This window comes from Carassius carassius, chromosome 6 (genome assembly GCF_963082965.1).
Source record: "Carassius carassius chromosome 6, fCarCar2.1, whole genome shotgun sequence".
Lineage (NCBI taxonomy): Eukaryota > Metazoa > Chordata > Actinopteri > Cypriniformes > Cyprinidae > Carassius > Carassius carassius.
The window spans coordinates 37,305,575-37,377,663 of NC_081760.1; the positions used below are offsets into that span (position 1 = coordinate 37,305,575).

A 72,089-nucleotide genomic window follows, 5' to 3' on the forward strand; every position below is an offset into this window, starting at 1 on the left:
AGCATTTGAGTCTGATTTAACAGCTGTTTCCATCTGTTATCGTTTCAGTTTTTTTACAGCCGGTCACTTCCACAACATCTACCAGTTATACTTCTACAGGTAGGGGTGATTCTGGACTGAATGTAACCTCTTTAAAGAAACCCCTCAATTTTATTTTTTTAATAATAGTAATTCAGCATCTAATTCTGATTTATTATCTGTATTCTTTATTTTTTCAGCCTCTTTACAGTCGTTCACTTCCACAACTTCTATCAGTTCTATTTCCACAGGTGAGGATGATGCTGGACTGCACTGTAATATTGATGTACAACTGTCCATAATTAATATTGTCTTTATGAAGAGCATAGTAAATGAGCGTCTGATTCTAATTTAACATCTGTTTGCATCCGTGTTTGTTTCAGTTTCTTTACAGCCGGTCACTTTCACAACATCTACCAGTTCTACTTCTACAAGTGAGGTTTATTCTAGACTGAATGTAACTTTTTAAAAGAAACAACTCTTAATTTATCTATTATTATTATTATTATTATTATTATTATTATTTTATAACAGTAATTCAGCATTTGAGTCTGATTTAACAGCTGTTTCCATCTGTTATCGTTTCAGTTTCTTTACAGCCGGTCACTTCCACAACATCTACCAGTCCCACTACTACAGGTGTGGATGATTCTGGACTGAATGTAACTTTTTTTTAAAAGAAACCCCTCAATTTTAATTTGAATAACAGTAATTCAGTATCTAATTCTGATTTATTATCTGTTTTCATTATTTTTCCAGCCTCTTTCCAGCCGTTCACTTCCACAACATCTATCAGTTCTACTTCCACAGGTGAGGATGATGCTGAAGTGCACTGTAATATTTAAGTACAACTCTCCATAATTATTATTGTCTTCATGAAGAGCACATATATTGAGCATCTGATTCTGACTCAACATCTGTTTCCATCTGTTATTGTTTCAGTTCCTCTACATCTGGTCACTTCCACAACATCTACAGGTGAGGATGATTCTTGACTGAATGTATCCCTTAAAAAGAACCCCTCATGATTATTATTTTTTTCATGAGGAATTCTTATTTATCATCTGTTCTTGTTTTTTTTCAGCCTCTTTACAGCCAGTCACATCCACACCATCTATCAGTTCTACTTCTACAGGTGAGGGTGCTGCAAAACTTAATGTGGCCCTTTAAGGGAACTCCCTCATGGTGATTTTCTGTTCTTCATGAAGAACACATTACTTCATCTAAACCTAAATTTTCATCTTATTCCATCTTGTAAATATTACAGGTCATTTACCTACAGTCACTTCCGCAACATCTACCAGTCCCACAACTGCAGGTGAGCATGATGCTAGACTAAACATGGCATTGCAAAATAAATCCCTCATAATAATCTTCTTTCATGAAGAATGTCTCAGGTTACACATGCAATTAGTGATGGGAAGATGAAGCCTCATGAAGCTTTAAGCTTTCCAGCCAAGTGGTTCACAAAAGGGTTAATTTCAGGAAACTTAATTTGCTTACAATACCACCTGGTGGCCAACGAGTGTAAAACAAGCAGATATGTTACAGACAGAGGTGAAAAGTCCAGGGGCCAGAAAGTAAAAGTCCTGCCATATTTTGGTTCCACTCATGAACTCAGCAGCTGATTTCACCAGAGGAGGAACCAAGTAATTCCTTTCAAGTCACAAACTAGTCTCAAGTCAAATCCCAAGTCATCAAATAGTTAAAGTCAATGAGATAATTAAGAGACTAATTAAATGATGATTGTGCATTAGTGATGAATACCTGCCATTATTGTGCATTACAGAGGATCAGATGCTGATGTTTTATTGGTTAAAATGATGCCACCATCATGGAGATCAGTGTTTGCTTCAGTTGGGCTCTTGACCCTTGGCTTCTCTGGGTTAGATATTTCTCTGTAAAAGTACATGTGCTGTTATAAAGCAGTGCGATCAGTGCAGAAAACTGTTACTAGCTGGTTTTACACGATGAAGTGGTTATTAGGCATCAGCCTGTTTATTTCCAAAATAACTTTATTTCATTTAACATATGTTCAGTTTTTAAATAACCTACCTTGTTGAACTGCCATATGCAAATGAACGATTGGTTTAATAGATATAGTGAATTAATTTGAAATCTAATGTATGTAATGAATATACATTTTTGAAACCTTGTCCTTATTAGACGCACAGACATCATGACCCAGCATATGAATCTGAACAATGGTGACAACCAACAAAAAGCTTCAAGCTGAAGTGCATGCTGGGTAACAGCATAGTAAAAACTCCCATCATGCACTGTTGCATGAATAATTATTGTCACCACTGTTTTGGATCATATGATAAGTGCTCATGTCTAAAATCCCGAGCCTGTACAATTTTTTTTCCCAATATTTAAGCATTACAATAATATTAGTTTAATAGGACTTTTGTTGTAGTTCAGTAATAGCTGAACATCTTATAACAAACCAAAGAGAGACTCCCTCATGAAGTTCACTTAAATGTTTTACATGGTAAAAGGGCAATTTAATTTGCTATTTCAAGCTTTTAGTTCAGCAATGTGTTAATATTTATTATGTAACAAAACCGCAAGCGTTTAAAAGCAAATTACTTTGAATTATTAAAAGGGTCAAGAGCGTAACTAAAGAAAACACTGATCTCCATGATGGTGATTTCATTTTAAACAATAATTCATCCGATCCTCTGTAATTCTCAATAACAACAGTTGTTTATCACTACTGCACTATCATCATTTAATTAGTCACTTAATTATTTCACTAACTTTAACTCTTTTAGGACTTAGGACTAGGGATTTAATTTGAGACTCGTTGTGACTTGGAAGGAATGAGTTGGTTCCTCTGATGAATAAAGCTGCTGAGTTCATGAGTGAAACAAAAATATGGCAGGAATTTAACTTTCTGATCCCTGGACTTTACACCTCTGTCTGTAATATATCTGCTTGTTTTACACTTGTTGGCCACCAGGTGGTATTGTGAGCAAATTAAGATTCCAGAAATTAACCCTTTTGTGAACCACTTGGCTTAAACGCTTAATGCTTCATGAGGCTTTATCTTGCCATCACTAGCTATATCCTAAGATGTCCTAAGAGTCTTATAAAGGCTCCTAGCTAGCCCGAATAGCCAGGTAAGGTTTTCCTGCAAAGCTTCTGAGACCAAAAAGATTGGGGTATCTGGGATGTTCAAAGGCTTATGTTTTCAACCCCCCAAAACAGAGTTATTGAAGACACCTGATGTTAACAAACAGAATCACTCAAGGAGAATAATCTAAATTTTGGTTACCATTACGGTGGTCATTGTTTGCTTTAGTTGGGCTCCTGACCCTTAAACATGTTTTTGTTTTTTTTTGTTTTTGATTTTTTGCTGTATAGTTGATGCAGCAGCTAGACAAGCCAGTAAAGAATAAGGTCAGGGGGTATTGTTTGTTTTGACATAATTTTATCTGGATTTCTGAGTTGGTTGTGACTTATCAACAACAGGCGTCCTGAAGTTGACGTCATGTGCATGCATATATATATATTTTCAGGGTGTTTCATGATCGCCAACTACTGGCCTGGCATGTATAACATAGTATACTTTAGCCTAGTGTAGCATTTTTTTTCAATTAAATCAATATTTTTGTGTAAATTTTACTTAATTTTTTATGTTATTTTACTCATTTTGAATGGTTGCTTTTAAGCATCTAATTTGATAATTTCTAATTAATTCTAATGTGTTAAAATTAATTAATAATATTGGATGTAAAATTTGAAACAATTTTATTGAGTAAATAAAGTGAATAATTGTTTACAGTGTAAGGGTTCAAAGAAACCACTCCTTTAAACCTTAAGCAGGGGAACAATCACTGAGCTAGCACATAGCTATCCTCAGATAACTAGGCTCTAGGAAAGGGGGACAGCTAGCTCAAAGCTATCCTCAGATAGCTAGGTTCTAGGAAAGGGGAACAGCTAGCAAATAGCTATCCACAGATAGCTATGTATTCAGGAGAGGGCTCACTGGAACTTGCCAGTTAAAACAGAGATAGCATCAGAAAGCTGTATTAAGTAAGCCCATCCTGCCATAATAATAGCTGGAATATAACCACCCTCAGATGGTTATAATAAGAAGGTCCCCAATCAGTGTCAGTCCCACAGTAGGCTAGAGAAGCACTGTGTTATCGACAAGGAGATCACAAGATGGAGATCCGGACCATTGATAAACGATTTGTTAAGCACGAACACATAAACATCATTAGTCCAAAATGACACCCTGATGTAAACAGTGCCAATAAAACTCAGGGCTGATCCCACAAGATCATGGATGAAATGACGCTGTGCTTATACCAACCCAAATGCTGTCTACTGCATCTGACAACCCATTAAGAGAGAGTGTGCGGATCCTTAAGATCAAAGCAATAACCAAAACCTGGGGTCAACTGTGCCATGGTAACTCATAAAAAGAACAGATGAATCCCACGAATAGACACTTGTTACTCATCTTTTGAGAAGAGGGATAAGCGCGAACTGAGTTTTTACATTGGAAACACTCACAAGGAGCACATTCAGAGCCCACGAGCACCAAATGCACAAGCCCTTGACCAAGACACAGGATGCATATAGATATTGTGTGTCTTCAAGTGTCCTCAGGCACGGAGGCGCACACATTTTTACAACGCTCACCTGCCTTGGTCTTTCACATGCACTTCAAACAGAACCAGAACCAGAATCATTTTCCTGAAGACAAAAGTTGATGACCTATTCAGCAGGTGCTCTTTTATGCTTCTGGGCATCTGCCTATGATGTCACGGGCCTCATGGACAAATAAGATTGCTGTTGTTTCACACGTGCTTTAGACACCAGTCATGCTGGCAATATTCCCCATTGTGTCCACTACAGGACGCAGTGTGAAGTTTCTTAAAAGGGAAACTCACTAGTTCATCCTTTGCATCTCATTTAACATATGTTTCCATCTGTTATTGGTTCAGTTCCTCTACAGCCGGTCACTTCCACAACATCTACCAGTCCCGCTACTACAGGTAAGAATGATACTAGACTGAATGTAACCTTTTTTAAAATAAACACCTCATAATGTTTGTGTTTTTTTCATGAAAAGTTAATTCAGCATCTAATTCTAATTTACCATCTGTTTTTATTTGTTATTTTTCAGTCTCTTTACAGCCGATCACTTCCACAGCATCTACAATTTCTACTACTACAGGTGAGGATGATGAAGCATAGCTATCCATAGTTAGTTATGTTTTCATGAAGAACACAGTAATTCAACATCTGATTCTGATTCAACACGATTCAATTTGTTTTTGTTTTAGTTTCTTTACAGCCAGTCACTTCCACATCTACACTTTCAACATCTACAGGTGAGGACAGAGTTCCACAGGACTGTAATATTGAAACTCAACCCTCCATAATTATTAGTGTCTTCATGAATCTGAATTGCCACCTTATTACATCTTTTAAATATCACTAGTCATTTCTACAGATCACCTACAGTCATTTACTTCTACAGGTAAGTGGGCTGGATGTGGCCTTTCTAAAGAAACCCATCATAATGATCTTCTTCATGAAGAACACTTAACTTCATCATCTGAGTTTAATTTAATATCTGTTTTCACCTGTTACTGTTCCAGTTCCTCTACAATCAGTCACTTCTACAACATCTTCATTTAAAGGTGAGGATGATGCCTGACATCCTTTCATCCTTTTCTGTTTTCGTAACAATTTCTTGTTAATGTTGGGCACATGTGCATAATGTCAACAGCTCACTAGTTATAACCCTCAGTAATCCTCTGCAAATTTCAACAGTTGGTTGAACTGGCTCATTAGTTTAATTTAGTTTTTAAATTGAGTGTGCTGCTTCAGCTGTGGACATCATAATTCCCTTACATCATAATCCTGGAACTAAAGTTTGATTCAGTTCACTTTGTGGACTAGCTCAACTGGTTACTTCCTGAGAACTGACTCAAAATAAGGATTAATTCAATAATCAGACATCACTATTGAATACCCTGCCCTTGTTATTCCCCTTACATTCTTGTGCATTGTCTACCGCCCTGTTAATAGAAATTTTCACCACTTACCCAGCCAAACAGAATTGTTTTACAAGAATATTCCCAAATATAGTCCCAAATATTTCCAAATATTCCATGTTGGTTCTAGGAACATTCAAAATGTCCAGTTTTCTTGATGTTAGAGGAATGTGTTTTAAAGGTATGATGTTCCTCAAACGTTCTTTCAACTTAATTTTGATTTAAAATTCAACATTCTTGTAACATTCCAAGAACATACAAATGTCCAGTTTCCTTATTGTTAGTGTGTTATTTAAATGTTAGTATGATGTTCCTGAAACAGTCAATCATTCAAACACTTGCTGTGAACAAGAATTGAAAGAAAGAGAAACAAACTACAACTTTCTTCAGCCACAGCCTTGAACTGAAGATAAAAGACTCTCAAGATCTCATTAAACAACTCCACAAACAGCATTACAAGCTTCACTCACAGTATTACTAACTTGATTTACTTTATTTCTGTCACATGTCTACAAAAGTTCATATTGAGATTTAACAGAGGTTTAGATGTTGACCTCTTATTGAAAATGTTTTGTTTGAAACCACCATCATGGAGATCAGTGTTTGATTTAGTTGGGCTCTTAACCCTTGACTTTGTTGAACTGCTCTTTTTATTTTTTTAATTATTTTTAATTACAGATGTTTTCTGTAAACGAAACTAGATCAGTTATATTGACTGTTGTTTGAGTTGTTTAATCAGATCTTGAGAGATTTGAAGTCTTGTATCTTCAGTTCATCTAAGATTGTGGCTGAAGAATGTTGTAGTTTGTGTTCTTATTTCTCTTTCATTCAGTGCTTGTTCACAGCAGGTGTTTGAATCATTAAACGTTCCAGGAACATCATACTAACCATTAAATAACATGCATCCAAAATCAAGTTGACAGAATGTTTGAGGAACATCATACCTTTTAAAAATGTTACTCTAACGTCAAGAAAACTGGACATTTTTAATGTTCCTAGAACCAACACAGAATATTTGGAGAATATTCTTGTAACAAAATTAAATTAGATGGGTATCCTGTGTTTGGGTCTTCTCTCTCACTCAGAACTTTAACAGATTAATCCAGCCATCAACAGCCATTGTTACAGATCTCATAACCACAAATTCAACAGTCTGATCATAGTCACAGACTGTCTAATTTTATTAAAGTTTGACTTTTGAAATGAACTTATTTATTTAATATCTGAGTTTATTTATTTGAGTTTCCTCATTCTAGATCTAAATACCACAATGCTGGAAGATTGTAAGGTAAGTTGAGATGAGTTTCTGATAGTGTGACTAAGGGGTTGGACTCATACCAACTTAAAAAAACAACAAAATAATGCAGAGTACACAGTTTTGTGTTTTTGTCAATGTTGATGGTTTGGCGCATACAGTAGATATATAATATTATGAATGAGTTTAGTTTATTTTATTTGGAGAATACCAACAATTAACCAAAGAAAGAAAGAAAGAAAATACATTTTACTTATAAAGCTTATTTGTGATTTCAGATCACAGGAAAATGTGTAGAAAATCTTCTTGGCCTGATAGAAAACTCAACAGTTCAAGTGCTTCATTTGATCGTAAGAGCAAAAGGACAAAAAACAATTTGTCACATATATAGAACACACTGTAATGATACTTTCATCCTTTTGTTCCAATTTTACAAATAATCAATGATTACTAAAAATAGGATGTGACAAAAATTTTGGATGTGGTCCTCAACGCTACAGAGAAGGTTGTAACCTCATCATCAGCTGACCCAAATAAACTTGTGTCAGATGGAAACCGTCTGTTAAAAGCCAGTGAGAAACTCGTTTCCATGCTGGTGATACCAACAAACACAAGTGTCTATGTCAATTTTACACTTGACACTGTGGGTAAGTGAAAACCAAACTATGAATAGACTGACTTAATATGCTCAAGTCTAGAAGACCTGTGAAATAACTTTTTACCTTTTTACATGACCTTATTGTTAATAATATCATTCACATAACTGTATTTTTTTAATCAGAGGGACAAGTCTTCATGGTTGGACCACAGGTCACCTTAGATAAAATCCCTCGACTCGACACGTCAAATTCTTCTGTGGACATCGATCTCATTGGGATTGCCAAGAACAACAATAAAACAAGTACATTAAATGTCTTGATGTCATTTTATAAAATATATAAATAAACTAAAGAACGAGACATACCACTTAAACCCCATTTACTTAGGGTCTTATTATTATTATTATTATTATTATCTTTGTTGTTGTTGTTGTTGTTGTTGTTATTGTTGTTGTTTTGTTGAATGGACATTTATATATGAGTTTCTGTCACACAGGATCAGCTGCTGTGGCTTTCATGAGCTACAACATGATGGAGAATCTACTGAAGCCAGATTTCTTCAGCACACCAAAGGACACGATTAAAACCATGATGTCCACTGTGATCTCAGCTACTCTTCCCAAAACCACCAACACTACACTAACTAAACCAGTCATCTTCACCCTCAAACACATCAGAGTGAGAGACTGAAATGTGCTTTTGTTTTATCAGAGCATTGATGAACATCTGAAAACATCTATTATTTAGTGTTCTGATACTTTCTTCATCTTTTTGCAGGAGTTTGATCCAAACGGTTCTCTGTCCTGTGTGTACTGGAATATCAGTGAGTGGATTGTAGATGGTTGTTCTGTTTTAACGACCACCAGCAGCTACACTGTGTGTTCCTGTGATCATCTGTCGACATTCGCTCTCATCATGCAAACCAGCCGCCCACCAAAGGTACAGAACATTTCTAGTGAACAGTGAAGAACAGCACAGATTTAGCACTCATGTTTTCTCACATTTTTTTTAGAGCGACTCACTAATGGAGCTGTTGAATTTGGTGTGTGTGATCGTGGGGCTGGTGTTCTTCAGTTTGGCCCTGTTGACCTTTGCCCTTTGTCAGTGGAGTCCTGGAGTGAATAATGTGGCTCGAATCAACATCTGCATCAGTCTTCTGTTGGCTCACCTTCTGTTTCTGCTCACACAGCAGTTCCTGAGCCTCATACGTCCTCTGCAGGTGAGAATGATGAAGGAGCCCTACAGCTCAGCACAGACTCACTGAGAATCATCATAACCATCTCTCATGGTCTCCAGGTGCTGTGTGCCGTGATCTCAGGCCTTCTGCAATTCCTCTTTCTCTCCGGCTTTGTTTGGATGTTCATTGAAGCTGTGCTGCTCTTCATCTGCGTGGAGAACCTATCACAGATCAGCTCCATTAATAGGACGGTGCTTAGCAGAGAATTCCTGTGTGTAATGGGATATGTGGTTGCTCTGGTTGTTGTGGCTGTGTCTGTTGTGGTGGATCCTAAAGGCTACGGAAGTGAAATGTAAGTTCAGTTGAAGTAACTATTTGCTCAACATCTTCATCCATATTTGTACATTTATTATTTTACTGTATCTTCCTTCAAACAGGTGCTGGATAAAAATAGACAAAGGCTTCATCTCAAGTTTTCTTGGACCTGTTTGCATGATACTAACAGTAAACACATAACTTAATTGTTCTTGTATTAATAGGAAAACAACATAATTAATTACGTTGCTTTTTTTCTTTGCAGACAAACACGATTCTGTTCATCAAGATCGTCCTCACTCTGAACTCAACTCTCAAAAATCTAAATTCAAACATTTCACAAATAAAACAAACCAAGTAACAAACATTATGACTCACATAATTAAATCAGTCTATAAAAGAGATCATGTAGTCAATAAAGACACATTAACTCTTTTTGTTTCTTTGTTTCTCTGCAGGATAATGGCGTTTAAAACTCTGGCTCAGTTTGTGGTTCTTGGTTGCTCCTGGATTCTGGGTTTCTTCACTAATGACAGTCAGGTGTTGGAGATCCTCTTCCTGATATTGAACTCCCAGCAGGGAACCTTCATCTTCCTGATCTACTGTGTCCTCAATAATGAGGTCAGAATTTTTTCCATCCTATTCTATAAATACATTAATAAACCTCCAGAGACAGTATAAGAAAAAGTTTTTACATCTGAAAATGCACACCTCTTTAAACACAAACTAAATTATTTAGAATTAACAGAATTTCACTGCCAAAAACGTTGCTGATAAAATCCATAAAAATCATGCTAATTGCATTAAAATAGATTACAGTATAATACAGCAAAGGAAATTACAGTTAATTGATGTATGTGAAAAGCACAATCAAATACTTGATTCTGATTGATCAGTCGCGATCTAACGAGGTATGTTATACCTTGATAACAACCTGTAAAAGCTAATAACTTGTGGTGGGCCTTTATCGGTGTTAGCGTGCTGCATTAACAGGAGACTCTTATCGGGCGATAAAAAAAAATATCGCCGTTAATCTATTCTCAAAGTTGCGTTGAGAGCTGGGTCTATACTAGGCGAGCTTTGATGACTTTCACCTTGATATTTTAGTGCAGATGTATGTCTAACCAAATTGCACTGTAGGGGGCGAGAACGAGTCTTCGAACCTGTGTGTATGCCTACTGTGAAATTACCACATCAAATATGATGTGTTAACATGGATGAAGCCGAAGCCGCAGGTTTGCTTCAGGGATTTTTTTTTTTTTTTTTTGTAAGAAGCTTCCCAATTGAAACCTTGATGCTTGTTTCATACATAATCCATCTGCAGTGCGTATGCAGTCCATGTGCATTACATATGTGGTGCTGAAGCCGCACGGACTCAAACTCATTGTGCTTTCTCACAGGGCATGTTTGCAGTCCGCAATGCAGTACGTAAACGATCGCTGCACTGCTGCAGACGCACCGCTCCTGGAACGCACTGACAACGCACATCAGTGTTTGTGGCTCATCATTGACTGAAGACTGCATTAAACTAACAGTTAAATATTTACCCTCATTATCAGTTTGTGACTTTGCATAACACTTTTTCAATTGACCTTCACCAATATTTCAGTGAAAATAACTTTTGGATTGGTTTAGTAAATCTGACTGTTACGTTTTAAGACACAGGAGAGCAAGTCTGGTTAGGCAAGTCTGAAACAGAGAACATGAACAAGTTAAGGGTAGCCTCCGTGGCCACGACAGGATCAGTCGAGCGCTCAGAGAGATTGGCTGACACGTGACGAGGCTCTGGAAGTTCTGCAGAGGCAAGGAGAGACTCTAGTAGTTCAGCAGAGACGTGGGGAGGCTCTGGTAGTTCCACAGAGACATGGAGAGACTCTGGTAATCCCATGGTGTTTAGACTGGATTCCCGAAGATCAGTGCTGACTTGACTCTGCTCATGAAGATCATTGGTAGCCTGACTCTGCTCATTAAGATCATTGGTGACTTGCATTTGTTCATGAAGATCAATGGTGACTTGCATTTGTTCATGAAGATCAATGGTGACTTGCCTTTGCCCATGAAGGTAGTCAGTGACTTGACCTTGCTCATGAAGAATACCGGTGACTGGACTTTGCCCATGAAGATCATTGGTGACTTGCCCTTTTCCATTAATTTCAATGGTGACTAGCCCTGACTCTGGAAGGTCAACGGTGACTAGCCCTGACTCTGGAAGGTCAACGGTGACTAGCCCTGACTCTGGAAGATCAACGGTGACTAACCCTGACTCTGGAGGGTCACTGAGCACCTGACTCGACTCTGGAGGGTCCACGAGAACCTGACTCGACTCTGGAAGGTCAACGGGAACCTGGCTCGACTCTGAAGGGTCAACAGAAACCTGACTCGACTCTGGAGGGTCAACGGGAACGTGACTCGACTCTGGAGGGTCAACCGGAACCCGACTCAACTATGGAAGGTCAACGGGAAACTGACTTGACTCTGGAGGGTCAACTGTGGCTGTCATTCTGTGCAGAGGCGCTGGACAAGCAGCCATCTTGTGCCATGACTCTGGACCGGCGGCCATCTTGGGCCGTGGCGCTGGACTGGTGGCCATTTTGGGCAGTGGCGCTGGGTTGGCGGCCGTCTTGCGTTGTGACACTGGGCTTTGGACCACCTTGTGCTGTGGTGCTGGGCTGGCCTCCATCTTGCCTCGTGTTGCTGGGCTGGCGGCCATCTTGTGCAGTGGCGCTGGACTTGCGGCCATCATGGGCAGTGGCGCTGGGCTGGCGGCCATCCTGGGCAGCGGCGCTGGGCCGGCGGCAATTCTGCACAGCGGCGCTGGGCTGGCGGCCATCATGTGCAGCGGCGCTGGCTCGACAGACGTGCGCCTCCTCTCCCCTCTCCGTCCGCAATGGTGAGACAGCGGCTGCGATCCGTCCCTCACGAGCCCAGGGTCGAAGGGGGGCCATGGTGGAGAGCGATGCCGGACCTCCTCTCGACCAATCACTCCTCGGCGACCTCCCCTGGTCCTACGAAACACGACCAGGCGGGTTCCCTAAAAACACTTCTTTCTCTCCCGCTCGGTGACTGGGGAGGAAACATCAGAAAACATACCGCTGGATCTTAGTGGATGGAGTCCTTCTGTGACGATCGGGACCCAGTAAAACACAGGGAAAGAGGGATCCACTTGCAGTATGTTCTTTATTTAGGGTAATCCAAATAGTAATCCAACAAGCCAGGGTCAAAACCAGAAAACAATCCAAAAAATAACAAACAGGGAAGGAACAGGAAGGGAACAGGAACAGGAACTCGGAATGTGCGGAATCTCGGAAGACGAGAAGACTGGGTATGGAAGGAAATGGAAGGCAAGGCAAGGCAAGGCAAGGCAAGGCAAGTTTATTTATATAGCACATTTCATACACAATGGTAATTCGAAGTGCTTTACATAGAAGAAAGTAAAAATAATCATGAAGGAAAATAATAACAAAAATAAAACAAGCAATTTAAAACTTTTAAAATGATTTAAACATTTAAAAACAGTTAGAAAATGATTTTACATAAAATAATAAAATAAAATAAAAAAACAGTGAAAATATAGTGCAATCAGTTCGGACATTGCACAGTGCTCATTCAATAAATGCACAGCTAAACAGATGGGTTTTGAGTTTAGATTTAAATGTGACTAGTGTTTTAGCACATCTGATCACTTCTGGAAGCTGATTCCAACTGCGGGCGGCATAGTAACTAAAGGAGGACTCCCCTTGTTTTGTGTGAACCCTTGGTATTTCTAACTGACTTGATCCTAGTGATCTGAATGCTCTGTTAGGTTTATATTCAGCGAACATATCTGCAATATATTTCGGTCCTAGGTCATTTAGTGACTTATATACGAGTAAAAGTACTTTAAAATCAATTCTAAATGTAACTGGAAGCCAGTGTAAGGACCTGAGAACTGGTGTGATATGCTCAGATTTTCTGGTTCTAGTCAGAATCCTGGCAGCAGCGTTCTGGATGAGCTGCTGCTGTCTAATGGTCTTTTTGGGAAGGCCGGTGAGGAGCCCATTACAATAGTCCACCCTGCTGGTGATAAAGGCATGAACAAGTTTCTCCAAGTCTTGACTGTAAACAAAACATCTAATTCTTGCAATGTATTTTAAATGATAGTATGCTAATTTAGTTACTGCTTTGACATGACTACTGAAACTAAGGTCTGTCTCCAGAATCACACCAAGATTCCTGACTTGATTTTTAGTTGTTTGACCCCTAGAGTCAAGGTATGCATTCAACTTGAAAACTTTATCTTTGTTTCCAAATGCAATGAATTCAGTTTTTTCCTTATTTAACTGAAGATAGTTCTGCCACATCCAACTATTAATTTCATCAATGCATTGGCAGAGGGAGTCAATGGGGCTGTAGTCATTTGGAGATAAGGCTAGGTAAATCTGGGTATCATCAGCATAGCTGTGATAGGCAATTTGGTTCTTTCTCATTATTTGACTTAGTGGAAGCATATACAGGCTAAACAAGAGCGGTGCAAGAATTTAGCCTTGTGGGACTCCACATGTCATGGACGTCCACTTAGACTTAGACTCACATAATAGCCTCTCCCTTCTAAGTATGATCTGAACCATTTGAGTACCATCCCAGAAAGCCCGACCCAGTTTTCCAGTCTCTCTAGTAGTATGTTATGATCGACAGTGTCAAACGCAGCACTGAAATCTAGCAATACCAGCACCGATATTTTGCCAGAGTCACAATTTAAGCGAATATCATTTATTATCTCAATGAGTGCTGTCTCTGTGCTGTGATGCGGTCGGAAACCAGATTGAAAATTGTCCAGGTATCCATTTGAGTTTAAGTATTTGTTCAGCTGATTAAAAACTACATTTTCTATAATTTTGCCTATAAAAGGAAGATTAGATATTGGTCTAAAATTTCTCAAAATTGATTTATTAAGATTGCTGATTTTCAGGAGGGGCTTAACAACTGCAGTTTTTAGGGAGTTTGGAAATGTCCCAGAAAGAAGTGAGGTGTTTATGTGAGGACTCCATGCAGACAACAGGAAAAGACTGGTTAATATAGGGAGGCTACTGACTAATAAGTGAAGGCACCTGGTGCAATTAACAGGAGTGCAATTACTGTGATGAAGGGACAAGGCTAGTGGGAATTGTAGTGCCTACGGTGAGGTGGAAGTGAGGGGGAAGTGAGCCCACTAGTGGACACCCAGGGAAACATAGACCAGACAGCGTGACAAATTGTAAATGGCAAACAGTAGACACATTTATTGCGGTGTCATTTATCAACTGCATGACAGATAATTATATGTAACAATAATTGTCTTGTCATGTTATATAAATGAAAACAATACTGATACGGTCCGTGTAACGCTTTGCAGTGCTTTGTTCAATTTGCACCATCAAAATTAACAAAATGAAATTTTTTTGGAATAATTTCTTTGGAATAATTCCCAAATGGATAATTGTTTCTTAGTTTAATTTTCAATTCTACAATCTTGGGTTGTTGCGTCCGATTCAGATTTTTGAACAAACATAAAAAATTACTGGTTCAAATGTACCAGTTTAAACTGGCGTTTAAAACTCTGGCTGAGTTTGTGGTTCTTGGTTGCTCCTGGATTCTGGGTTTCTTCACTAATGACAGTCAGGTGTTGGAGATCCTCTTCCTGATCTTGAACTCCCAGCAGGGAACCTTCATCTTCCTGATCTACTGTGTCCTCAATAATGAGGTCAGAAAGTTTTCCATACTATTCTATAAATACATCAATAAATCTCCAGAGACAGTATAAGAAAAAGTGTTTACATCTGAAAATGCACACCTCTTTAAACACACACTAAATTATTTAGAATTAACAGAATTTCACTGCCAAAAACGTTGCTGATAAAATCCATAAAAATCATGCTAATTGCATTAAAATAGATTACAGTATAATACAGCAAAGGAAATTACAGTTAATTGATGTATGTGAAAAGCACAATCAAATACTTGATTCTGATTGATCAGTCGCGACATTACAAGGTATGTTATACCTTGATAACAACCTGTAAAAGCTAATAACTTGTGGTGGGCCGTTATCGGTGTTGGCGTGCTGCATTAACAGGAGACTCTTATCGGGCAATAAAAAAAATATCGCCGTTAATCTATTCTCAAAGTTGCGTTGAGAGCTGGGTCTATACTAGGCGAGCTTTGATGACTTTCACCTTGATATTTTAGTGCGGATGTATGCCTAACCAAATTGCACTGTAGGGGGCGAAAACGAGTCTTCGAACCTGTGTGTATGCCTACTGTGAAATTCCCACATCAAATGTGATGTGTTAACATGGATGCAGCCGAAGCCGCCTGGTTTGCTTCAGGGATTTTTTATTTTTTTTGTAAGAAGCTTCCCAATTGAAACCTCGATGCTTGTTTCATAAATAGTCCATCTGCAGTGCGTATGCAGTCCATGTGCATTACATATGTGGTGCTGACGCAGCACAGACTCATACTCATTGTGCTTTCTCACAGGGCATGTTTGCAATCCGCAACGCAGTACGTAAACGATCGCTGCACTGCTGCAGACACACCGCTCCTGGAACGCACTGACAATGCACATCAGTGTTTGTGGCTCATCATTGACTGAAGCACAGGCTCTACTCTCTAGCACAATGATTACCCACAAGACTGCATTAAACTAACAGTTAAATATTTACCCTCATTATCAGTTTGTGACTTTGCATAACATTTTTTCTATTGACCTTCACCAATATTTCAGTGAAAATAACTTTTGGATTGGTTTAGTAAATCTGACTGTTACGTTTTACGACAAAGGAGAGCAAGTCTGGTTAGGCAAGTCTGAAACAGAGAACATGAACAAGTTAAGGGTAGCCTCCGTGGCCACGACAGGATCAGTCGAGCGCTCAGAGAGTTCGGCTGACACGTGACGAGGCTCTGGAAGTTCCGCAGAGGCGAAGAGAGACTCTAGTAGTTCAGCAGAGATGTGGAGAGGCTCTGGTAGTTCAGAAGAGGCGTGGAGAGGCTCTGTTAGTTCAGCAGAGACGTGGGGAGGCTCTGGTAGTTCCACAGAGACATGGAGAGACTCTGGTAATCCCATGGTGTTTAGACCGGATTCCCGAAGATCAGTGCTGACTTGACTCTGCTCATGAAGATCATTGGTAGCCTGACTCTGCTCATTAAGATCATTGGTAACTTGCATTTGTTCATGAAGATCAATGGTGACTTGCCTTTGTTCATTAAGACAGCGTGACAAATTGTAAATGGCACACAGCAGAAACATTTATTGCGGTGTCATTTATCAACTGCATGACTGATAATTATATGTAACAATAATTGTCTTGTCATGTTATATAAATGAATACAATACTGATACAGTCCGTGTAACGCTTTGCAGTGCTTTGTTTAATTTGCACCATCAAAATTAATGAAATGAAATTTTTTGGGACTAATTTCTTTGTAATATTTCCCAAATGGATAATTGTTTCTCAGTTTAATTTTCAATTCTACAACAATGGGTTGTTGCGTCCGATTCAGATTTTTGAACAAACATAAAAAATTACTCATTGCTCTGATTTTCCATTTCTCTATTTTCCTCGTGGTTCAACTGTACCAGTTCCACCGGGGGGGTGGAAAATTTTTTTTATATATTTTTTTTGTTCTTTTTTTCTTCCAATTGATTTCATCCAAGGCTGTGCTTAAAGTCAGTTGTAGTGCTTGTGTTTCTCTTTTCTTCAGTGATTTTGTAGAGTCGGTGCTTCACTCAATGATAAGCCACAGTCACTGATGTTCAGCTGTTTTTTTCTTTTCATTTTCCTAAAGTTGTGCTGTATTTTTTCTCATTTCTCTGTCCTGTCCTGTACCCCCCTTGTAAGTATGTTTTGTATGTACGGACAGGTTGATGTTTAATTTCGCTGGTGCTTGTGACTAGTGACAATAAAGGGCTACTACTATTTATATAAAGACAGTAAATGTGGAGTTGTTGATACAGTGATTATCTCTGTGTTAAGTATTCCAGCATATACTGTACATGTGTGCTATAGCTGACAATGAACTGCAGTGATTTGAGTAAGTCATGCTTTTGGTTAAGCTTTTGATTATAACCATTGTTGAGCTTCATACACTGTTTCTTCATGTCTGCGTGTGTCTAAGTGATGTTGTTGTTACAAAGATTCTGTGCATACTATTTTTTTTTTTATTTTCCATGGAAATGTATCTTGTTCTATCACAGGTATCATAGTGATAAGATCGTTGAATCTCTTCTTGCTATAATGAAAGTGCTTTATAAAAACAGTAACAACAGGCAGAAACAAACTAAGATGAAAACGTCAAAGGTAAAGGGCACAACTAAAGCAGAACCTGATCGCCACAATGGTGAGGTCAAATGAAACATTTTCAATAAAACATCTAAACCTCTGTTAATTCTCAAAGAATGTTTGTAGATATATGATAGACATAAAGTGACACTGTAATGCGTGAATATTGAAATCTGGAGTTGTTCAATCATCCTCTGCTATTTATACCAGTTGTTTTCATCTAAAGCTGTGGCTGAAGTCAGCTGTAGTTTCATTTCATGGTCTGTTTGTCAGATTTTATGGTCAGTTTGTCACTGTCAGAATATGTCATTTTTTTTACAGCAATTTTTTTACAGTGTTCCTTTTTTACCTGTTTATTATGAACAAACTGATTCTGGTTCTTGAGTTCAGAAGTCAAATTGATCTCATGAAGTCACTCAGCTCCTCTCGTCTCATTCTTGTCTAGGTCAGGCAGCAGTACAGGAAGTTCTTCAGATGTCTTTGCTGTGGACAAAAACAACACCAGTATCATCTTCAGAGAGAGAGAGAGAAATAAAAAAGTACTGCCATTATTATTTCAGGTTGTTAAGCTTACATTGAAAATATACAACAGATTCAATATTCGTCTCACCTTTTTTTGCTAGAAAACTACAGCAACAACATGTTACCAGTGTTCCAATATTAGAGCTGTACTAATGATGTTTTTTTTATGTAACTATCTTTACACATGGTTTGTCATTGTGAAAGGGCAAAAATTCTGTGTTCACAGACTCCTTTACATGGTGTGAGATCATCATTAAAGAACAATTTAATAACATTACCTTAAATAATAAAATTGTTCAACTTGCACAATTATCACAGTTATTTCTTTATAAATGTATTTATTTAAATAAGCTTCCAATTGATTGTGTGTACTGTAAGGACCCATAGACCTTATTTAGGATAGACATTTTCATATAGAAGAGCTTTTATCCAAAGTACCTTACTAATGAGAAGGAAAAAAGGACAATATCTATATATATTATATATATACTATATATAATGAAAAAATTCCGAACCGCACGCGCTGAGACCGCGGTTCAACTTTTAAATCTGACAAAGCATCTGTATGGTTTGCTGGTTTGTTATAAATAGCACGTAAAACAAACTGGGTTCAAATAATATATGTTTCTGTTGATGGATATGCATTCTGGATTCCCAGACATTACAACAATAGCGATGAGAAAAAGAAAAAGAAAAAGAAAAAAAAAGAAACTGGACACACAATTCACTCTTGATCAATGTGAATTACTATATAATGATATTCCAGACATTATTCAAAAGGAATTGCAAATTGTATTTGCAATTGCGTTTTCAATTTGTGGACGCATAAAATGTGACATAATCCAAATGCAAATCGTGCATTACAGTTTGCATTTTCGTTTAAGCGAATGCACAGTGTCTGCCAAATTTAAAAGGGAAATGCAAAGTCCATTTGCAACTGTGTTTCCCATATCTTACGAGCTATGAGCCTGTCATATTTAAATAGCAATATTTATTACCACATTTGCCTTTTCACTCTCTCTGCACTGTGCATGTAAACTGCCAAAACTCAAATGGAATCGCAATTCCTTTTGCATTTGAATTTCCAACGTCTACACGGAAACCTGTCAATCAAGTGATAGGCGTGGGGTCATTTTATTGGGCGTGTTTGCATTGGGAAGTGACGTCACTCACAGTCGACGGTGATAAATGATTATTAATTAATTAGTGTGGACTTTGTCATCTAAATACTTAAAAACCATTAAGGTTAAGGATGTGTCTTAAAAATTACTTCATCTTTTCTATCATGTGAAGCGTTACTTAAAAAAGATGTTTCCTGATATTGACACTTTATGTTCTTTTTGTGGTGCTGAACACGAATCCATTTCTCATCTCTTCTGGTACATCACATATACAAGTCTGTTCTGGAAGAATTTTTGTATCTTCGATCATACTAAAATGTACCACGTTTTACTATGGTAAATATGAGTTATCGATAGTGTTTATAATTAAACCACATTAGCCGCAAATATACAGTTGTCTGAGACGTTATGAAATGTTCTTTAACATCATGAACCATAAAATGTAGTAAACACAGGTCACAAGTTAACACGGTCACATTTCCCTGATTCATCAGCTGCATGATGTGCCGCCGAGAGTCCTGTCTTCAATCGAGAGATCTGGAGCTGGTTTGGTGTAGATCGGTAGCTTGGTGGTTAGTGACTCTTGTCTTCGCAGCACGCTGTCTTTTAGCGCGTGTTTGAAACCCGTGCCAACACAGACGTACTTTATTTTTTTTTTTTTATCCTACTTACTTCAGCCGCGAAACGGGCGATCATACTAATAACTTCTTCTTTACAAGAATATCTGAATCATGCAATGAGCAAGTCTGCTTTATTAAACACTTAATATCACGTCAGTTTGTGCTTTCAGAATCGCCGAGTCTGCTGCCGTCGTTCCAGCACATCTGCAGCAGAGACCTGAACCAGGAAATTGGTCACCAGATAACATGGTTACCAGTTAAACCATAACACCGGGAAGATTAGACAAATAGACTGGTGACGTAGGTCTGCGCGTTTCTCAATACAAAGTACGCTGATTTCGGACTTGCATCCTCGGTAGTTCAGACTTTGTGCATTCGACTCGGGAGTGTGATGTCTGCGAGGACGCAGGTCCGGTAATTCTGCAAACAGCAGCGTACTTGATAACTTCAGTCAGCTCGCCTTGACTACTGCAATTTTCCTCACTGTATATAAATGGACAAATTCGCACAAAAAAATATTTAAAAATGACCGTCTTGGTAAGTATGCTACAGCAGACATAGCCGGCTGAACGTAGACCACTGTATCAGTGCATTCTCTTAAAGTGACAGCCTTTATATTAACCGAACAACAACTCACTGTTTATTGTTTCTATCTTACTCTTTTATATTTATTTGTGCTGTTGCTTGTAGTTGGATAGAATATTATTATTCCTTTTTATTAGAAAGTATAGTTTTTCCATAAACATAGGACATACCGAACTGTACCGTAAACCGTGACTCTAAAATCGTGAAACAAACCGAACCGTGCCACCCCTAATACACACACACTTTTGGGGTAACACATTACATGTAACACAAGTTATGTAATCAGATTACATTTTTCAAGTAACTAGTAAAGTAATGCATTACTTTTTAATTTACAAGAAAATATTGAAGTTACTTTTTCAAATAAGTAATGCCAGTTATTTCTTTCATATTTATTGATTAAAAGCTTTCCTGTACCCATGTTTACGAAATCAGGAGTAAGATGTTACTGTAGCTCTAGAATAAATCTGAACATATATTAATTCATCTTACTCATACAAAAAAAGAGATTCAGATTTAGTTTTCCTCAAAATGTATAAAAACAGTTAAAAGCAACTCAGAATATGACTCAGAGTTGCAATAATTAAATATGATAAATAATACAAATATCCTTTATGTATTTAATCCCATTTTATTAACCAGTTTTCTGCTGACATTCGATGATCCAATACTGTTCGAGCTATTTTGCACTTTGTTTATTTTAGGCTTAAGTTATAGTCTAATTTATTTATTTTCTTTTCTTGCTAAAAGTAAACTTGCTTTATTTTGCATTTATGCTTATTTTTTTGTTTATTTACATTGGAGGGCTGCGAGGGCATATGGTTTTTTACCACAGCGTGAGAAAAGCAGCAGGAAATGTCCGTGAACTTGCTTTTATGTGTAAATAAACCTCAGCGAACTCATCTTTTGCTATGGACATTAGTTTATTTTGGTACCTCTAACCATGCGTAAAGCCTAACCCATGACGTAGCCTCAGTGGCCATTTGAGAAGTTTGGTATTATTAGTTTTGTTTAAGTTTATGGACAAATAGCCACTACAAATACTAATAAGCGAAAATTACACAAAATAAACTAACATTCATTTTTCTTTTTTATTGCTGAAGAATATTGAACTTTCTTCTTATGTGTTCTGCTGCACAGATGTGAATTTACATTTCCTTCAACCTGAGGCTTTTGGTGAGAAAGAGCTTTAACATTTTTGACAACTTTTTATATTAAAATCAAACAAACAAGCCCAGCACAGTAGTAAAGTAATGTAACACATTACTTTCAATAAAAGGTAACTAAGTAAATAGTTATTTTTTTTTTTATATATATTTCTATATTGTACTGCATTCATTTTAAAATAACATTCCCCAACACTGGGGAATAACACCTTACTAAAACAAGACACATTTAGCATGACTGCCCAAATTAGTCCAATTTAGCGATGATATTACCTTGAAATGAGTTATCATTGTTAGCTGTTGCTGACACCTAATTTTACAGACGGAAAGTCATGAAACCAACTATTGTCAAATGTTATGTCAGAATTAAATACAAAAAACAGGAAATTTTTTAATGAATTCTTAACATTAATTATTGTCAAACAATTATATTAATTGGTAACATAAATCTTATTGTAGGCTATCTAGATTTTTATAGTTCATTATCTTCTTATTGAGCCACCGGTTCATATTTACAACTGTGTTCTGTGTCACATTGTTGTACCAATTAAAGTTGTGGTAAGCAATTCCACTACAATTCCACTTAATTTAGTAAATTAATTGGGATGATTATCCACAGTTGTTGGTCTTCAGATTATTAATTAATTATGAATTATTATTTTTTTTCATTATTATTTCATATCATCAGAGTATGAGAAAGGAAATTAAAATGATGTATCAGTATTTTGTTTTATTTATATAGCATGACAAGTCAGTTATTGTTACATATAATTATCTGCCATGCAGCTGATAAATGACACCGCAATCAGCTAATGTGTCTGATGTTTTTATGAAACTTTAATCTTCGTTACTACATTGCAAAGCATAGCCTTTTTCCTCCCCTTTATTTCTGGAAAATATGCTGCTCATCATTATTTTAAAGTGAAGAAATGGAGAAACAGTGGCATAATGCATTAAAACGAGTTTTAAAAAGAACAAACACAATAAACATTTTTAATAGATTAAACTTGCATCAGCTAACATCTCGTGATTCAAAAAATCAGACATTGAGTCAAGTTAACAATAAACAACTGTGCATTATAATGAAGCATTTTTAGCTTTTTAACCCTCTGGAGTCTAAGGGTATTTTTGGCAGAGGTGGGACTTTCAAGTCACAAGCAAGTCTTCAAGTCATATCCCAAGTCCTCAAAGGGTTAAAGTTTATGAGATAATTAAGTGACTTTGCTAAATGCTAAATAAGAGAGTGACTTTTGCTGGGTTGATTATACAACACTCATATAAAACAAATGTCAATTTGGTTGTAACGAAACCAGGTCACAAATACTAGCTTATCACATACAAACAGTTAATATCTTCTCTCTGTTTTACAGCACCTCATGCAATGGTACAGAAAGACCTCTAACACAACAGTCAAGGGTCAAGCCCTCAACTAAAGCAAACACTAATCTCCATTATGGTTGCATCATTTTAACCAATGAAACATCAACATATGATCCTCTGTAGTTCTCAATAACAGCAGGTTTTCGTCACTAGTGCACAATCACCATTTAATTAGCCACATAATTATCTCATTAACTTTAATGTTATGAGCGCGGGTAAACCGAGGCTTGAATGAAGGGCAATCTGGCGAAACGTAAGTTCATTTAATAACAAATACATCTCAATGGACTGTGTATAGTAAGTGGATCATGGTTTCTGCGCTGATGACACCTAATTTATTTACTTTATATTTTCAAATCCTTTTATGCACATTATTGCTGTTACTGTATTTGGGTGCGTTGTTGCAAGAATTCATAAACTTTTCATGATTATGAGGTTTTCAACTGACTAAAGTTATGATTACTGACTTTATATATTTGAATGTTTGATCGACTTAACGCCATTACGTCATCGCCAATGACGTCATTACGTCGAGCGTAAAAGAACTGGTGAACCCTTTTTTTCAACTGGTTTATTGAATCGAACCGTATGAAAGAACCGGTTCACGGAAAAGAATCGAACTTCCCATCACTAGTGTGTGCTCCTCAGTGCTCGTGCTGTGTGTCAGACAGACTCTGATTGGTTCTTCGCCTCGTCAATCTTTAGAGTGTCATAAACAGACACGCAACATCGTGTCACATGATTCCTGTACACTTCCTGATTGTTACCTGCCCATAACAACACTGATACACCTCTGTATACACGAAATATCTGAATAATAAACCCGCGATTATGATAGTAAAGCTTGGTATGAGATTTTCTTGAGATCTGGGGCATTTTTATAAAAAATATAAAAAATGTAAATCTGAAATGCTAACTTGTGCAGCGATGTAAAAATATTCTTACAACAACAAATGACCAAATTCCACATGTGATCGCAAAAGGATGTTATTACAAACACTTGATCGGGGTTTAAAGTGAGTTTTGAGTAAAATTGAACTAATAATTTAATAAATTGTCTGATGTAGCTTGATGCTAATGTTAGCTCTAATGCTACTAATAGCGGGTGCATTTCTTCTTCATAATACATTTACAATACGTTTGGGGAGAACAATAGACTCATGAATGCGCAAGTATTCATAGCCAAAAACACAGACACAGCACACAGGAGTGTTTGCATGTGTGATCTTTCAGAGATGACAAGTCCCGTAAATCAAACAGATTAGCCTTCTCTAAAAACACACATGACATGTCCTCAGAAAATATTTCATATAATTCACAGTTTTACAGATTGGATTATGAAATTTCAATTGAAGCTTTAGTAGACTTGTTCCTAAACTCATATCCTACATCAATAATTGTTTTTTTTTATGTTTGAGCTTATATATCTTTATTATCATAACAGTCTGAGTATTTCTGATTCCTGAACAGTAAACTTTGAAGTGTCAGCTTTGTGAACAAATGTTGATTATTTATCTTGTCAGAAAGTATCATGAGCTAAAAACATTTTTATTTTGTATGTCATTTCTGTCTCCATGCCAAAAAATGGGGGGTGACTGGTAAGGGGTTAAACCGCTTAAACACGTTATTACACCAAATACACAAAATACTGTTCTTTTTAGCAACATCATATAACCCCTTTAATCTTGTGCATGATGCTGATACAACCAGTGTATACTTTAGTAGATAGCAGAAATGTCACAAAACCCCAGAGCAGCTTTATTTCCTTCTAATCAAATGAACTTAAACAACTACAACAACTCTCTGTTCATTACCGTAGCCTTCAGGAACCAGACCAACAGACACACACACCACAACCAGAGCAACCAGATATCCAATCACACACAGGAATCCACTGCTAAGTACCTCTGCATTTAACACATACAATATATACAAACCCGATTCCAAAAAATTTGGGACACTATGCAAATTGTGAATAAAAACAGAATGCAATGATGTGGAAGTTTCAAATTTCAGTATTTTATTCAGAATACAACACAGATGACATATCAAATGTTTAAACTGAGAAAAACACATCTCATTTAGGAATAGGAATGTTGTCCCATTCTTGTCTAATACAGGCTTCTAGCATAGGTGGGACTTTCAAGACACAAGCAAGTCTTCAAGTCATATCCCAAGTCCTCAAAGGGTTAAATTAATGATATAATTAAGTGACTAATTAAATGATGATTGTGCACTAGTGATGAACACCTGCTGAGAACTACAGATTAGAGTTGTGACGTTCGCGAACGAACCGATTCTTTTGAACGGCTCATAAACATGAACGATGGGAGCCGAGTCGCGGCTGGAGGGGAGCCGTTCTTTCTGTCGTTCTTTTTTCCTATGCGTGTTTCACACAGATGCACACAAATGAGCTCCTCCGCGAGACAGAACAGTTATAGGGGGAGGGGCGCACCCAGCGCAGGCCAACCCTTTATAGCGTTATGTTATTAGTTATTAGTTGTGCATGTTCATTGCAGCCCACTTTGTTATTGTTCATTGACTTGAAGGGGCTGATGTCCTATTTGCAAAGTTTACAGTAGTAATAGTATGTAGTATGTAGACATTTCCATTTTATTTATTCTAATTTTATCTACTTTAAATATTTTTTGTTTTCTATCAAAATGTTCTTGTGTGATAACAATGTTCTTGTGTGAAAGTGTTTGTAGTAAAAGCTGTTTTGCACAGAAATTCATTGCAGCCGGCTTTGTTTTTGATGTTTATTTGAGTAGGTATTGTATGAATAACATAAGTCAACGTAGCTTTACACACACACACACACACACACACACACACACACACACACAAAAGGTAAATCTAAAGGTAAATCCAAAATAGTGATGTCACTGTCTAAGCAGAGGGATTTGTGCAACCCTATGGAATATAGTCCACACATGACAAACGAGGTAATAATCAATATTTCAGAATAATTCAAACTCAGATATTGGTGTGTGATATCTGAGTTTTAATTATTTGACTACAAATCTCACCTCATTTTTCCTCCCAGTAATTATTTCCAGGATAAACTGAGATGCCCCCAAGCTGGCTTCTTAAAACTGACTAAATATTTAAAAAGAGCCAAAAGAGCCGTTCTTTTGAACGGCTATTTGAAAGGAACGGATCGCGAAGATCCGGATCCCCTCAAAGAGCCATAAATCCCATCACTACTACAGATGATCAGATGTTAATGTTTTATTGGTTAAAATGATGCCAACAATAATGGAGATCTGTGATTGCTTTAGTTGGGCTCTTCACCCTTTACTGTTGTGTTAGATTTCTTTCTGCAGCATTGCATTTGTTGCTGAACGGCAGAGAGAAAATATTAACTGTCTGCATGTGATAAACTAGTCATTGTGACCTGTTTGGAATATAATCAAATTAACAATTGTGTTTCACATAATCAACCCAGTAAACCTAACATGAAGAAAAAAAGAAATTGAGTGAATTTTAAGTCTATAAATTGCATACAAAATCTGAGCTTCACTGTTCTGCAGACACAGACAGACATCAAGAACCAACATATGACTCTCAACAGTGGTGACAATCAACAAAATGTTGCATGCTGGGTAACTCCATAGTAAAATCTCCCTACATGCAGTGCAGTATGAAAAATTGTCACCACTGTTGAGGATCGTGTGATAAGTGTGAATGTCTAAATGCCTGAACTAACAGTTTCTTTTCTTTTTTCTTTCAAGGTTGAAGCATTGCGGTGGTATTTGTTTGGTGGGGCCTTTTATTTTTTTACTTCAGTTCAGTAATAGCTGAGTGTCAGTCAACAATCCAAAGATAAAGACTATTTCATGATGTTCAGTCATCATGAGTTATAAACAGAAAAAGCATAAGATCATCTGTTACTGCAAGGTTTGATTCAGCAATGCATCATGTTTGTTGTGAAAAAAATATTGTAATTGTTTTTAATAAAATTGCTTTGTATTAATAAAAGGGTCAAGAGACTACCTAAAGCAAACCTTGACCACAATTATAGTGGCATGTGTTTTGTTGTTGTTGTTTGTTTTTTGTTTTTTTCAGTTGAAGGCTTTGGCTAAATTCAGTTGTAGTTGTAGTGATTGTTAACAGCAGATGTTCATCACTAATGCTCAATCAGCACTTAGTTAATCACATAATTACTTAATTGCAAAGTTTTAAAACTTACATGATTTAAACCAAGGCAATCTGTTTACTCAAACGGTTTGCTATATAAATAAATATTCTCCACGAGAGCAGAGGCCAAAGCTTGTGGCCAGTGGTGTTTGGACCCAAGTTTGAACCTCTGCTTCATGATGTAAACGGGAATCAGAAAGATTTTACTCTATCGTTTTATTCCAAGCAAAAGGGCCATCCCGGGACACGAAATTCGCAGGCTAGGAGGGGGTAGTGATGCTGGGTGTAACTAAAAAGGTGCCATTGAGCGGTAGGTCTCATATCGCATAATCTTATTAACTGTTTATTTCCTGAACTGCATGGAGGGGGGGGGGGGGACTGTGCATGCGTGTCTGTCAATGGGAGGAAGCCATGCCCTATTTTGGAGCTCCCACCCCGTTTTGGAGTGCCAGCCCCTATTTGGAGATCTCAAGGCTGCAGTTATACCCTTCTCTAATGATCAGGGCCACTGCTGAAAAAAAAGAGTGCCTTAAGCAGGATTGTATTGTAGTGCCCTCCTTCCTCAAATATGATGATGGAAAAAAACACCTACTATGGGGTAAAAACAGAAATTTAATCAAATAAAAAAGTAAATTAATAAATTGTATTATTTAAAAATTACAATTGTAGCTCTCAACATTTAGCTATGGCTTTAACTTTATTATGACTCTAATTTATTTTATAGTCTCAAGCATTCAGAAATCATGCGAAAGAAAATTAAGCAGTTTTACTATGATAACAATGTTTGCTGGGAGAGAGCCAGCACTGTGAATATAATCAAAACAACAGTCATATATAAACCGGTTCAGCGAGTGAAAGCCTCATAAGACACTGTCCATATGAAAGAGCAATTCACACTTTTATCTCGACCCCCACAATCCATGAATAACTATCCAAAACCTAACCCCCTCCAGCTGAACAGAATTCGGTCTGTGTTTTGGCTCTGACCCAGCAAACATTTGGACGTCTTTTGACCGTTGAAAAGACGTCCGTCCGACACGTCCCGTCATGGTTGAAAAATAGTTCCAAAATGAAAGTTGAACCGAAGTCTTTGACGTCTTCTAGACGTGAACTGCACGTCTTTTCTGAACGTCTCCTGGACGTCTAAATGCGTCGTCTTTTGGACGTCCAAATGCGTCGATTTTTGGACGTCGTCGTTTAAATGTTTAAATGCGTTGCTGCATAGTTTAAGTGTATGTATATATATAAACCTGCATATAAAATAATCACACACCCACTGTGTAACATTGTGAAAGGCAATCAATTATGTCTTGAGGTTTAACACATCTTGACAAAAGTTCTAGATCGGTCCAGTCAGACCTGAACATCCATAAAATATCTTAAGTGTACATCACAAACAAGAACACATTATTTGTGGACATATGCAAAAAAGAAGCATGTTCTAATTTAGCACATTTTCATTGTTTTTGAACAGTTTAGCATCTGTTAACCAAACTAAAATACCAATAACAAAATACTGAATTATTATATAAAGGGATAGTTTACCCAAAAATGAAAATTCTGTCATTTACTCACCCTCATGTTTCAAACCTGTATACCTTTCTATGTTCTGACGATATTGTTTTCCCGTTTGCTTTACTGGGTCAATGACAAATAAGAATTTTCAAGATGATAAAAATCTATTTAAAAAATTAGTTTTTCAATTTAATCTTTGTATCCATTTTGGATTTCTGAAATAAGTTTACAGGCCTACCATTTTCATCAGAAATATGATTTAATGAGGGACATCACTGAATAAAAAGTGCTGAAATACTCAATCTTGAAGTCTATTATTATTGTCAAAAATGTCTATTTTCGCAGGATTTGTTTATTAATGTTTTTATTAATTGCATTTATTTTTAAATACTTTAATCATATAAATAATATTAAGAATATTATATTTGAATGTGGCATAACCACCTTGCAGGAGCCATTGTTGTCATGTGATAAGAAAATCATAAAACATAGAAGACCCTCATCATAAAATATGTTTGAAATCATTGCTATTTATAAAATCAAAGTAGCTAGATGATGTTAAACTATATAGAACCGACATGAATTCAAATATTACATTTCTGAGAATGCCTTCACATGTTTTCGACTAAAATGTTAAAAGATGGTTTCTTTTTATCATGTCTTTATTAATCTTGTCATTGACTTACACAGTTGTCTTATAAACACAAAGATATTTGGAACCAAGCAGATCTCACAATCCATTAACTGCCATTGTAGGAAAACTGATTATGATCGTAACATGAGGGTGAGAAAATTATGAATATTTTCATTTTTGGGTGAACTATCCCTTAAACACATTACAGTAGTTTGGCTCATTTCTTGTAACCTCCACCCTCAGATCTTCCTGGAGCGAGCTTCAGGTGTTCTGCCATCGCTGCATCAGTCTCAGAGACTCTACCTCTTCACAGCATCTGAGGGAAGAGAATATATTTATTTTTTAAAATAAATAAAATAAAAAAATTGACATAAATGACATAAATGACATGCACTTATTTTCAAAATATCTTTATTGTCTACAGCTAAAATAAAATAAATAAATAAATAAAAAACCTTGGAACAACATGAATGAATCATGAATGAAACATTAGAAAAAGGTAATCAAAGTGCATTAGATTTTATTTTTATTATATAAAAGATGTTGTGTTTTAATGTGTTGCCGTTGAGAAACACTCTCTACTAGTTGTGTAACTGTGAGAAAGTGAACAGGACATTTCTGATAAGACAAGAGGGCTGTGATGTCCCCTGAATAATTAATTAAAGCGTACCAATAAAAATTTTGAGATAAATGACATGCACTTATTTTCAAAATATCTTTATGGTCTACAGCTAAAAAAAAAAAAAAACTTGGAAAAAGATGAATGAATCATGAATGAAACATTAGAAAAAGGTAATCAAAATGCATTAGTTTGTATTTTTATTGTATAAAAGATGCTATGCTTTAATGTGACGCCCTTGAGAAAGACCCTTAACTAGGTATGTAACTGTGAGAAAGTGAACAGGACACTTCTGATAAGACAGGTGGGATGTGATGTCCCCTGAATAATTAATTAGAGCGTACCAATAAAAATTACATCAATATAAGTTACTTTTAGTCAAAGTCAAAGTCACCTTTATTTATATAGCGCTTTAAACAAAATACAATGCGTCAAAGCAACTGAACAACATTCATTAGGAAAACATTGTCAATAATGAAAAAATGATAGTTAAAGGCAGTTCATCATTGAATTCAGTTATGTCATCTCTGTTCAATTAAATAGTGTCTGTGCATTTATTTGCAATCAAGTCAACGATATCGCTGTAGATGAAGTGTCCCCAACTAAGCAAGCCAGAGGCGACAGCGGCAAGGAACCAAAACTCCATCGGTGACAGAATGGAGAAAAAAACCTTGGGAGAAACCAGGATCAGTTGGGGGGCCAGTTCTCCTCTGACCAGACGAAACCAGTAGTTCAATTCCAGGCTGCAGCAAAGTCAGATTGTGCAGAAGAATCATCTGTTTCCTGTGGTCTTGTCCTGGTGCTCCTCTGAGACAAGGTCTTTACAGGGGATCTGTATCTGGGGCTCTAGTTGTCCTGGTCTCCGCTGTCTTTCAGGGATGTAGATCCTTTCTAGGTGCTGATCCAGCATCTGGTCTGGATACATACTGGATCCGGGTGACTGCAGTGACCCTCTGATCTGGACACAGACTGGATCTGGTGGCCACGGTGACCTCGGAACAAAAGAGAAACAGACAAATATTAGCGTAGATGCCATTCTTCTAATGATGTAGCAAGTACATAGGGTGTTATGGGAAGTGTTTCCGGTTCCGGTTTACCTAATTAATGCCTAAAAATCCTTTAACGGATTTGGATAATAAAAGCATATTAGTATGTTATGTGTATGCCAGGTTAAAGAGATGGGTCTTTAATCTAGATTTAAACTGCAAGAGTGTGTCTGCCTCCCGAACAATGTTAGGTAGGTTATTCCAGAGTTTAGGCGCCAAATAGGAAAAGGATCTGCCACCCGCAGTTGATTTTGATATTCTAGGTATTATCAAATTGCCTGAGTTTTGAGAACGTAGCGGACGTAGAGGATTATAATGTAAAAGGAGCTCATTCAAATACTGAGGTGCTAAACCATTCAGGGCTTTATAGGTAATAAGCAATATTTTAAAATCTATACGATGCTTGATAGGGAGCCAGTGCAGTGTTGACAGGACCGGGCTAATATGGTCATACTTCCTGGTTCTAGTAAGAACTCTTGCTGCTGCATTTTGGACTAGCTGTAGTTTGTTTACTAAGCGTGCAGAACAACCACCCAATAAAGCATTACAATAATCTAACCTTGAGGTCATAAAAGCATGGATTAACATTTCTGCATTTGACATTGAGAGCATAGGCCGTAATTTAGATATATTTTTGAGATGGAAAAATGCAGTTTTACAAATGCTAGAAACGTGGCTTTCTAAGGAAAGATTGCGATGAAATAGCACACCTAGGTTCCTAACTGATGACGAAGAATTGACAGAGCAACCATCAAGTCTTAGACAGTGTTCTAGGTTATTACAAGCGGAGTTTTTAGGTCCTATAATTAACACCTCTGTTTTTTCAGAATTTAGCAGTAAGAAATTACTTGTCATCCAGTTTTTTATATCGACTAAGCAAACCATTAGTTTTTCAAATTGGTGTGTTTCACCGGGCTGCGAAGAAATATAGAGTTGAGTATCATCAGCATTACAGTGAAAGCTAACACCAGGTTTCCTGATGATATCTCCTAAGGGTAACATATAAAGCGTGAAGAGTAGCGGCCCTAGTACTGAGCCTTGAGGTACTCCATACTGCACTTGTGATCGATAGGATACATCTTCATTCACTGCTACGAACTGATGGCGGTCATATAAGTACGATTTAAACCATGCTAATGCACTTCCACTGATGCCAACAAAGTGTTCAAGTCCATGCAAAAGAATGTTGTGGTCAATTGTGTCAAACGCAGCACTAAGATCCAATAAAACTAATAGAGAGATACACCCACGATCAGATGATATGAGCAGATCATTTGTAACTCTAAGGAGAGCAGTCTCAGTACTATGAGGAAAACCACCTTTTCTAGTATCTTGGACAGAAAAGGGAGATTCGAGATTGGTCTATATTGGTCTATTAACTAGTTCTTTGGGGTCAAGCTGTGGTTTTTTGATGAGAGGCTTAATAACAGCCAGTTTGAAGGTTTTGGGGACATATCCTAATGACAATGAGGAATTAATAATAGTCAGAAGAGGATCTATGACTTCTGGAAGCACCTCTTTTAGGAGCTTAGATGGTATAGGGTCTAACATACATGTTGTTGGTTTAGATGATTTAACAAGTTTATACAATTCTTCCTCTCCTATAGTAGAGAATGAGTGGAACTGTTCCTCAGGGGGTCTATAGTGCACTGTCTGATGTGATACTGTATCTGCCAGCTGAATGTTTGCAATTTTATCTCTAATAGTATCGATTTTAGAAGTAAAGTAGTTCATAAAGTCATTACTGCTGTGATGTTGGGAAATGTCAACACTTGTTGAGGCTTTATTTCGTTAATTTAGCCACTGTGTTGAATAAATACCTGGGGTTATGTTTGTTTTCTTCTAAAAGAGAAGAAAAGTAATCGGATTTAGCAGTTTTTAATGCTTTTCTGTAGGATATGTTACTTTCCCGCCAAGCAATACGAAATACCTCTAGTTTTGTTTTCCTCCAGCTATGCTCCATTTTTCGGGCTGCTCTCTTTAGGGTGCGAGTATGCTCATTATACCATGGTGTCAAACTGTTTTCCTTAACCTTCCTTAAGCGTAAAGGAGCAACTGTATTTAAAGTGCTAGAAAAGAGAGAGTCCATAGTTTCTGTTACATCATCAAGTTCTGAGGTTTTGGATATGCTAAGGAATTTGGATACATCAGGAAGATAACTTAAAAAGCAGTCTTTTGTGTTAGAAGTGATGGTTCTTCCATACTTGTAACAAGAAGTAGGATTTACAATTTTGGCTATATGAAGTTTGCACAGAACTAAATAATGATCTGAGATATCATCACTTGGCTGAATAATTTCAACACCATCAACATCAATTCCATGTGACAGTATTAAATCTAGAGTATGATTTTGACAATGAGTAGGTCCTGAAACGTGTTGTCTAACACCAATAGAGTTCAGAATGTCTATAAATGCTGATCCCAATGCATCTTTTTCATTATCAACATGGATATTAAAATCACCAACTATTAAGACTTTATCTGCAGCCAGAACTAACTCTGATGTAAAATCACCGAACTCTTTAATAAAGTCTGTATGGTGCCCTGGTGGCCTGTATACAGTAGCCAGTACAAACATAACAGAGGATTTATCATTAATATTTGTTTCTTTTAGCCTACTAACGTTAGCAAATTTTAGCCATACTCAGTGAATTTCAGTTGACAACGTGGGCATCATTTCTCTCGGTTCCTTCGTGTCAAACAAGTAAAACTCAAGCACGTTAATCAAATAATACAAAATGTACTTACCCAACAGTAGATTTTATATAATATATATCGATACATCTCCCTCCTTGAGTCCTCTTCGAGTCTTCTCCTCGGAACCGGAAGACCGAGATAATCTATCCTATCGCGGGATTTTGTAATATCACGAAATATATTACTATGTATATTGTATATCTGTTTTACATGTATATGCATAGATTCCATAAAAATAATAACAACGAATACTTAAAACAGGTTGAAATGATGACTAAATTGTAGCATGGTAATCACTTAACCACACTGGGCAGTTTGTCATTATAATTTACTTAAACAAGATAAAGTAAATATATTTACTTTGTATAAAAAATAAAAAAAAAATTTCCTGCTAGTCTTGCTTGGAGTCTTTTCACAACCGTGACAAGACGTGTAAAAGACGTCAGTGGATGTCTATTCACAACCTCTTTAAAACCTCTTAAAAACTACTTGGTGCACTTAAATTAATTATTGCAGTATTAATCAAGGTGTAAGCACAGCTTTTGCATATTCCACAAGGATTTCATAGAGGGTCACGATGGACTTATAATGCATGTGTAAAAGACGTCAAATAGTGACGTCCTATCACAACCGATTCACAACTACACACAGCTAAAAGTCAAAGTAACAATTATACATGCAACCCCATATAACTATAGACATGTAAAAACATATCTGAATGCATTTTTAGGAAATGTTTTGTGTTACATATTTCTACCGATTTATGCCGTCCTACCGCGACTATTTTTGGCCGGCCACATGACGTCGCCGTCGGACCAATGTTTGCTGGGGTGTGTTACTGGGCTGAAACATGCCTGCACTCAGCAGTACTCTTTGTATTCGTAATTTTCTTGCAGCCCATATTATTATTTTCACAAGACCATAATGATAATAACAAATCATCAATTAATAATTTATCATTATTTTACGAAAATCATTGTTATTTGTGATCGTGGATGTTTGCAGGAGGCTTTAAGACCAAGTGGAATCCTCTGTTCCCACCTCACAGCGCACGGGTCTCGAGGCTTCACTGTCTGCGGTTTGACTTTACTGAATCAGATTGAGGAAAATACAACTTATTGATCATGAGCCCAGGGCCAGCGCAAGCTCTAATGCCGCTCATGGCAGAGCACGATCGTGCCGTCCCCTCACATTCACAATTAGAGATCCTTAAGATGCATGTAAACAATTTTTTTTTATCTATCCCACTGTGCAAAATTACGTCCAGTGGACGTCTTTTTATGTCTTTGCAGACGTTGAAAAGACGTCCACTGAGGAGCCAGAATGAAAGTTTTTATGACGTCTTTTTTAAAGTCTTCTGTACGTCCGATTTAGACGTTCAGAGAACCTCCTTACAAGGTTAAAAACTAGTTCAAAAGTGGTCAGTGGAAATATTTCAACATCATTTAAGGTTCATTTAGGCATAATTTATACTGTTTCAGGGCCAAATCAACACTCTCAGGATGCATTCGATTTAGACTCATGTTATTTCAATGTAATTTCCAGACACTGTGTTTGTCCTAAAATCAAGAAAATAAAATAATCTTCATGAAATAATGAAATAACTGATGATTGAGACATTAAATCTCTGAAGATCTCAGCAGAGGATCAATTTACATAATTTACATCAACATCATTTGAAGTCACCATTGTGGTGGACAGTGTTTGGTTTAGTTGGGATCTTGATCCTCATACTTCTTGTGTTAGCTTGTGTTTGTCTGTTGTAACTGTGTTATAAAACGTTCCTATTGTGGCAGAGAGCAGTGAGCTCAATTGCTAACATCTTGCTTTTAATGGTGATTAAACTATAGCACAATAAGTTATTAACGTTTTGTTGCAACTATGTATTTATTTTCATGGACAGACACCTTGTAGAAAAAAAAGAATGTACTTATTTAAAAAAAAAAACACATCATGTAGTCACACTAGTGGTGGAAATTATGATTCTTTCATTTTCAGTTCGTTCACCAAAATGATTTGTTCAGAATCGTTCACTGATTCGTTCAGTGACCATTTCTTCGTATTACACAAAATATGCCAGCAGGTGGCAAAAAAAGGTGTATTATGTGTTTTGTCTTAAGTCAACGAATGTATTCACTTGTTACAAAAACTGACCTGGCTTTATAAAAATGTGTGCATAATCGCATTCAATATATAAAGTCTAATTAAGTTGTTCAGATAAACAAAGCACAAGGTTTTCTTGCCTAATTCACATTTTTATTGTTTGATCAGATAGGTTGTATATTATATATTCACATTCATAAATCGGGGATTAAACGTAGAGTTCTGTATGCTAAATATCAAAACAAGCGTATGTGCACAGTACCTGTAACTGCGCTTTGCATTTTGCGAGATTGACATGCTAAATGGCAGACTAACCCTGTTTACTCTCATTCATTTCGTTCACGAATGAGATAACCCAGCAAACATTTGGACGTCTTTTGACCATTGAAAGACGTCTGTCCGACACGTCCCGTCTCAATCGGGAGAAATCAAACGTTTCCATATTTGTGATGTTGCCCATTTGAAGCTTAACTATTACTCATGAGGTAAATAGGCTGTGTGCGTTTCAGTATCGATGAAAAAAAAAATCATAATTAACAATATGTCAAAGTGCTCACGCCGAATGTCTGGTGAATGACTGCTGTTTCCAGTGAATATGTGCGCGAGGCACCAGCACGCTCAAACAGCTGAAACAAATAATACTTAATTTTTGGTCACACATAAGGCATAATTCAAAAATGCTGGTAGTTTGAAAAATCCGAAGTTAATACGAATTATTGCTAAATGCTGGACCGTTCCCATTTCGCTCTGCATATGGAACCTGAAGATTTTTTTAAACCAAGAATGAACCGAAATGAAAATGAAATTAAAACATTTAGCTTATATATATATATATATATATATATATATATATACATATATATATATATATATATATATACATATATATATATATATATATATACATATATATATATATATATATATATATATATATATATATAGGCCTTATATTTATTTACTGTTTAATAAAAATAGCATGCATATGATCCTTTGTGTTAAGGTCTTCTTTTAATTTTTGTTTAGTAGACTGTAGCCTAAGACTATCCTACATTTTAAAAATTAACAAATTGTAAATAAATTATGTTTTTTTTTAAATGTTACAATGTTATATCATAATGTTATTGTTGTTTTACTTCCTTCTTTTATCTCATTTTACAATTACATTCATTTCGCAATCCGTCCCTTTGCGCCACCTGGCGGTAGTTTCGTGAATGATTTTAACACAAGACTGAATTACAGTTACCACCGATAGGCTGGCCACCTACTGTACATATTATCAGAGGTGTCAAGTCCAGGGGTCAGAAAGTAAAATCCTGCCATATTTTTGTTCCACCCATGAACTCAGCAGCTGATTTCACCAGAGGAGGAACCAAGTCATTCCTTTCAAGTCACAAACGAGTCTCAAGTTAAATCCCAAGTCCCCAAAGAGTTAAAGTTAGTGAGATAATTAAGTGACTAATTAAATGATGACTGTGCAGTAGTGATAAACACCTGCTGTTATTGAAAATTACAGAGGATCGGATGATTTATTGTTTAAAATGATGCGACCATCATGGAGATCAGTGTTTGATTTAGTTGGGCTCTTGACCCTTTTAATAATACAAAGTAATTTGCTTTTAAGCACTTGCGGTTGTGTTACATAGTAAACATTAACACATTGCTGAATTGCTCAATTAAATTGCTCTTTTTTTATCTAAAACATTTAATGAACACCATGAGGGTGTCTCTCTTTGGTTTGTTACATGATGTACAGCTATTTCTGAACTACAAAAAAGTCCTATTAAACAAATATTATTGCAATTCTTAAATATTGGGGGAAAATTATACAGGCTCAGGATTTTAGACATGAGCACTTATCATATGATCCTCAACAGTGGTGACAAAATTATTCATGCTACAGTCCTTGATGGGAGTTTTACTATGGTGTTACCCAGCATGCACTTCAGCTTGAAGAGTTTTGTTGATCGTCACCATTGTTGAGATTCATATGTTGGGTCATGATGTAGTAGGACAAGATTAAAATATATATATATATATTCATTACATACGTTATTTCATTATAACTATTATACCAACGGTTTATTTGCATGTGGCAGTTCCACAAGGTAGGTTATTAAAAAAAACTGAACATATGTTAGATGAAATAAACTTTTTTTGGAAATAAACAGACTGATGCCTAACAATTACTTTGTCATGTAAAACCAGCTAGTAATGGTTTTCTGCACAGCACTGATCACACTGCTTTATAACAGCACATGTACTTCTACAAGGAAATACCTAACACAAGAAGCCAAAGGTCAAGAGCCCAACTGAAGCAAACACTGATCTCCATGATGGTGGCATCAGTTTAACCAATAAAACATCAGCATCTGATCCTCTGTAACACACAATAATGGCAGGTGTTCATCACTAATGCACAATCATCATTTAATTAGTCTCTTAATTATCTCATTGACTTTAACTCTTTGAGGACTTGGGATTTGACTTGAGACTAGTTTGTGACTTGAAAGGAATGACTTGGTTCCTCCTCTGGTGAAATCAGCTGCTGAGTTCATGGGTGGAACAAAAATATGGCAGGACTTTTACTTTCTGACCCCTGGACTTGACACCTCTGCATAATATTGCTGTTTTATTGTCTCTGTTGACATTATAACTATTTGTACATTTTAACTATTTGTCTGATCAATGAATTAGACTGTGAAGGACATTTTGACTTTGGCATTCAACGCTTCAGATATGATTTCAGGGTCATCATCATCAAACCCAGCTGAACTAGCCTCTTTTGGAAACCGTGTGTTAAAAACCAGTGAGAAACTCATTTCTACATTAGTGAAGCCGACAGACACAAGTAACAGTGTCAGTTTTACCCTTGCTGCTGTGGGTATGTAATAAGGCAGTTACTATTGCTGATCAATCTGAGATATAATCTACAGTAATGCATCTTCATACTCAAGTGGCTTGCTTGCTTACTTGTTTTGTTGTTTTTATCACCCCTGTGTTATGTGGGTAATTTACTCAAATATCATGTGTTGCAACTAACTTACAACAATTCAAGTTTTTATACATACATATTCTCCAACAATTATTTGGTGTCAGTCAGTGTTATAACGCGTACTGTATGATTGAATACTTATACTAAAATACTTTAGAAACCAAGCATAAAATTGTCGTCAGGAATATTTTGAACAAAAGTATTATTTTATTATTAAATATTTACAATGTTTCGATTGCCACCGTCTTTAAAAATTTCCATTCACTGATTGCTGTGTGATTTTTCTACCTGCTGCTAATGTGAAACTTTTCCAGATTTCTAATCATTTAATTTGTAAGCTGTAAAATTTAATTTAAATTTTTATAAGTTGTTTTAGAAGGAAGATGAAATAATGATAATAAGTTAAATAAATGTGGTCTTGTTGGTAAGTCACATCTCTGTCTTTATTCAAGTCGAACCAGCAGGGTCCTGTTGTAAGCACTGTTTAGTAATTTTATTTGAGGTATTTCATTTAATTGTTCTTGGTGGTGGCAGAACCTATACACTGTGGTGTATTTGGGTCTCCTCAACATCCTTAGCTTAAAGTTACATTACAAATTTTCAGAAGAAATTGGCTAATTTGAAGGGGAATTCAGTTTGGTTCTGGATTCCTTATTTGATTTTCAAGAGATGTGGAAATTTAAAAGAATTGCTTTCTTGTGATTTTAAGTTCACAAGGCTCCCCAATGAATCTTTCAAACTGCCATAAGCAAGCTCAAAGAAACTAATATTGAAACACAATTTAATTTTTTTTTCTTTTCTATTCTTTTTTTTATTATTCAGTGTATGTCACAGCAGTGTCCATCTGTTATTTTAATAAAAGGAAACTGTTAAACGGTTGAAATAATGATAAAAAAATTGCAGTTCATGAAAAAAGTACAAATACATTTCCAGTGTTGGGGAGTAACTAGTTACATGTAACGGCGTTACGTAATTTAATTACAAAATTATTGTAACTGTAATTAGTTACAGTTACTACGAAAAAATGAGTAATTAAATTACAGTTACTTATGAAATTTTTAACGATTACAAAGGGGATTACATTTGAATATTTACACACATGAGAGAGATGGATAACAGGGCAAAATAAAGAGACTGAAGAGAAAAATGGAAGTGAAGGTGCAGTTCAGGAGAGAACTTTAAATTATTTTGCATGTCCCCAAATTAAAGATTTAAACCTTTTTTTATGTCAGGTCCATACAAAAAAATAGTTTTGTCCATGAATTTGTTTGTATGAGTTTGAATTTTCCAGTCTGATTTTTTTCCCAGTCCGCCCCTCCTGTAAATTAATGGCAAAGACATGGTTTCATTTACTACACATAGGCCTACTGCAGCTCGCAGTGTTTTCTACCTCTGCTGCCTCAATATAGGAGTACACGAGCACATAAACATAATTTCTAGAACTGCTCTGTGTCACTTCATGTGCATTTTACTTATTTTGAGAAAACTATCATCATATACAGAGACAGCAGTTTCAAAAAAACACCAATGTCTCAGGAGTTTATTACACAGAATATGTCACATGCTTATTAGATAAATGTATTTAAGTTGATGTATATGCTTTTATTTATTATTCTTTAATTTTCACAAATTTAGAAAAGTAATCAAAAAGTACTCAAAAGTAATTAGTTACATTACTTTAATAAAGTAATTGAAAAAAGTTACACTACTATTACATTTTAAACAGGGTAACTTGTAATCTGTAACCTATTACATTTCCAAAGTAACCTTCCCAACACTGTACATTTCTATGGGTCATACCTTCTGGAGAAAAACTTGTGTAATCGGCATGCATCCTGGACAATGATGACAATTACACAAGTTAACATGTTTACAGAAACTTGTATGCATAACATACTAGTTGGGCTTTTTCTAAACTATATTGCCAAACCGAAAGTAAACAGAAATATGAAATAGGCAACTTTTTTTTGTTTTGTTATTACATTAGTTATATTGTACTCACTTGTACTTAGATTGTATGTACTTGCTTTGAAAATGTTAGTTTACCGCTTGATATCTGTTAATAATGTTAAATTTTTTAATTTAGATATTTTTATATTTAGTAATTTTAACTAAAGAATGTTAAATTTGATAATAATGCTGTAATTAGTCATTATTTTTTGTATTATTATTATTATTATTATTATTATTATTATTATTTAAACTTAAACTTACCCTTTGTGCAGACTGAATGAACTTTGCTATTAACATTGTAAACAAAAATGAAAAAGTCCATAACTGCATGTTTGCTATATCAGAGGGTCAAGACTTCGGGTCACCTTAGATAAAATCCCTCGACTCGACACGACAAATTCTTCTGTGGACATCGATCTCATTGGGATCACCAGGAACAACACTGAAAGTATGTCAGAATTTTTGTGTGATTAAAAATAAAAGCCTAAAAACGGACATCAGAGCATTATCACACTGTAAAAAATTATGCCGTTTAATAACAGTAATTTACTGGCAGCAGGGGTGCCAGTAAAGTACTGTTAATTTACAGCTTTCAACCATTAATTTACCAATCTTATTTTTTACAGTATTTTTCCGTAAATTCTTCCATGGAAATTAACTCCACTCCCACTACTTCAAACAGTTCGAGTTTAAAACCTAGCATTCCTATGATGTTTGTACTATCAACTTATTTGAGTCCACTGAGCAAGAATATTTCTTAATGTAAAAATGCAAACATTTAATGTGTAATAGTAATGCATGACTTTTACTCAAATCACTGCAGCTCATTGTCAGAATTTGTGTCTCATCACTGACTGAAGCACAGGCTCTACTCTCCAGCACAATGGTGAACAACAAAACTACATTAACAGATCTCTCTTGTGCAAACACACATTAATACAGTCGAGTTCAGTATTTACTCATTATCAGTGTATGGCTTTGCATACATTTTTTTTCTATGGATGTTCACAAATATTTTAATTAAAATAACTTTTTTTCATTTGGTAAATCTGACATTTACATTTTACAGTATATTACTGTTTTTCCTTGACTTAACGGCAACAAACTGTAGAAAAAACACTTTTTTTGCTTGCAACCAACTGTAGAAAAACAGTTATTTACTGGCAGCAGGGGTGCTGTTTCCTGTAAATTAATTATAGTTTATTACTGTTAAATTATGTTCCATGCTGTCTTTTCTTCATTAAAACCCTTTAAACCCCGCAACAAAATCCTCAGTTTTAAATGAACATTTATAATGTGTGCACACTACAGTGTTTGAGTAACACTGAATCAGTGAAGTTAATGAGATAATTCTGTGATTAATTGATGATTGAGCATTAGTGATGAACACCTGCTATTAACAAACAGAATCTCTAAAGGAAAGAGAAACACAAGAACTACAAATGACTTCAGCCACAGCCTTGAATTCATCAAATCTCTCAAGATCTGATTTAACAACTCATAAAACAGCTTCACCAGATTCACATTACTAACCAGACTGACTTTATTTCTGTCAGATGACTACAGAAGATCATATTGAGAGTTAAATAGCTTTAGGTGTTTTTTTCACTAACATGATGGAGTTCAGTGTTTACTTTAGTTGGGCTCTTGAACGTGAAGGTTTTTTTTTTTTTTTTACATGCTGTAACAATGCATCTTTGGAACTTGTTATAGCAAAAAAAAAAAAAAAAAAAAAAGTGAACAGAAGAAAAAATATCTGGTATTGTTGATTATAGAATGACAAGATCAAGAAGAGATGATCTCTTATTGAATATTGATACTACAGCAAAATAAGAAACACTGCTGAGCATTAAGTTATGGAAGAATGTTGAGAAAATTTCACTCGTAAAAAAAACCTTTGCTGAAATTTCGACAGAGACATCAAGAATCAGTGTATGAATCACAACAATGGTGACAATCCACAAAATAAATAAACAGATAAGTTCTGAACTTCACAAAACATGCTACTAAAACTTAAGACAAAAGCAAAATTATAAGCAGATAAGAATTCAAGAAAAATAAGTGAACAATTCATGGGCATAATTTATTCATGCTGCGATGCATGCTGGGAGTCATGGAGGAGTTTTATCCTGTGCTGGTACCAAGCATGCATTGCATCATGAACCTTTTGATTGTCACCATTGTTGAAATTCACGTGCTGATTGTTGATGTCTCTCTTTGAGTGTTGCTGCCCAAAATATTTAAAACTCATACTGTCATCAAATCAATATGTTCCGGTTATCACCTTACTGCTCAATCTTATAAAATTGAACAAACAAAATAATGGTGTAGTTCACTCACATATTTCAACACCAAATTAATATTTGATTACATATTGCAAAACTTTAAGTTAGTCTACACTGTAAAAAAAAATCCCGTAAAAAAACGGTAAAATTCCGGCAGCTGGGGTGCCGGAAAAATACCGTTAAATAATGGGCACATTAAGTAACGGTAATTTTCCGTAATCCGTTTTGCTGTAATTTTACATGAGATTTTCTGTATTTTCTTCAGCTTTTAATGTTTAATAAGATGTTTTACATAAATATTGTGGAAAGTTGAGTAAAAAAACATTAAATTATCATAAAGTTTGAACACTTTAACTTCAAATAATCAGCCATGAGTGCGAAAATGTGTTTTAATAATTTATTGCCCTAGCTGCAAGAATATACCAATAGTTTGTTCAGAACTGCAATTTACTAATATTCTTTGTTCAAAACTGCAACACTATAGCTACCAGTATAAAGATTATAGCACAGCTGCAACAATATTCCAATAATTTGTCCATAACTGCAATAGTATAGAAAATATAATTACAAACGATCATAACTGCAACAATATTCCAGTAAAAAAATAAGCCCAAAGGTTTAAATTACTGTAGATCACAACTGCAACAACATACCAATTCAGTTTGTTCATAACTGCAACAGTATATATATATATATATATAAAAAAAAAAAATATATATATATATATATATATATATATATATATATATATATATATATATATATATATATATATATATATATATATATATATATCATAACTGCAACAACACACAATAAAAGAATTGTTAAAAACTGCAACAATATAGCAGTTTGGTAAACAAATAAAAATTAATAATTAAAATTGTCCTTAAAACTGAACCACCTGTGAACAGATTAATTTATCTTGACAACAGATAATGCATGAAAAAAAATTATTCAACCATGAAATCAAATAATCAGCAAGTATTTTAAGTCTGTGACACTGTCAAGAATTTCTGCTAGGCAATGTAGGAAGATCTCTAGGCAATGTAGGAAGACACTCAAAGTTTTACTCCATCCTTTCATAGTCCACAATCTTGTTAATCAGTGAAAGAACCTTTGGACTGACTGCCGATTTCTTTCTCGATGTGGTCTTATCCACTTCCGGTCCCTTCTCGGGGTTCATCTTAAAAAGGCATCTGTTGAATGAAAAAAAAATCCTTAGTAATAAAACATGGACTGTAACATATGCTGTGAATATATTTAAAATAAAAGCAGAACAATAAGAACTTGTAAAGGGCATGCTTGTGGTGGATGTTTGCTATAAAGAAGTATGTGAGAGGTTGTTGTTTGTGAGGCAGACTGAGAAGGTTGTGACAATGTAAGAGAGTGTGTTGTGTGAGGATGAGAGTGTGAGGATGCATGTAGGGCTGCACGATTAATCACATGCGGTTGTGAGATGCGTTTGCAGATGAATCGCATTCGATTATGAACAGGATACTGCGTAGTCAGTTGTCAGTGAATTACATCTCTGTGTATTTAATGTTGCTCGATTTGAAAACAGGTGGATATTTACTACTAATCACAGGACCGGCTTTACTGACGAGACGCCTGAAAAACGCATGTGATTAATCATACACAAGTGTGTGTGAGGATTGCGCGTGAGAGTGTGTTAGTGTGTGTGAGGATGCATGTGTGACTGTCTATGTGAGAGTGTGCTTGTGAGAGAGAATGTATATGTGAGAGTGTAAGGATGCATTTTTAAGAGTATGTGAAAGTGTGTAACTGTGTGTGTGTGAAGATGCGTGTAAGAGTGTGTGTGTGTGTGTGTGGATGCATGTGTAACTGTCTGTTAGAGTATGTGGATGTTTGTATTAGAATGTGTGTGTGTGTGTGTGTGTGTGTGTGTGTGTGTGTGAGAATGCGTGTGTGAGAATGTGTATGTGAGATTGTGTGTGTAAGGATGCATTTGTAAGAGTATGTGAAAGTGTGTAACTGTGTTTGTGTATGTGTGTGTGTGTGTGTGTGTGTGTGTGTGTGTGTGTGTGAGGATGTGTGCGAGAATGTGTATGTGAGAGTGTGTGAGTGTAAGAATGCATTTGTAAGAGTATGTGAAAGTGTGTAACTGTGTGTGTGAAGGTGTGTGTGTGTGTGTGTGTGTGAGAGAGAATGCATGTGAGAGAATGTGTATGTGATAGTGTGTGAGTTTGAGGATGCTTTTGTGAGTCTGTCTATGTGAGTGTGAGGATGTGTGTATGACTGCATGTATGTGAGTGTCTGTGTGTGTGAGAGTGTGTGAGTGCGTGTGTGACTGTGTGTGAGAGTGTGTGTTAGAGTGAGTGTATGTAAGGATGCGTAAAAGCATATAAATGTGAAATTTTAGGAAATCTACAAAAATACAAGGAAATATACTGATATTTAATATACCTGTTCACCCCATCAGTGAGTATCAATAATCCCTATAAGCTTCAATAACAGTCTTTAATTATAGAAGGGTGATTTAAACTGTCATGAAACAGAAGTTGTGAATTTTTTTTCCCTAGGCTAGATTACAAGATTACAAGGTTATATGAATTCTCAGATGACACACTGCAGACATTGTTTTTTCATTCACAATTTTAACTGGTCAATGGTTTTAGTCACCAGCTTTTTTAAATACTTTTAATATTTTTAATATTTGCTTAACCAATAAACAGATATAAAGGGTAACCAACATATATAATTTATTAAAAAGTGATTAAATACTGACTGTAACGATATTTCAGACCATCAGTGAGACTATATCTGGAATTAAAAGAGTAAAACATGCAGACAAAATAAAGTAGTTAAGTGAACTTCATTATACAAGCATAATAACCAGTGCTTGAAGAGGGATAACGGTTAAGTGCCCAGCGAACATAACGTTTCAAATCGCGCGTCACTTTAAGCGCTTTTCCTAATGAATCTTTTTCTAAATTCAGAATTTTCATCCAATCTCGCCTCGAAAAATATGATTTTTTTTAGCTTTTAGACGATGCCTACGATTAAGTCGTATCAAAATATCAAAACCGATTAAAAACACTGCATTATGCGTCGAAGTTCGGCAAAGTTGGCAACATATCTACATATTCGAACTTAACGTTAACAGATTACCTTCGCTAACTGTTAAATTCATGAGTTCTTAAACCACAAATGATAATAATATTCAATAACAGCATCGTAGACAACCAGCCAACGACTTTCCTTAAAGTCAGCCTGTTTTTCCCTCAGGGACAAAATAACGTTAGAAGTTAGCCACACTTAACGACCAACGGCACTGGTCAGCGCCGAAGTTTGAAACACTGGTTTAACGATTCAAAAAGGTAAACATTCTAAATGCTGGAACTCAAATATAGTAGAAATAACATATAGTAATGACCAGAATTAGAAAACATGAACTTTACCTGCTTTTTTTGCCTCAGATCGAAGATTGACAGTAAGACTGAAGGTCGAGTGATTCCTTCTGCGCGCGCTGCAGCCCCACTGCGTGCTTGGAGGAGAATGTATCCTTGCGCTAGGGCGGGAATTCCTTCAGTTCGAATATTTAAAATGTTTTTTTTTTTTTGTAATTTAAATATCAGCATATTATTATAGTATTATATCACATTATGAAACGGTACTATGAGAATAAATGCGTAATAAAACACCAAACTGAGCAGAACTATTTTGACAAGCGGAAGAAGAGGAAGATATCATTTGACAGTACTATGGAAATACGATTCTTTTGCTCGAATTGATTCTTTCGGGAAGGATGTTTCAACAAACCGGTTCAAAAACTGATTCACCTGCTCTTTTATGCAAACACGCAATGTAGGCAACATATACATATTATATCAATAATAATAATAATAATAATAATAATAATAATAATAATAATAATAATAATAATAATAATAATAAAAATAATAATAATGAACGTGAACTTTTGTACAGTTGTTATTTATATTTTTAATCTGTTAAAAAATATGGCATTATATTATTAATGCCACACACACACACACACACACACATACATACTGCACATAAACATACATATAGCGCACTGTTGTTGGTGTGTTATGTGAAATAAATCTTCAAAAATATTTTTGTGGCGTTATGCACATTCACATGTTTTTCATGTGATTTTACATAGGATATGTAAATATACAGTCTATTTCTGTAATTTTACAATTTTAAACTGTATTTCAAAATTACGTGAAATAACAGTTTTTTTTACAGTACAGCAGTTCTCAATTGCAGTCCCCGCGCCCCACTGCTCTGCACATTTTTAGCGTTTCTCTTAGCGCTTCAGACATTTGTTCTATTCGAACATAAGTGCCCTGCGAAGTGGACATCACAGGATATTCAGCCAGGATTCCAGTTCGAAGCGAATGTAGCAATATGTTCCAATCAAAGTGCCTTGAATAGGGCAAGACGTGAATTTAAATTGTATTGATTTACAGAGGTATATGATGTCACAGTTGTACATGTTTAAAGATGCTGCACAGCACAAATCAGTGAATGAATGTTTCGATGTGAGGTAAACTTAATCAGATTTCCCCTGCTCAGGGAGTAGGGAGCAATGAATAATTGGAACACAGTTCATTTCTAATGAGCTGATTATCTGAATCAGGTGTGTTAACAAAGAGAACCGTGCAAAATATGCAGAGCAGTTGGGTGTGAGGACTGGAATTGAGAACCGCTGGTCTAGAAGATCATGCCTGACAGAAACAGCTGTAATCACTCAACCATCAAAATTAATATTGCTGTAACAGAGCTATCATAAAGATATACAAATATAGCAATGAAACAAAATTTAAAGTACAAAGGTCAAACAAACACTGATCTCCATAATGGTGACATCAAACGAAACAGTAACATTATCATTTAAATCTCTGTAATTCTCAATAAGATCTTTGATATCTGATCTCTGATCTGATAGAAATAAAGTCAGTCCGGTTAGTAATGAGTGAAGCTGGTAAAGCTGTTTGTTGAGTTGTTTAAATCTTCAGTTGATTTCATCTAATGCTGTGGCTGAAGTCAGTTGTAGTTCTTGTGTTTGTCTTGTTTATTTTTTCTTCAGTGATTCACTCATTAGTTTTCATTCTCTCTGTCAGGTGGAATATATTAGTAAACTCATGTAGGGAATAGTGAATGATGGTGTAGGGTGTGATTCGAAACACAGCCGCTGAGTGTCAACTTTGAACGTTGTTAATTTAAGATATTTAGCAGCAGGCTACCTTCTCGAAAATGATGAATATTACCCAGAATGCACTGTTTTAATAAAACAGTATGTTACTGTCGAAATTTGGCCGTGTTTTTACAGCGATTTTTAACAGTGCACTAAACCACATTTACATCATTGTTTTAGTGATGCATTTCTGTTTCTGTCACACAGGATCAGTTGCTGTGGCTTTCATGAGCTACAACATGATGGAGAATCTACTGAAGCCAGACTTCTTCAACAAATCCAATGACACGATTAAAACCATGATGTCCACTGTGATCTCAGCTACTCTTCCCAAAACCACCAACTCTAAACTAACTAAACCGGTCAACTTCACCCTCAAACACATCAGAGTGAGAGACTGAAATGTGCTTTTGTTTTATCAGAGCACTGATGAACATCTGAAAACATCTAATATTCAGAGTTCTTATACTTTCTTCATCTTTCTGCAGGAGTTTGATCCCAGCGGTTCTCTGTTCTGTGTGTACTGGAATATCAGCGAGTGGATTGTAGATGGTTGTTCTGTTTTAAACTCCAACAGCAGCCACACTGTGTGTTCCTGTGAACATCTGTCCACATTCGCTCTCATCATGCAATACAGAACCTTTCTAGTGAACACTGAAGAACAGCACATATTTGGATCTCATGTTCTCTCACGTTTTCTTAGAGCGACTCACTAATGGAGCTGTTGAATTTGGTGTGTGTGATTGTGGGGCTGGTGTTCTTCACTTTGGCCCTGTTGACCTTTGCCCTTTGTCGGTGGAGTCCAGGAGTGAATAATGTGGCTCGAATCAACATCTGCATCAGTCTTCTGTTGGCTCACCTTCTGTTTCTGCTCACACAGCAGTTCCTGAGCCTCATACGGCCTCTGCAGGTGAGAATGATGAAGGAGCCCTACAGCTCAGCACAGTCTCACTGAGAATCATCATAACTGTCTCTCATGGTCTCCAGGTGTTGTGTGCCGTGATCTCAGGACTTCTGCACTTCCTCTTTCTCTCCGGCTTTGTGTGGATGTTCATTGAAGCTGTGCTGCTCTTCATCTGTGTGAAGAGCCTCTCACAGATCAGCTCCAAAAAGAGGGAGGTGCTTAGCAGTGGATTCCTGTGTGTGTTTGGATATGTGGTTGCTCTGTTTGTGGTGTGTGTTTCTGTCAGAGTTGTTGTTATTTTAAGTTAATTTGTTTAGAAATAAATTAATCAGTTCAGTAATTTTGTGGTATTTCTACTATCAGATAGAAACACTAACATAGTTTAAATGTCATGCACAAAATTAAAATCTGTAGTATTTTACCAGTCAACAATTGAAATGGTATTTGTTACAAATTCATTCATCTATATGTTTATTTTTTATTATTATTATTATTTTTTTGTCCATACAGCTGCTGGATTGAAATGGATAAATGCTTCATATGGAGTTTTCTGGGTCCTGTTTGTGTCATACTCGCAGTAAATACATTTGTTATTTCTGGCTACTAAGATTTATATTAAAAGGAAAGCAAAGTGATTAATTACACTTCTACTTTGCAGTTAAACATGATTCTCTTCATCAAGATCATCATCACTCTGTACTCAACTCTCAAAAATCTCAATGCTGAAGTTTCACAGATGAAACAAACCAAGTAATATTATGACTTTATCACTCTGTAGAAAACCACATATATATATATATAGTCAGTAAAGACAGAGGAAAGTTTCTCTGCCGGATTATAGTATTTAAAACACTGGATCAGTTTGTGGTTCTTGGTTGCTCCTGGATTCTGGGTTTCTTCACTAATGACAGTAAGGTGCTGGAGATCTTCTTCCTGATCTTGAACTCCCAGCAGGGAACCTTCATCTTCCTGATCTACTGTGTCCTCAATAATGAGGTCAGATATTTTCTCAATTTGCACCTGAATTCTGGATATGCAGTAATATTACAGTTGTTTTAAATGGAAGTTCTGTTCTTATTTTTGCTATCTGTGATTTTAGTGAGGAACGTCAGAGGGAGTTATATAATCTGTTAGGCCCTGATCACACAGAATGTACTTCTCATGGTTTTTTTATTTATTTATTTAATTTACAAAAGAGCAGTGCACTGCTGTTATTTACTCTATGTTGCAAGGCAATCATCGATTAAGCTGTCCTGTCAGTTTGGATTTTTGCACGAGCACTATAGAAACTTTGGTTTGCTGTCAAGTAAATTGTCATATTAGCAGAAACTTTTAAAAAAGGACGTTTGCTCTCACCTTGATCGAGGGTGAGAAGTGTACAAACATGAAGAAAACATGCTTTTCCTCCATACACACAGTAATCACAACAGAAGGCTTGCTGGTCCATTCATTTGTTTGAACAATGGAAAACTTACCAAACCATTGTTTGATTTTCAGCTCAGAGTTTTTTTTTTTTTTTTCTTTTTTTTTTTTTTTTTTTTCTGGCAATCAGAGCACTTATACCAATAGACGAGACACCTGGGTCACATAAACACTGTGTGCAATGCTCACTACTAAATAGAAAATAACTTAAAAAAGGCGACTCTCACCCAGCTAACAGAATTTTGTTACAAAAATGTTCTCCAAATATATTCAGGCTATAAATAAATGGCTGCCCACTGCTCTGGGTGTGTGTGCACTTTGGAAGGGTTTAATTGCAGAGCATGAATTACGAGTATGGGTCACCGTACTTGGCTGTATGTCATTTATCTTTCAATATCAAGCAGCCAAACGAACAGTTTTGTTCAGCTAAAAATAGCTGGACAGAGGGGACTCAGATGAGACCGGAAGCCAGACCCATACCCATAGAATTTACAAATGGCCACACTCTTTTTTAACGCAATTTTTACACTATGACAACAAGAAAAAGGTGGATAATTCAAACTTTTGGCTTTCTTTTCTTGTTCTCAGTAATGAGGTCAACCACAGGTACACTGTTGCACAGACAGTATATGGAAGAAAAGTATTTCCTTAAGAAAATAAAAATCTGACTTTTAATTAACACTTTTTTCCTACCTGTTTAATGTAAACAAACACATTCTGGTTAATGAGTTCAGAGGGTAAAATGATCTCATGAAGTCACTCAGCTCCTCTCGTCTCCTTCTTGTTCAGGTCAGGCAGCAATACAGGAAATTCTTCAGATATCTTTGCAGTGGACACAAACGACACTGAGGACTACAGCATCCACTGAAATGAGTGAAGTAAAATTATTATACAGTAAAATACTAATACCGTAGAACATATAACATGCATATATTACATACAGCATGCATGTCTCTGCTCATGTCAATAAATAATTGTTTTATTTATTTATATTTTCTTTGTTGAGGTCATAGATTCATCCTGTACTTCAGATTCCATTGATGCATTTTAGCAGATGCTTTGCATTCAGGCTATACTTTTTTATTTATTTTTTATTTTTTAATCAGTATGTGTGTACCCTGGGAATTAAACCCACAACCTTTTGCACTACTAATGCAATGCTCTTCCACTGAGCCACAGGATTCCACTCAGTTCCTCGAGTGATTTGTTTGCTCTAAAAGTGACATATTATGCCCCTTTTTACAATATGTAATATTAGTTTCTGGTGTCCCCAGAATGTGTCTGTGAAGCTTCAGCACAAAACACACCACAGATAATTTATTATATCTTTTTGAAAATGCCTAATTTCTTGCGTTTTAATTCATATTAGTTGTTAACTCAGGTGAGAATGTTGACGAGCACAAGGCTGGAGATCATTATGTCAGGCTGGTTGTCAGGTTTAAACTTCTGATATATGGTTTTCTGAGTGAACACATCTGAAGCACATGGAAAGCAATATAAAGTAAATAAATAAATTCACTGTTCTGTTGTCTCCTCTGAGGCTGGGACTCTAAACAGTGTTCTGTGCTCATCTGTGCAGCCAAAGACAGAACAGTTAGCATGTTTTGCTCAAAATTTCATGACATTAGAACTGGTACACCATTGTCCCTTGCGAAAACACATTGACAGCACCCTTGGTATAGATTTAGAGGCAGTGATATTATAATGAGATCCCTTTGCCATATCACCAAGGGAGCAAAATCAGTTTGCTCTTGTTTTCTCAGATAGAACAAGACTTACCAAAACAAAGTTACTGGGTTAATCTTTTTCATGTTTCCTTGGTTGGTAGGTGCACCAGAGACCTGATGGAAAATACAGATTTTCATGATATGTCACCTTTAATTGTCTGTGTTACTGTACAAGAATATTTAGTGTGATTTGTAATTATTTTCTTGATATTCATCATTAAGGAAAAATATATGAATGCGTCCTTTCAGTTTTTCAGCATAGTTGAGGTGAGAGTAAATATTTTGAATGATTGGTGGATTTTAATCAAAACCTTCTTATTAAACACACATGGTGATGATAATATTATCACAGTCAAGGCTTTAATAATAAACATGCTAACATACTCCTCACAATATTCTATAAAAATAAATAAAAAGTAGTTTCAGTATTGATTTTTTTCACATTTAACCTATGTATGTTGAGTATGTTTTACTCAACATAGTCTTAATAAGTGAGATGATACACAGATGATGTATTCCTCTAAGCCATGCTTTCAAAACAGTATGTCAATGAAGTGATAGTTCTAAAAAAAACTTTCATTATTTACTTAACCTCATGTCATTCCCAAACTTTATGACTTAAACTGTGTTCAAAAGTTTTTAAGCTTCAAAAGTAGTCAAGTGTTCATTCATGCTATAAATCAGATAATTGATAACAGGAGCTTCATGTTTTAAGATGAGAGATTGATTGTTTTATTCATATAAATATATACAATTATGGTTCAGAATTATATATTCTGGCTGGTTAGTTTATGTTCTTCTTTAAACTCTCTGAATGTTTCTGTAGAATTCTTCCCAAATATTATGATTTGCACAAATTATCTGGGCGTTTTCAAACTAAGACAAACTATTCATAACATTTTATAATAGTATAATATATACTATTAATGTTCTATTTGATCATTTATAAGTGATATACAGTATAATTGTACATGAAGACTGGAAGTGATAATTTATTAGGCAGGTTTTCTATTACAGATAAAATGGGGCAAAAACAAGATTTAACTCAGACTAAAAGTAAAAAAAGAAAAAAAAATGCCCATAAGAAGGATGCAATACTAATGCAGTATTAGAATTTGCAAGGCATGACCATTTGGCAGGGTTATGCACATTGGGTCAGAAAAAAACTGGTGGAGAAGAAAAGAGACATGTTAACTGCAAAAGAATTAAGAATTAGAATCTGAATCTGAAACCACCAAGAACCATTAAAGGTCCCCTTCTTTAGTTAGTGTGTAATGTTGTTGTTGGAGTATAAATAATATTAGTAAAATTCCAAAGCTCAAAGTTCAATGCCAAGCGAGATATTTTATTTAACAGAATTCGCCTACAAAAAACGACCCGTTTGGACTACATCCCTCTAGTTCCTGCAGTAATGACATCACTAAAACAGTTTTTTGACTAACCTCCGCCAACATGAATTCACAAAAAATGGGGCGTGGTCTTGGGGGAAGAGACGCAGCTCTTGTGTTTGTTGCCATGTCGTTGAAACGCTTTTATTTTCATCTCGGAGTCCAATCATCTTTGTTTGGGCTTCCCAGGGACGCTTTACTTGGAGATCAATGGTTACAATTTATGTTTAACTCGGTTCCCGAAAATTATAATCCACATTTAAAACTATGTAAAGCACATTTTGCTGAGGACTGATTACTCAATCTCAATCAGTTTAATGCCGGATTCGCACAAAGATTATTCTTGAAAGATGGAGCAGCTCCCTCTTTGTCTGGAGAAGGCGTTGTTTATGGACAACAACCGGTAAGTGTAACAACCAGTAAGGGCAACGCTGTTTAGCTTTGTTAACTAGATGCTAGGGCTGTGCAAAAAAACAAATGCGATTTTCAACACAGCACAACACAGGAACAGCTGGCACAATTAGAACTTGTTATGTATTTCTGAAGGAAATATTGAATCTGAAAAATTGAAAAACTGCAAATTTTTCGTTTTTCATTCTTCCAAACAAAACGAAAAATCAAGAAATCGGCTTCATTGTTTTGTTTTTACGTCCAAGGACAGAAAACGAATAAACAACTAATTCGATCTCTAAATGTGGGCGGGAATGAAACGCCCCTCTCCGCTGATTGGTCAACCGATCATTGCAACATAATGATAGTCCTAAAAACATAATAAGAGTCCTGTGCGACTCACTGCAGCACAGGGAGAATCTAGCCTATTGTAGCGAAGTGCAGACCGCTTTCAGTTTATGTGAAAATGTAGTCATAACTTTTGTTTTAGACAATATGCTGCATTGTGGACTATGGAGGAACTTGAATAAAAATGACAGATATGAAAATAAATTAGCACATATATTATTTACTTTTTTTCTATTTTGAGTTTTATTCATAGAGCACTTTATGCAAATTTCGGAAATCATATGTTGTTATCCCACTAGCATGGGACTAATGGTTCGTCAGAGTGCTTGTTTCATTGATTGATTTTAGTGAAATGTGAATTCGACGTCATGATTTGAAGGTAAACTCTTTTTGAGTTAGAAGAACATATCCAAACCCTGAAATAACACTTCGAACAATAAACCATAGATCAGTGTCAGAAATTAACTTTCTCACAAGGGGCACCTGATTTTCAGTTGTTGTTGTTGTTGTTTTTTTTTTTTTACCTTTTGTATGTCATATTTAATGTTAAATTCTTACATTAAAAACATTAGAATAATATGACAATAGGCTGTTATCAATTAAATCAGTATTCAGAGATATAGAACCTGCATCTGAAGATACTTTTATAGATGTATTTAAATAGGGACAAGTTTATTTAAATAGGGACAAGTATGTCACATAAACACGTTACATATTACAACATTTTAGCCGAAGCTAATTCCCAATGTCTGTCCCTAGTGAGCCTTTACAAAAATTAAACAATACACAGTTAAAATAAACAAAATAATACAATATAAAACAATATCAACAAAGCTGACAATCAGTGGTCACATATTTGACTTCTGATTAAAATGTCTTTGAGTTTGTGTTTAAAAATGACCCAGTTTGACTCTCCTTTAAGTTCAGTGGTCAAACAATTCCAGACCTTTGTGCCTTGTACAGAGAAAACTGATTGTCCAAACAAATTATTGCGTCTCGGAATCTGACAGTTCCCGTTCTGAGCTCCTCTAGTCCTTGAACCCCCAACCCTGAGAGCAACTATGCAATCACTCAAGACCTGTGGGGCTTGATGATTTAAACATTTATGCATCAGCTTCAACAAAGAGAATTTAATAAAATTTGCAAAAGATAAAATATTTAACTTCCTTAGACTAATACAATGATGTGACCTAATGGGTTTCCTATCTAAGATTTTAACAGCTCTGTTATAAATCATTTGAACTGGCTTAAGTGTAGTGACAGTAGCTTGTGACCATGTACAGATGCAGTAACTTATATGCGAGAAGATCATGGCATGCATGAAAGTGTGAGCAGCATGAAACGGTAGGCAGTCCCTGATTAGTCTGAATGTATAAAGATTTTTTTTGGCAAATCGACATTTTTTTTTACAACCCGAATTCCGGAAAAGTTGGGACGTTTTTTAAATTTTAATAAAATGAAAACTAAAAGACTTTCAAATCACATGAGCCAATATTTTATTCACAATAGAACATAGATAACATAGCAAATGTTTAAACTGAGAAAGTTTACAATTTTATGCACAAAATGAGCTCATTTCAATTTTGATTTCTGCTACAGGTCTCAAAATAGTTGGGACGGGGCATGTTTACCATGGTAAAACAAAATCTCCTTTTCTTTTCAAAACAGTTTGAAGACGTCTGGGCATTGAGGCTATGAGTTGCTGGAGTTTTGCTGTTGGAATTTGGTCCCATTCTTGCCTTATATAGATTTCCAGCTGCTGAAGAGTTCGTGGTCGTCTTTGACGTATTTTTCATTTAATGATGCGCCAAATGTTCTCTATAGGGGAAAGATCTGGACTGCAGGCAGGCCAGGTTAGCACCCGGACTCTTCTACGACGAAGCCATGCTGTTGTTATAGCTGCAGTATGTGGTTTTGCATTGTCCTGCTGAAATAAACAAGGCCTTCCCTGAAATAGACGTTGTTTGGAGGGAAGCATATGTTGCTCTAAAACCTTTATATACCTTTCAGCATTCACAGAGCCTTCCAAAACATGCAAGCTGCCCATACCGTATGCACTTATGCACCCCCATACCATCAGAGATGCTGGCTTTTGAACTGAACTCTGATAACATGCTGGAAGGTCTCCCTCCTCTTTAGCCCGGAGGACAAGGCGTCCGTGATTTCCAACAAGAATGTCAAATTTGGACTCGTCTGACCATAAAACACTATTCCACTTTGAAATAGTCCATTTTAAATGAGCCTTGGCCCACAGGACACGACGGTGCTTCTGGACCATGTTCACATATGGCTTCTTTTTTGCATGATAGAGCTTTAGTTGGAATCTGCTGATGAAACGGCGGATTGTGTTTACCGACAGTGGTTTCTGAAAGTATTCCTGGGCCCATTTAGTAATGTCATTGACACAATCATGCCGATGAGTGATGCAGTGTCGTCTGAGAGCCCGAAGACCACGGGCATCCAATAAAGGTCTCCGGCCTTGTCCCTTACGCACAGAGATTTCTCCAGTTTCTCTGAATCTTTTGATGATGTTATGCACTGTAGATGATGAGATTTGCAAAGCCTTTGCAATTTGACGTTGAGGAACATTGTTTTTAAAATTTTCCACAATTTTTTTACGCAGTCTTTCACAGATTGGAGAGCCTCTGCCCATCTTTACTTCTGAGAGACTCTGCTTCTCTAAGACAAAGCTTTTATAGCTAATCATGTTACAGACCTGATATCAATTAACTTAATTAATCACTAGATGTTCTCCCAGCTGAATCTTTTCAAAACTGCTTGCTTTTTTAGCCATTTGTTGTCCCCGTGCCAACTTTTTTGAGACCTGTAGCAGGCATTAAATTTTAAATGAGCATTTTATTAAAATTTAAAAAACGTCCCAACTTTTCCGGAATTCGGGTTGTAATATGACTGTCCTTGCTATAGCTATTGTTAACTGAATTTATCGCTTCAAGCACTTTTGCTTCATTAGTCCGCAGAAGTGAGAACAGCGAATATTGGTTTATCATTTGATGTTTAGTGAATTTTAGTTGTTGTTCTACATTCACTTGTTGCACCATTTCTTCCACAGATGAAACAAAAACGTATTAAATTCCAGTGCTATTTGTTGACTATCTCTAATCTGCCTGTCTCCATTTCTAAGCTCATGAATAGTCTTTCAGTTTAATGCTGATCAGACAGCTGTACGTGCATTTACATAGCAATTACAAATGTATAATGAAATAAGATTAATGTTTTATACAACATTTTAAATATAGAAATATGAAAAAATATATATTTTTTAAATGAAATGAAAATGAAACTTGAATTATGATAGTTATACCACCACTAGGTGGCGGTATTCCATTGTGTTAATAAAGAAGCCTTTTATTCAATCTATTCATTCAAAATGCTTCATTAATTGATTCAGAAATAAAATCAAGTTGCTGTCTATAATAATTGGTCAGTGAATTGTTGTCTATAATAATGGATCATTCAAAGACTGTGATTCTTTAAGGAACGATACACCATTGACCATTCTGTGCTCCTATTGTGAGTCACACAGTGGTTCTGTGACGTGGGTTTAGTTAGCAGAGAAAATAAACATTTTCTATGCTATCAGTAAGATGGCCAGTACCCAATATTAAGTTAATAAACTCAGCTTATTGTCTAAAACTACCTATGTTCACATTAATGAATAGTGGTCAGCGCTTGTCTAATACATTCCCCCCAACGCTGCAGTGCACAAAGATGTATAGCCTAGTAGAGGTTGTGAGTGCAGGTGCGAAATAAATTAATATTTACATGATAAACTAAATGTTTCACTGGTAGGTTGCATAATTTATGCCTACACAAAAGAAAGGGGGGTTTGTTTCGGTACGGTTTGTGTCGCGCCATTCGTTAATCTGGGCTGTGTTTCTCGATAACGATCGATTTTAGCGCTGAAGAGTGTTTTCTACGAGTCATTTTACGATCGTCCGTTATTGTTTCATGTGCATTTCCCAAAAATGCACTTAACACAGTCGTAGCCGTGCTTTAAGTGCTACTTAGGAGTCGCTATCCATTTGTCAAGTGATGAAATGTCATCAATGGCTCGGAATTGTAGTAGGCCTACACAATCGTTTATTGAAATGTTTACCTAATAATTCTGCGTTCCAGATAACTCGGATATAATAACAATTATATTATATTATATTATATTATATTATATTATATTATATTATATTATATTATATTATATTATATTATATTATATTATATTATATTATTATGGTATAGTGTATAATATTATACTTTACATAATATTATTAATAATAATAATAATTATTATTATTATAAATATATATAGAGAGAGAGACGTGATTTTCAGGTCCAATACATATAGCTGTTTTTCTTGCACGTCAGCAAGTTATTGACAGAACCCAGCCCCCCCAAAAACTAAAATCAAAATGAATAAAATAATATAGGAAATATACTTCAAAATTTATATTAATAATCTGTAAATGACTTGCTGACTTTCTGAGAGGTAAAGTATAATATTGTTCATATAATGCAATATAATATAATATAATAAAAAATATTATATTGTATCCGAGTTGTCTGGAACACAGCATAAATATGTAGATAATAAATAATAGATGTGCTAATTTCTATTCATATCTGTCATTTTATTTAAGTTCCCCCCATAGTCCACAATGCAGCATATTGTCTAAAACAAAAGTTATGACTACATGTTCACATAAACTGAAAGCGGTCGGCACTTTGCTACAATAGGCTAGATTCTCCCTGTGCTGCAGTGCGTCGCGCAGCTTTGCCAGACAGATTTTGATAGGTGGGTACTATAATAAAACAGCCGTATGTCAAAGGACCAAAAGGCTATGCTTCTGTATGGTTTGTGTCAAGCTATTCTTTAATCTTGCTGTTTGATGAAGAGAAAGAGATAAAATGTAGTAGAAATAAACACGTTAAGAATCCGTGGAAGCGTAGGACTCTTATTATGTTTTTAGGACTATTATTATGTTGTAATGTTTGGTTGACCAATCAACGGAGAGGGGCGTTTCATTAAAATATAACATGAATAACCCTTAGAACGGTATGTGCACATTTTCTGTTATTTTTTACAACATGAGTCAATAAACCATGTTTGAAGGATTGATGAGATTTGTTATGACCATCGTATTGCGGAAGTTAAGAAAGTAATGCTGGGAAGCTTAGAAAAAAAACTGATGACCGATTACTATCAGCTGCCAACATTACAGCAACCATAACAGTCCATGTGGAGTCCTAGGGTTAAAACTGATGTTGAATAACACAGGATGTTGTTAGGTCACTGATAATACAGTTAATAGGAACTAGACATGTTTACTATTGTTAGGTATACATTTGTATTTGAATTTGCATTTGAGAAGGAAACAGTGAGCTCAAATTTCCTTACCAGGATGCTGAACAGATAACATCAATAAACAGCACACACAAATATTTGATTCATTCATTTGTGTCAGTGAGGATCACTGTATGTCAGCTTATTTCAGGTAAGATCTTATTTCTGCTCATAATGATTCTCATCAGTCTCTGTACTATACATCAAACAACATGCAGCATATTGATGTGTGTGATTGTGTGATTTGTTTGTAATTTGCTGTTTACAGTATTTAGATATTTGTATTTATTTATTTAGGTATTGCTTTAGAGCATTTGTAGATCTACAGGAATTTTCAAGTGTGGTTTATTGGAAACTGTATGTAATTCAAATATGATTTATATGTGCTAGTTTCTGCAACTTTGTTTAATCGACAGTGCTTTTTAATTAACCTAAAAACATTTAAATTCTCTAAGAGAATACTTTCATCCTTTATTAAATTATTCTTTGACAATAAATTATTAAAAATCTGTATTCCCAAAGATTAAAAAGAAAACTTGTCCTCTGAACTGCCTTTTGGATAAAGAGATATACATTCAATTTTTGAAATTGTTAATGGCTTCCCTTCTCAATAAAGGCAAGTATTTTTTTATCATGATTAGCATTTAAATGTTGGTTCACAGTGACCAAAAACCATTTAACAGATAAATTAATTAAATCTCATTCAATCCAATCCAATATTATTTTTTATTCATACTGCATGACAGGTTTTATAAGAGCACCAATGTCTGTGATGCTGTGTAAGTACAAACTGTGATTTTGGCTTTGGATTTCTATTGTTATAAGACCATACACATAACCCACATAGCAACATTGTGTCAGCCCAGATCCGGCCCACATCTGGCACCCGTGGAAAGATGATCTGGCCCACATGCAGCGTGGAATGATGGCCCTTGGGCGGACCGCTCCTGTTTGCCAGATTTGAGCCACAAGCAGGCCATAGCAATGCCACATGTCAGCCATGAGTAAAGAAATTAACCAGAACTGGACCTTATCTGAGCCACAAAATCTGTGTATATTAAATATGAAGTAATTTCAGCCTTAAGCCTGTTAACAAGCAGAATCACTGAAGGAAAGAAGAGAACAAAAACAGAAAAGAGCAGACACACAAGAACTACAACTGACTTCAGCCACAACCTTAGATGAAATTAACTGAAGATAAAAGAAGACATTAAATATCTGGAGATCTCACCAGAGGAGGATTAAACAATTCCACAAACTGCATTACCAGCTTCACTTATTACTAACCAGATTGACTTTATTTCTGTTAGACATCTACATATTTTTTTATTGAGAATTAACAGAGGTTTAACTCTAATGTGTTTCACCATAACAGTGATTAGTGTTTTAATTAGTTGGGCTATTAACTCTTATTATTTAATTTGTCTTTTTATGGCTGCTGCGACAGTGGGTTTGTTAAACACATTTGCAGTAATTAATTAATCATAATTGTCTCATGAATAGTGATACTGCTTCAGTATTACTTTAACACTTTTTTAGAGTTGGACCATATATGCTCAAAGCAGTGTTAATTTAACACTCTGGCTTTTACTGTGTATATATATATATATATATATATATATATATATATATATATACATACACACTGTTGGGGTAACGCGTAAAGTAAAGCGTTACTTTTAAATTTACACACTCTCAGAAAAGAAAGTACATAACTGTACCTTTAGGGGTATGATAGCTTGTGTCGTGGCAAAATTTAAATCAACTCTCATCAGCATAAGAGACAGACTCATTCTCAGGTATAATTAAAAAGAAAGCGGGCAGGAAGAGGGCAGTCCTCAACCTTATATCCCTTTGCTCTTTCAAGGTTACACAGTCTTAACAGTTGTAACTTTCCATGGATAACATAAAACACACTCTCTGTAGGTTGTTTCTCACACATTTAGGACTTAGGTGACCCCTTCAGGTCATCCTCGGGCATTGTCCCCCCACTATATGGCCCAATGACCCTCTCAGGTCATTCTCAGACATCTGTTTTCCCCCCAGGTGTCGTCCCTCTGAACCCACACAGCAATTCAAAGAAAACACATGCATATATAGGTATACAGAAGCAATGTCGGTCATTCATCATTATATGATGAACACTGTCCGATAAAATTTTTTACCATAAAGCACAAATTTAAAGAGAGACCATGGATGACAAAGGGATTAAAAAATGCTTGCAAAAAAAGAACACCTTGTACAAAGAATTTATAAAACACAGAACTAAAGAAGCTGAGAATAAATACAAAAGATACAAAAATAAATTGACCAGTATCATGAGGATAAGTAAGAAAGATTATTATAATAAAATATTAAATGATAATAAAAAGGATATCAATGGTATATGGAAAGTGCTAAATAATATTATAAGGAATGGACCAATGAATAACAAATACCCTCTGTATTTTATAGATAATGAGAGGACTTTCAAACAATATGAAAGATTCGTCCAATCGGTTTAACAATTTCTTTGTAAGTGTGGGAGCAAAGCTGGCCGATGTAATAAAAAATCCACAGACTGAAGGTGAGGTGAAGGCAGTGAATTATTTAGACAGTAACCCTTACTCTATGTTTTTGAAACCAGCTGAGGAAATTGAGATTATTGAAATTGGTATTAATTGTCAGAGGTAGGTAAAGTACCCAAAAACTGTACTCAAGTAAAAGTAAAAGTACTTCTAGAAATATTTACTCAAGTAAAAGTAAAAGTACTAGTCTTGAATAGTTACTTGAGTAAGAGTAAAAGAGTATCGGATAAAAAAATCTACTCAAGTAGTTAGTTACTAGTTACTTTGGGTCATATATACTGAGCCTATTTTTATTTAGATATATAGATAAAATGTATGTAATGTATGTGTGCTTGTATAAATGTATATATTTCATCAGCCTTTACTCCAATTTATGTAATTTATTATAAAACCCTGTCTGTTTACTTAAGTAACAGATATAGGTGTCATGCCATAACATATTTTTAATACGACTGACTTTATATTAAATGTGAATTTAACATTGAAAGTTAATGTGATATAAATATTGCTACTAATCTTTCATTGTTCAGAAAGAGAGCAAATAACATTTACATTATTAAAGATCATTTTCACTGTCAGTCTAGATTTCAATCACTCTCAGAAACTCCCATTAAAATCACTGAAACTGTTAACACTGTGAAATCAATATCTTAATTAAAGATTCGTACACACATCGTGCACTTTGTTGTTCCTGCGAGAGAATTCGCCAGAAAGAGGTATTCAGTCAGCGAGCAAGTGAAGGAAGCACCGGCATTTTAGCGATGACTCATCTGAACGCCTCTGATTGGCCAATGCTTTAATAAGCTCAAAAAGATCATGTGTGATTTGTTATAATGCGCAGCGCTGTATAAACGCATCTATCTCTGGCTAAGCGCCAGCAAGCAATCACAGATCTGAATTTAGCAGCTGATAATATGACTCGCTGAACGTACTTGCACCAGTGTGATTGTATTAAAATTAATAAAATCTTAATCGGCTGTTTTTTGTCTTTTGGAAGCTGCATTCAACTTGACTCCCCTCTGTTATAAGCCACACACGTACAACAAACTAATGTCACAGTGGTATCGTGTACTGTAATCGAATGTAGCCCAAGTTATTACCTGTTAAACAGTAGACAGAACACGCGGTGTTCATCTAATAAGGATCTCCATCGCTAGCAAATAATAACCTTTGCAGATTTCAATTCAGTGCAGTTCCAGTCACGTTTTCAACGCTCTTTCTGTTCTTAAACGTTACAACTCCGAGTGAACCACTTCAGACGCTCAGCGCGTGCGGTAGGGAACTGAACGACTCATTCAAACTGATTCATGAACCAATTCACTCGTTTGCCAATTGGTTTGATCAAGCCTTTGAACAGAATTTACTCAAAAGAATGAATCATTCGCGAATGGGCATCGCTCATTGCCCAGAGAAAAGTAGACGGCGCGTTTGGAATAAACTGAAGCATTATATCATTTATTGCATTAAGATAAAGTAACGAGAGGAGCGTCGCCCACAGTAACGAAGTAAAAGTGCAGATTTTTCCCCAAAGATTTACTCAAGTAAGAGTATAAAGTACCCATCTTTAAATATACTCAGAAAAGTATTCGTTACCCCAAAAAATTACTCAAGTAAATGTAACGAAGTAAATGTAACGAAGTAAATGTAACTCGTTACTACCCACCTCTGATAATTGTAAGAATAAAAAGTCAACAGACCTGAACGATATTGCTATGGTTTTAATTAAGGATATCATTGGTGCAATTGTTAAACCGTTAACTCATATTTATAATTTGTCTTTCAAAACAGGTGTATTCCCAAGCAAAATGAAAATTGCTAAAATCATTCCACTATATAAATCTGGAGAGAGAAATAAATTCACAAATTATAGGCCATTGTCTTTACTCTCTCAGTTCTCCAAAATATTAGAAAAATTGTATGTAATTAGATTGGATAATTTTATTGAGAAGCATGAATTATTGGTTGATAGTCAGTATGGACTCAGGTCAAACAGATCTACATCAATGGCAATTATGGAGTTAATTGAAGACATTACCAGTGCTATAGATAACAAACAATATACAGTGGGAGTATTTATTGATTTAAAAAAAGCTTTCGATACAATCGATCATAGTTTGTTAATCAATAAACTGGAAAAGTATGGTATCAGAGGAATTGCATTAGATTGGATGAAAAGTTACATAAGTAACAGACTACAATTTGTTCAAATGGGGGAGTACAGATCGGATTGCTTGGGTATCACCTGTGGAGTACCACAGGGGTCAATATTGGGTCCAAAATTATTTATTATGTACATAAATGACATAGGGTGACTAACCGCTTAAAATTTGTGATTTTTGCTGATGATACTAATATTTTCTGTTCAGGGGAAAATCTGAAGCATGTTTTGGAGAGGATCACATCAGAAAGTAATAAATTAAAAATATGGTTTGACTTAAATTATCGTTAAATCTAGATAAAACCAAATTTATGCTGTTTGGTAATCGTAAAACCGACACACAAGTAAAATTTATTATTAATAATGTTAAAATAGAAAGAGTTTATGAAAACAAATTTTTGGGTGTGATTCTTGATCATAAAATTTGTTGGAAACCACATATCAAATACGTTAGAACAAAAGTAGCGCAGAGTATTGGAGTAGGGGAAAGCAAGGCATGTATTGAGTAAAAAAGCACTTTTTATTTTGTATTGTTCACTTGTGTTGCCTTATTTAAATTATTGTGTTGAAGTATGGGGAACACCTGCAAAACCACCTTACAAACATTAAGCACATTACAAAAAAGAGCAATTAGAATAGTAAACAGGGTAGGATATCATGAGCATACTAATTTACTATATTTAAAATTGCACACTTTAAAGTTTAAAGATCTCGTTAAACTTAAGACTGCTCAATTAATCTATAAAGCAATAAATAAACAGTTGCCTGGAAACATACAACAGTTATTTACAGATAGGGTTGGGGGTTATTACTTGAGAGGGGATTTAAATTTGAGTCAACATAGGACTCGGACAAAACTCAAAAGTATGTGTGTTTCAATTTGTGGGGTGCTTTTGTGGAATGGTCTGAGCAGTTCAATCAATCAAAGTGTTAATATGTTGCAATTTAAAAAAATGTACAAAAGTTTTATGCTTGATAAGTATAGAAATGGAGAGGGTGAATGATAATTCATTATGGTGGGAAAGAATGCTTGATAATGGTTTTTGTATATGCTTTTTTCTTCACCTTAATATTAAGATAACGCATTATTTTAATTTATTATTTTTTGTTGTATTATTTAAAATGTTATGTTGATTTTTCCTTGTTAGATTGTGAATTGGTTTGGGTAGTTACTGTGGGTAGGTCTAGATCAGACATGGGGACTTGTGACTTGGTGACTTGGACTCGAGTCAACTCGAGTCGCTATTTTTATGACTTGTGACTTGACTTGACAAAAAATAAAATACTTGAGACTTGACTCGGACTTGGAAGTTAAAGACTCGGGACTTGACTTGACTTGAGACAGGATGACTTGAGTGTTAATCACATTATGTTTTCAGTTTGAATATAAAATATATAAATTATTTTAAAAAAATAAAATTGATTACTCAGCTGGAGCGCAGGCTGAGAATCGCGTTGTCATGTCATGACATCATCAGTCATGCCCTCTCTACCTTACGCAGACCACGCCCACTTAGATCAGATATCACATCACATCAACATCTCAGCTTGAGGGGTACTGAGGGTCATCGCTTTTGTCGTCAATAATTTGCGCCTAAAAACGCGTGGAAATCGCTAGTCGCGCCGCTGTCTCATTGTTTCCAAAGCGCTCGGGCAGTTGTGCCCCTGAGGCGTTGAGCGCGTCGCGACCGCGTTGCTTCCATTATGAGCGCGCATACCGGTGGCGCATACATGGTGGGATAGGCCACATCGTGCTCGGCTTGCAGACAAGACTCTCGAATCTTATATTTTGCAAGTGCAATACCTTGTAATAGAGGTAATGACTTACGGATGTACTCTGAGAGAGAGATTGTGTGTGTGTGTGTGTGTGTGTGTGTGAGAGAGAGAGAGAGAGAGAGAGAGAGAGAGAAACACACTCGTGCTTCACCTGATGAAGGAAACCCAAACTGAGTCTGACTCCAATCACAACCCCAACATTCAGAAACTAATTGACAAAAATCTGAAGTATAATTATGATGAAAAATGAAAAAAATTAATTTGAGCTCCAAACCAAACTCCAGTGTTATTCGGCCCTAAACAGAACCACAAAACTGGCAAATTACAAATTACAAATTACAAATTACTAAATCACTCAAGCAATTAAAAGAAAGACAAATCCTTTCAAAATATCGACTCAGTGATCATGATTTGGAAATAGAGATTGGTAGACATAAAAGATCCTGGCTACCGAGAGAAGCGAGACTGTGCAAACACTGTGAGCTGAATCAAACAGAGGATAAGAAACACTTCATTCTTGTCTGTCCCAAATTCAGCACTACAAGAGAAACATTCTTCCCACAGTTTGAAGCTTTGAATCGTTCATTCTTGTCTCTAAATGACTGAGAGAAACTACTCTATATACTTGGAGAGAATGAGACGGCAGTCACAATAGCTGCTAAATATTTATACACCATACACACCATACGAAAGGGATAATTTATTGTATTCAACTGTTTTATTTTATATTCTTAATTCTATATAATTACTATTATTAATATTAGAAATATTATCTGCTGCTGCTATTTTTATTGTATTTTATTGTAATCATATTTTATTCTGTATCTAAATGCTACATTTGGCAATACTGTAACTCAAATGTCATGCCAATAAAGCAACTTGAACTTGAGAGAGAGAGAGAGAGAGAGAGAGAGAGAGAGAGAGAGGAGGAATGTAAGAAAGTTTAATGTTGTATATAAACTGTGTTTGAGGGGAAGTTGTGGCCTAATGGTTAGAGAGTCGGACTTGCAATCGAAGGGTTGTGAGTTCGAGTCTCGGGCCGGCAGGAATTGTGGGTGGGGGGAGTGCATGTACAGTTCTCTCTCCACCTTCAATACCATGACTTAGGTGCCCTTGAGCAAGGCACCGAACCCCCAACTGCTCCCCGGGCGCAGCAGCATAAATGGCTGCCCACTGCTCCGGGTGTGTGCTCACAGTTTGTGTGTGTGTGTGTGTGTGTTCACTGCTCTGTGTGTGTGCACTTCGGATGGGTTAAATGCAGAGCACGAATTCTGAGTATGGGTCACCATACTTGGCTGAATGTCATGTCATGTCACGTCACGTCGTTTGACAGAGAGAGAGAGAGAGAGAGAGAGAGAGAGGGGGGGGTGGGGGTGTTCAGAGAGGAGTCTGTTGGATGTTTAGCTGTTATTTGTTTTATGGACTCAATGTTGAAAATGTAAAACATTTCAAACACTGTTGGCAGAAGTGAAAAATAAATAATTTTATGAAGTTACAATTTTGTTTGATTCCATGATGTATTTTACTGAACATGAGTATTTACAATGCAAATCCAAATTATTTTAATTTACTGTTACTTATATCTTGTCTTTTAACTTTATTAAGATCAGATTCTGCAGGTAAAATTACAATAATAAGGTGACTTGACTTGGACTTGGCTTGACTTACTACAGGACTTGACTTGACTTGACATAACTTGTGACTTGACTTGACTTGCCCAAGAAAAAAATACTTGGGACTTACTTGAGACTTGAAGGTTAAGACTTGAGACTTACTTGAGACTTGCACATGTGTGACTTGGTCCCATCTCCGGTCTAGATAAGCCTAGGGCTTCTAACTATCCCTTTTTGAACAGGTTGATTATTATGTTATTTATTTTTTATGTTTATTTATATGGATATTTCTTACGAATTGCGGTCATTTTTTTATTTTTATTATCATTTTATGAATTGTTCGAAATAAAGATTTAATTCAAATTCAAATGTTAAATGAATTTTTCCACCACAATTTCCCCCTTTTTATCATTCATTGATCACTAAAACATAAAAAATCATTATCACTGGTTATACTTTCACTACACACTTAACATTATGTTTGCTCTGGAAGCCTGGCTAAACGAGTAAAACACTGTTACTGCATTCCTGACAGGCAAGTCAGACCCTCAGTCACCTCACAGATACAAACACAATTCAAAACTAGATAAAAAAGTTTGTCAAGACAAACTTTAAGTTGGCTTGAGAAAGCCTGACCAGAAAGTTTGAAAATGTGAAAAGTTTAAGAAGTTTAAAAAAGACAGTGATTAACATATTGCTGGCATTACAAGTAAGTGACTTCCATGTCATTAGCATGATTAGCAAAGTTGCTATCATGTTGCTAGAATGATTAGCAAGTGACTAGCATGTACTTAGCATGATTAGCAAGGTATCTAACATGTCGCTAGCATAATTAGCAAGTGACTAGCCATGTCGTTAGCATGATTAACAAGTTACTAGCATGTCTCTAGCATGTTTCTAGTATGATTAGCATGCGGCTAACATGTTGCTAGCATGGTTAGCATATTTCTAGCATGATTAACATGTGACTAGCATGTTTCTAACATGATTAGCATGTTGTTAACATGTCGTTAGCATAATTAACAAGTGACTAACCATGTCGGTAGCATGATTAACAAGTTACTAGCATGTCGCTAGCATGTTGTTAGCATGATTAGCATGTTTCTAGCATGATTAGCATGCGACTAGCATGTGGCTAGCATGCTTCTAGCATGATTTTAGCATGATTAGCATGTTGCTATCATGTTTCTAGCATTATCAGCATGTTGCTAGAATGTTTCTAGCATTACTAGCATGCGACTAGCATGTTGCTAGCATGATTTTACCATGATTAGCATGTTGCTAGCATGTTTCTAGCATGATTAACATGTTGCTAGCATGTTGCTAACATGACTAGCATGCGGCAAGCATGTTGCTAGTATGATTAGCATGATTTTAGCATGTTGTTACCATGTTTCTAACATGATTAGCATGCGACTAGCATGTTGCTAGCATGATTTTAGCATTATTAGCATTTTGTTAGCATGTTTCTTGCATTATTAGCATGTTGCTAGCATGTCGCTAGCATGTTCCTTAAATGATTAGCATGCAACTAGCATGTTGCTAGCATGATTTTAGCATGATTAGCATGTTGCTAGCATGTTTCTAGCATGATTAGCATGCGACTAGCATGTTGCTAGCATGATTTTAGCATTATTAGCATGTTGCTAGCATGTTTCTAGCATGATTAGCATGTTGCTAGCATGTCGCTAGCATGTTCCTAAATGATTAGCATGCGACTAGCATGTTGCTAGCATGATTTTAGCATGATTAGCATGTGGCTAGCATGTTTCTAGCATTACTAACATGCGACTAGCATGTTTCAATCATGATTAGCATGTTGCTAGCATGTTTCCAGCATGATTAGCATGTTGCTAACATGTTGTTAGCATTTTTCTAGCATGACTAGCATGCGACTAGCATGTTGCTAGCATGATTAGCATGTTGCTAGCATGATTTATGCATGATTAGCATGTTGCTAGCATGAATGTAGCATGATAAGCATGTTGCTAACATGTTTCTAACATGAATAGCATATTGCTAGCATGTCGCTAGCATGTTTCTAGCATGATTAGCATGTTGCTAGCATGTTGCTAGCTTGTTTCTAGGTTAGCATCCCGTTAATGTGGATGGAGTCATGCATGCTTCCTTTCTTCTTCCTGAAGTCCACAATGAGCTCCTTAGTCTTATTGTTGTTAAGGAGCAGGTTATTGTCAGCGCACCATGTGGCCAGGTGCTGTACCTCTTCCCTGTAGGCAGTCTCATCGTTGTCTGTGATGAGGCCAATCACCGTGGTGTCGTCTGCAAACTTAGTGATGGAGTTGGATCCATGCACAGGCTTGCAGTCGTGGGTGTAAAGGGAGTAAAGGAATGGGCTCAGCACACAGCCCTGTGGGACGCCAGTGTTAAGTGTGATGGTGGTGGAGTGGGTGTGGCCTGACCGAACATGCTGAGGCCTGTTGGTCAGAAAGTCCATAATCCAGTTGCAGAGGGAGGTGTTAATGTCCAGGTCTCCAAGTTTTGTGGTCAGCTTGGAGGGAATGACGGTGTTAAATGCTGAACTGCAGTAAACAAACAACATCGTAACATACGTGTTGTTATGGTCCAGGTGTGTGAGTGCAGAGTGCAGCACTGTGAATGCTGCATCCTCTGTGCTCCTATTTCTGCGGTAGGCAAATTGGTGTGGGTCCAGTGTGGGTGGGAGGCAGTCTTTTAGGTGTGCTAGGACCAGTCGCTCGAAGCACTTCATAATGATGGGTGTGAGTGTGAGTGCTACGGGGCGATAGTGATTCAGGCACATTGGGGAGGAGTGTTTCGGTACTGGCACAATAGATGTGGACTTAAAACATGTTGGCACAGTTGCTTGGGTGAGGGACAGGTTGAAAATGTCTGTGAAGACCCCTGCAAGCTGCCCTGCACATGCCCTAAGCACACGTCCAGGAATGCCATCAGGGCCAGCAGCCTTGCGTGCGTTGATCTGGCTCAGTGTAGTGTGGACATCTGTGGAGGTGAGTTTGAGAGGTTGGTGGTCTGCTGAGTGTGTAATTTTGGTGGCCGTCTCCTTGCTGTCGCTGTTGAAGCGAGCATAAAAGTAATTTAGCTTGTTAAGGAAGGAGACGTCCGTGACCGTTGGAGTGGAGTTGCTTGACTTGTAGTCACTGATGATCTGGATGCCCTGCCACATGCGTCGAGGGTCAGAGTTGGAAAAGTGTTCCTCTACCTTCAGCTTGACAGTACTTGACCTTTTTGATGCCCCTTTTCAGGTTAGCTCTGGATTTACTGTAGGCCTGAGCGTCATCTGACCTGAAGGCAGTGTTGCGGGCTTTCAGCAGAAGTCGCACCTCCTTGTTCATCCATGGCTTCTGATTAGGGTATGTTGTTATCTGTTTTTCTGTTGTAACACTGTCAATGGTGGAGTTGATGTGATCCAATACAGAGGAGGTGTAGATATCAATGTCCGTGTGAGAGCCAAAGGCAGCCTGAGAAGCAAACATACTCCAGTCAGTGTGTTGAAACCTGTCTTGAAGTAAAGAGTCTGCTCCAGTTCGAGGTGGGGGAGGGGGGTCGCAATGTAAGCTCGGTAACAAGCATAACAAGCAAGTTACTACCATGTCATTAGCATGATTAGCAAGGTATCTAGCATGTCGCTAGCATAATTAGCAAATGACTAGCCATGTCGCTAGCATGATTAGGAAGTAACTAGCATGTTGATAGCATGTTTCTTGGAAGATTAGCATGTTGCTAGCATGCGACTAGCATGTTGCTAGCATGATTTTAGCATGATTAGTATGTTGCTAGCATGTTTCTTGCATGATTAGCATGTTTCTTGCATGATTAACATGTTGCTAGCATGTCGCTAGCATGTTGCTACCATGTTTCTAGCATGACTAGCATGCGACTAGCATGTCGCTAGCATGATTAGCATGTTTCTAACATGACTAACATGTTGCTAGCATGTCGCTAGCATGTTGCTAGCATGTTTCTAGCATGACTAGCATGCGACTAGCATGTCTCTAGCATGATTAGCATGTTTCTAGCATGACTAGCATGCGACTAGCATGTTGTTAGCATTATTTTAGCATGATTAGCATGATGCTAGCATATTTCTAGCATAATTAGCATGTGACTAGCATGTTGCTAACATGTCTCTAGCATGATTAGCATGTTGTTAGCATGTTTCTAGCATGACTAGCATGCGACTAGCATGT

The 72,089-nt window shown here is 36.2% G+C and overlaps 2 protein-coding genes across 2 annotated transcripts in view; both read left to right on the top strand.

The window, feature by feature from the left end:
- LOC132141721 (uncharacterized) overlaps positions 1 to 7,807 on the top strand; it is an 8,441-nt gene extending 634 nt beyond the window's left edge. The window contains exons 4-19 of the mRNA XM_059551383.1: positions 49 to 99; positions 219 to 269; positions 402 to 452; positions 607 to 657; positions 778 to 828; positions 961 to 996; positions 1,103 to 1,153; positions 1,286 to 1,336; positions 4,980 to 5,030; positions 5,162 to 5,212; positions 5,322 to 5,369; positions 5,492 to 5,518; positions 5,640 to 5,681; positions 7,295 to 7,326; positions 7,572 to 7,643; positions 7,754 to 7,807. Coding sequence (XP_059407366.1) covers positions 49 to 99; positions 219 to 269; positions 402 to 452; positions 607 to 657; positions 778 to 828; positions 961 to 996; positions 1,103 to 1,153; positions 1,286 to 1,336; positions 4,980 to 5,030; positions 5,162 to 5,212; positions 5,322 to 5,369; positions 5,492 to 5,518; positions 5,640 to 5,681; positions 7,295 to 7,300 — 618 coding nt within the window. The 3' untranslated portion in view covers positions 7,301 to 7,326; positions 7,572 to 7,643; positions 7,754 to 7,807. The remainder of the gene's footprint in view (positions 1 to 48; positions 100 to 218; positions 270 to 401; positions 453 to 606; positions 658 to 777; positions 829 to 960; positions 997 to 1,102; positions 1,154 to 1,285; positions 1,337 to 4,979; positions 5,031 to 5,161; positions 5,213 to 5,321; positions 5,370 to 5,491; positions 5,519 to 5,639; positions 5,682 to 7,294; positions 7,327 to 7,571; positions 7,644 to 7,753) is intronic.
- Positions 7,808 to 38,568: 30,761 nt separating this feature from the next.
- On the top strand, positions 38,569 to 49,462 carry LOC132141722 (adhesion G protein-coupled receptor E3-like). Its single transcript, XM_059551384.1, has 6 exons — positions 38,569 to 38,713; positions 41,124 to 41,225; positions 48,458 to 48,639; positions 48,739 to 48,897; positions 48,954 to 49,160; positions 49,238 to 49,462. The coding sequence occupies exons 1-6, from the start codon at positions 38,569 to 38,571 to the stop codon at positions 49,460 to 49,462; spliced, it is 1,020 nt and encodes a 339-aa protein (XP_059407367.1).
- Positions 49,463 to 72,089: the final 22,627 nt, after the last annotated feature.

Bases quoted from the DNA above. Each gene is read 5' to 3' on its own strand.
- LOC132141722 (XM_059551384.1), top strand. From the start codon at position 38,569: ATGATTTCAGGGTCATCATCATCAAACCCAGCTGAACTAGCCTCTTTT. The intron at 48,640-48,738 runs GTGAGAGACTGA...ATCTTTCTGCAG, and splicing joins TCACCCTCAAACACATCAGA to GAGTTTGATCCCAGCGGTTC. The intron at 49,161-49,237 runs GTGAGAATGATG...CATGGTCTCCAG, and splicing joins GCCTCATACGGCCTCTGCAG to GTGTTGTGTGCCGTGATCTC.